We start from the raw sequence: 60948 nt of genomic DNA on the forward strand, positions 1-60948 counted from the left end.
TTGAAAAAAAGCACTTAAGAGAATGCTCAGTTGGCCTCAGAAGATGTCTCTTCAGCAGAGCAGTGTCAATGAACCCCAAATACAGAGGATTAAATAGGGATTAGGTGGTGGGGCTGGGACGCAGAAACCATAATCCACTTTTTCTAGGAATTTCGTGCCCAGAGAGAGAAAATAGCTGGTACCTGGAATAGAGTGATCAATTTTTGGTCTTGTTTTTAAAGCTAACTATATTTGTGTTTACTCACAGAGGAAAGTTAGTGGAAAGTGTAAGAGAGAGAAGACAATTGAAGTGCCAAAGTCACTTTTGAGTGGGTGAGTGGGAGTAGTGAAGAAATCAAAGATACAGGGGAGGCTCAGAAAACCATAGAGAGGAGGAAAGGTAACTTTTTCTCTAAGACAGAAGGAAAGAAAGATAGGAAGTGTGAAGATATATTCTGAGGTACTGAGGTAGAGGCTGAGCAAGTCTGCTTCTGATGACCTCATCATCCTGGAAATAGGAGGCCAGGTCCAATGCTAAAAAATGGTAGGTTGGGCTGAAGATAGAAATTTAAGTATTGCAGTAATGATTCAAAACAGTCAATAGGGAATCAACAAAAGCCATGTTGGGGTTGACCTGGTATGATTAACCTAGCAAGCTGGCATCTCTCTTCACCCTGCTGGGAAGCCAGCCCCTGTAGGAGCTCACCTATAACAACCTCACCTTCTCTGTGCGCTCCTACCCAAGCTAGCCACCTCCACCACTTCAGCCCTCTATATGCTATTTAATCCTGCCCTCCTTACTCTAACTCCTTTACACATTCCTCTAATAGCCTCACTCCTTAGGCTTAGGCTTAATATTGCTTCTGTAGCCATCTCTGACTTCTAGTCTCCTGATCCATTACAATTCTAACTCATTCCTTGAATTCTCTGCTTTGTAGCTAATCACCTTGCTCAGTCCTGAGCCCTGAAAGTTTTAACAGTGTATGCTCAAGAGGCATGCTCCGTTAAACGGTAGCATGTAGAAAGGCCGTGAAGCAGCTTTGATGGCCTGATTTGGATAAGCAGCTAGTCTCAGTTTGTCCACTAGATTCACTCTCTGTGCTTTCCCAACTGTTCTATGCTCCGGAAGGCTGACCTCTGTGGATGGTATCAAGCATCCAACTGGCTTAGGCCAATTGGAAGGCCTGGTAGGAGTTTGGGGGTAGGTAGAAAAGAGACGGCAGGAAATTTATTCCTTCAGCTCCCTCCTGTGTGGCTGCAGGCTACCAGTGGCCGTCCCTCTACCAAAGACCACAAGTTCTCAGCAGCTTCTCCTACACCTATAACTACAATAACAGCTCCAGATCCACACTCATGAATTCCAGTAACCACTCCTTGCTTTTTCAGGACTAAGAAAGATATTGCTAGCTCCTGGGTGTTTCAATATCCCTGTTATTTCCCCTTGACGTCTTTGTAAATAGTCCATTAACTCCTTTTCAATTTCCACACTTAAGTGTAGTAACTCTTTTTGCTGCCACAACCTAACTGACACTGTCCTAACACTGAAAGGATCCAATTAACATCATTTTAAGGTAGGCGTAGCAGGACTGGGAATACAGGAGTGTCAGGGAAAAAGGATGATGATGGAGAATCTTTATCTGAATGTCTCACTGGCATCCTCAAGTTTGACGTATTTAAAATCAAATTTATTATTGCCTTCCCCTTATCCAAATTTACTCCTCCTCTAGACTTTGCCACTTTTTCCCCATTCATTCTTTAATTTATTTAAGTATTCACTATTTATAGAATGCGTCCTACTATACTAGGTAATAGGGATTCAAAGATGCTGAGAACAATGTCCATCTCTCTAGGGACTACATGCTGGCAAAGCAGAGAAGAAGGACCAAGGAGGATGGGGCGTAAGCCAGAAGGTTTCTCCAAGGAAGTAATGCATAAGTTGAGCCTTAAAGAATAAGTAAGCTTTCAGCAGTGGAGGGAGTAAGAAGGTAGAGACAGCGTGAGCAAGAAATGCAGGCATGAAAGTGCATAGCAGGTTCAGGAAATGAAAAACTGTCCCCGCCAGCTGGACCACAGGATAAATGGTGAGTGGGCAGGCAGGCTGGGGTGGGGGTGTGGTGTAAAAAAAGAAGGGAAAAAGTGATAAGGCTTAAAAAAAAGTCTTGGCCAGATTATAAAGGGTGTTAGTTGTTTGATTGTTATGATACCTAACGTGGCCAGACACTCTTCTGAAATCTTGTACCCTTTGGTGGTTCCCCAGAACAAAGGGTCAGGGCTTTCTACTTTTGCCTTAGGAAAGGGTTGTAATAATGAGTCAGAAAACGAAAGAAAGAAAGAAAGAAAGAAAGAAAGAAAGAAAGAAAGAAAGAAAGAAAGAAAGAAAGAAAGAAAGAAAGAAAGAAAGAAAGAAAGAAAGACAGAAAGAAAGAAAGGAAGGAAGGAAGGAAGGAAGGAAGGAAGGAAGGAAGGAAGGAAGGAAGGAAGGAAGGAAGGAAGGAAGGAAGGATCTTGAGTTTCTAACAGGACTTTGAAATTCATGATAGAGGCTGTAGTTCTGAGAAAGAAGGGCTTCTGAATTTTTAAACTCTTGGATGTAGTTTAAGCCGCAAACTCTACTTTTAGATAGAATAGTTGGAGAATCACACTGGGGGCTTCAGAGCTTTTCTTCTCCCACTTCAGATGCCACCTCCAGAGTCCACAGCTTGAATAACGAGAAGAGAAGAGGAGAAGAGAAGATGCCTACCATGAAGGCGCACAGACTTTCCGGCTGACTGCGACTTTAGTCAACAGCGAAAAATCCAGATGGAGCAGGGCAGAGAGCAAGACTGCTGGACGGGATACAGACACATACATTATGGAGAAATGAAAAGTCATGAGAGAAACCATTTTCACAGATTTCTTTCCTTCTTTCACATTTAAGTATGTCTCATTGGAAATTTGTAATTACTCTAAACTGGTGCAAACTTTAATAAATGTGCAAGTTCACATGCTAGACAGTACCTGTAAATTTCTCCTGAAAATAAACAGTGGAAAAATGCAGTATAGGGTCCAGCACCTTTCTCTTTTTGTTTCATATCATTTACACAATTTACTAATTCATGGGAAATATTATATAATTGCAAAATTGTTTTGGTCAAATCAAGTTGTGCTTCTTTTAGTTAAAACTTACTGTAAGAGTAACTTTTAAATGATATTTTTGTTTTTTTAAATGCAAATACCTGTAAATAAAGTGATTTAAATAAGTAAAGATGTATTTGTAAGAAGTTTATGTCTATTGCGGGTCAGGATTAAAGGACTACCTTACGTGACAAGCCTGGTTTCTAGCTTTAGTGGAGGTTCAAATTATTTGCTAGGTCTTCTACCCTTTTTGCTCCCGTTATATTGAAACCAAGAAAGTTTATAAATGAACATATGTGGAATTTGGAGCAAACTTGCCTGAGTCACTCTTCAGATAACATCTCTTCTCTTTCTTGGCCCCTTTGTCTTGATACTTGCTAATAAGTCCCGCCCTGAATTACTTAGATATCTAAATATCTCATGTTTTTGTTTTGGATTTTTTTTTTTTACAAAATTATTATTAAATGTAGACTTAATACATCATGATGCCACTTTATTGCTTTTTCTTTTTTTTTTTTTTAATGGACCAGTGCTGCTCTTTTTAGTTATTTTGCCTTAAAAGCTTCTTGGAATTTAAAAACTACAAGTTTTAGAAAGCCATAGCCATAAGCGACATTTCTATAAGATACTTATCCATTCTTATTCCCATTTTCTTTGAAAACAATAGTAATGGGAAGGGGTAAAAACAGACAACTTCTAGTTCATATGCATATCTTTGTGTGAATTGAAAGGAACACCTTTGAAAAGCCACAGCAAGGATGATGATTTAGGGAGCAGATGACAGGCTGGATTTTAGTTTCCACTCACTCCCTCAACCAAGGTGTTTTCCAAAGGACTGCAATGAACCTCATGTCAGCTCAGTCCCTGAATGGATTCAGGTAACTCGCCTTCACTCTAGTTATTCACTAAAAGGCAAGTGAGCCCTCTCTGGAGACAGATAACTTCATCAAAGCCTCTGCTTTGACATTTTTACGTGATGTCCAGCATGTAATAAAAAGTTATTAGGCAGAGCCAAGAGAAAAAATAGACAATAGAAATGTAGTTGCAGATGACTCACCTTTAGAATGATCTGCCATGGACTTTAAAATAACTATGATTAAAATCTTTAATAAAGTACACGATAGGATAGAGAATTTCACAAAAGGACAAGAATGTATAAAACACAAGTAAATTCTAGAACTCTAAAATTTTGGATCACATATATGTAGGTTACTAGTTATTAAGGACAAACAGAAAAGTTGTGAAGAGAAAAGGGCAAAGCATTTGACAAAACATGGAAAGAAGCCTTTGGAATGCAGCCATGCGAAAGGAATAGGATCTGAAGCAAAGTCTTCCTGGGTCTTGCATCTGCATTCCTGACGCCACCGTGGAGAGACAGCTGAGCTGCCTGAGCAGCAGTGCACTGACACACGCTGGAGGAAAGTTTTCAGAGCAGTGCCAAGTTTTTTAAATCCTAGCAACAGCGGAAGAAGTTTGAAAATATATCAAGTACAAGTACACACAGAAAAACTTTAAATAAAGTGTCCAAAACCAAGTCCCTTAGGCCATGACAGGGTCCAGGAAGAAGCTATGAGCAATTCATACTACAACACCCAAAAGAAACCAAACTTCTGAATAAATGACTAGACACAGACAAAGAAAGCATCTGTGTCTCGAAAGCGATCACCGTTTCCTTCAATTCATTTACTAAGCTGAATTAGTTTGAAACTTATGTTTTTAATTTCAGAACATCTATTTTGAGCTATACTTGAATCTTCTTAAGTACATTTATGTATGTATGTAGGTATGTATGCATGCATGCATGTATGTATCTACGTATGTTAGAATTATCACCATTCCCCTTCTGTGCCTCTGGTGTATTAGAGCCTGTTTTAACTGCCCTTTCTTTCCACTAATACTTGGCTCTTTTAGTTTGTTGTTATTTCTCTCAGAGCTGCTCTTAAGGACACAGTTTATCGGCATGGCCCAGGCAGCTTCGGGGAGGAAACTTTTAGTTCCTTGGTTTTCTCTTTATCTCTCGGGTCTCACCCTTCTTCATCTCCTTAAACCCAAAGAAATTGGGAATGTTCTCACCAAATGATGTTGATCTTCCCTAGAGCATCAAGGATTCCTTTGAACCAAGATACCCTAGGCATGAATGCTTATGGCTGCCTGCTTGGGACTCTCCCATGGTTGTCTCTGATCTCTCGTTTGGGCCACAGAGAAGGGAGCCCAGCTACAGCCCTCTACAACTTGGTTTTGAAGGTGATGAGTCATCATCCTCATTATGTGTTGCTATTTTTTTTTCTACGATGAACACATTCTAAACCACAGATCTATTATTTTGATGGCTCAATTTTTGTGTACCCCAAAGTACAAATTTAACTGATAAGTCTTCATTGGGTTTTTTCTACTACATTTATTGCTGATAAACTTTGAGAAGTGTATATGCAAAATCTACAAATAAAACTACTCAAAATATGAATGTAGAATTGAAGATTCTATTGGGTTCTAAGGGCCTTTATCACTATGTGCCATGCGATAAAGCCACTCCTCCATAACTTTTCTTTGTTGGAACAACTGTGAATCATTTCTTCTTGCACTGTGCCATGACATAATAAGGCCTTGGCACCAATGTAATTATGAACAAGAACATGAGAATAGCACTAGGTCACACTGACTGCATGAGCCAGAAGAGATTTATGTAAGATTGTTAAATTATTTAAAGGAAAGCACAATATTAAAAGCTCTCATGAAAGTTGTTAATTTTGTGGGATATGTATGAGAGTTCAAGTTTGAGAAACCTGAAGTAAAGATTGCCCCCAAATGGTCTCTCTCTAGCCATGAGTCCCAGAGCCTACATTCAAAAGCTTTACTAATATTCATTTAATGCTCATTAAATTGATATGCTAACTTTTCATTTCATTTCTTATTTTTAATATCTTAAAAATATTAATTACCTATTCTATTCAAATATTTGCACCACCTTTTAAAAAAGCTCTTGAAGCCAATTTTTTAAAGGGTTGGCAGTCCTTTTCCTTTTTTGGTTTAGTTTCCCTGCATTCGCTCTATCTCTTCACTGCTGGTAGATGTTTTAGAACTTAGCACACTTCGTTTGGAAAGATAAGAGGCAGAGAAACGTCTAATTTATCTGTAGTTTGCAAAAAAATATTTTTCTCAGTTTCACTGTGTCTATTATGTGCTATGCACTTTTACCCAGTGAGAAACAGCTTAATTTTTTTCAAATTAAAAATGTGTAGTTATTTTTGTTCATTTATATTTAACATTATTGATGATATATTTAGATTTATATCTACCCTTTCACTGTTTTTTATGGGTCCCACTTATTTTATATTTTTTCTTCTTTTTTCCTTCTTTTGAATTAGCTAAATATTTTATGTCATTGTATTTTCTTCTTTACTATGTATACTTTCACTATTATTTAATGGTTACTCTAGAGATTGAGATGCATTCTGGGCTTATTATTCTATAGTATATATTAATATATATATATACACACATATACATATACACATATATACATATATATGTGTGTGTATATATATACACATATGCATATATATATTTAAACTACTTAGGGCATTATGATTATTGTTTTGCATAGCATATATTGATTTAGGTTTATCCACATGTTTACTCTTTCTTTCCTCCATTTGTTTTTTGGTCTGGGATCATTTTCTTTATGCCCAAAGAATTCTCTTCATTATTTCTTCAGGAGTGAATCTTCTGGTGATGATTTCTCTTAGCTTTTCTTTGTTGAAAAATGTCTTCGCTTTGTTTCTGATTTGAAGAATATTTTCACTCGGTGTAGAATTCCAGGTTGGCACCCAGGGATAGCTCTCAAACCCTTTTCCTTGTTCTTAGGATTTAAAAAACTTGACATTGCCTGAAAACTTCCCTCTAGCAGTGCACTGCTGCTCAGGCAGCTCAGCTGTCTGCTCACCATGGTGTCAGGAATGCAGGTTCAAGACCCGGAAAGACTCTGCTTTAGATCCTACTCCTTTCCTGTGGCTGCATTCTCATGCTGCTCCATCAGATACACCACCTTCCTTTTCTCTTAGCAATGTTTCCATTAATCTTCAATATTGGTGACTCGAAGACCACATACACATTATCTGAATTTTTATAATTCTAGGAAAGGTGTTGAGAAGTAACTTGCTATGCACTAAGATTCTGTGTAAAGAATGTGAGGTTGGGAAGGGCTTGCTCTATTTTAGACTAGATAACTGCATGATTATTAAGTAAGCCTACTTCCCTTCTGATTAATAATTTAATTGGTTAGGGGAAGAAATGCCAGCTGAATGCTGTAACAAACAAACCCCAGACTCTCAGAAGCCTTGTATAATTGTTTACTTTGCACTTACATAATGTTCATTACATTGCATTGGGTTTTCAGTGGGCAGTACCTTCCATATGGAATTCAGGGACCATGGCACCTTTAATCCCTGGGTCTCAGGGTCCTCCACCAGGTGTTCTGCATTCGGCCAGCAAGAGAAAGAAGAAGGTAACTTCGGTATCAAAATTAGCTAGTTTTTATAGGCTGAGTCTGCAAGTGGCACACATCGCTTCTACCTACATTCCAGCGGCCAGGATTCAGTCAACAGCCTCATCCAGATTTAAGGGAAGCTGGGAAATGTCATCTATCTAGCTGTGTGCCCAGGAAAAAAGAAAAAACTGGGTTGGTGAGCAGATAGACTCTAACACAGTAATTGGAGGAAATTCAACTTATAATCATTAACTTTTCACAAACCAAGCTCAAAAAGTTAAGAATTCTTTACATACATTCAATCTGTGCTTTAATTATTCACATACGATAAAAATTTTAAACTACCAAAGTGTAGTTTATCTCCATTAGTGTTTTTTTTTGTTTTGTTTTTGTTTTTGTTTTGTTTTTTTGGTGGTTGTTGCTGTGTTGCTATAACTAACAAAAATAATAACACTGGTGACTTTTAAATAGTCTATTGCACAGAATGTTCACTTATCTACTACATTAGAGACAGAATACTCCCTGGACCGACCCATGTATTTTCTTTCAATTTCTGCCTGGAAATTGCGTGTGCATTCTTTCATTTCTTGCTTGGGACCACAGAGTGTGGATGCTGAGAAACGAAAAACTGTGCGAAGGGACCCACAGTGAATTCATGCTGACCTTTGCTGCACTCTCACTGTTGTGTGCTGTTCATCACCTCCACCACCACCACCCTATCACCTCCCAGCAGAACCTCAGGCCTTCCTCATATTGGCCACAATTTTCTTATAATTTTTAATACTCCTAACATTCCTTACTTTCAAGACAGACTCAGTGATCATCTCTTCCTTTTCCAGGTAGACAGAGGCCATATTTTTCTTGTGCACAGCTCTATCTCCAGTGATATTTGGTGAATGAACACCAGTCAACTCTGTCATGTACCCAAATTTTCACCTTAAAATATCTCTGTCTCTATAGACGACATCTTCACATTCTTAACTCCTGTTATGGGAGCTCTTTCTTTTCTTTCTATGGCTCATTTCTTCTTCACCACTATGCCACGTCCCAATATCTTTGAGACCCTCCCTCAATCATCTCCTCTTTCTGCAGCATCTTTATGTTCTCATTTTCCACTAGTTTTTCTTTGTCATCTCTCAAAACATAAAGAATTTTCCCCCAGTGGGAGAAAGGCTTTGTTTTGCCCCTCTGCCTCTCAAACTTTCAATTTTTTTCTTTCTTTTCACAGCCAAAATTAATTACTGGCTTTAGTGACTCATGGTCCATGTACTCCCTTCTGCAATCTGATAATCGCTCTACTCTGGGCTCTCAAAGGTCATCAGTGACTTCCTAGTTACCAAGTTAAATGACCTTTCTCAGTCTTCATTTTCCTTGATCACTTGGCAGTATCAGAAATTATTACATACCGTGGGAGACAGCTCACTGACCACCACATGTCCCATTCTCCCTTTCTTACCAACACAATTCCAATTTTATTCCAAATTAAAGCGTTCAACTCAATGATGGTATTTCCCAGCCTTTGTTGCAGTAGAGATGGCCTTATGAAATGTAAGCTGATGTGCTTTAGGTTAGTGCCAGGTACTGTAACAGATAAATTCTAAATTCTCATCAGCTTAGACACCGTATTTTTTTATTATTATTGCTTGCATAACACCCAAAATGTGTATTCCAAGCCTTCTGTATGATTCATTCTAGGACCCAGTTTCCTTCCATATATTGGTTCATCCCTTTCTAGGACCTCAAAGTCCTCTGCATTCACCTAGCAGATGGGGAAGGGTGTGGAGGATAGCATGTGGGAGGCTCGAACTCAGCTATAAGTTGATACAAGGGAGGCAGGAAAATATAGTTTATGTGATTGCCCAAGAGGAGGAAATGGATTTGGTGGGTAGTTAGCCAGTCTCTGCCCCCACAGAGCCATTCAATAATGAATTCTGGCCCAGCCAAATCAGCAGACATGACTGGAACAGGCCAGAGTCACAGCTCCCTGTCTGGGTGCGTTCTAGGGCAGGACACCTCAGTTGATCGGTCTTTTAAGCCAATGATCGGCATTTCTTCTTTACTCTCTGCCATAACAAGTTTATTATTCTTAACACATTTTTTTCCTTATTATTGTTGTCATAAACCATGAGTTAATCTTCATTCTGCCATAATAAGAACCATTTCCAGTTACAATTACACATACAAGTCTTTATAGCTATGAAAAGTGAAGTTTAAAAAATACTGAGATAAATAGATAAGCTGTAACATGAATTTGTACTTTAAATCCCCAAAGAGACACAAAATTGCAAAATTAGAGTCATATTGGTTGTTGTCAACAATAATGTTTTTTCCATGTATAAAAATAAGTACAGATGAGCTTTATAAGACATACAGAGATCACAGTGTCTCACTGCCCAGATCAACAACCCTTCTATTAGTTTGATTCTCTCTGTGGATTCTAAATCAAAATCCTTCCCATCATTCCTATACCACGTTTACTGATGTAGATGATATTTACTGTCTAACTTAATCCTCTGCTTAAAAGTGGCATGCCTGTAAATTACCCTTTGTTCAGCTCAAATTACTCTCTAATAGGGAGACGTTCATCTGTATTCAAACTCAGGGTGATTACATAAACATTTGAACCAGATAATTTATCCTTCTCTCTCTCCAATCTTATTAACAGTAATAATAATACTTTAATTAAGGATGCCCAAGAGAGTGTGGGTTGCTTAGGTTTAGAGATGAAGGTGAGGAACTTTTGGGAAGAATCCGAAGAAAATCATTAAGTGGTCAGGGATATAAAATAAAAATCTAAGACTATGCTGAGGAAAACTAGATAAAAAATGGTATGAATAAAAAAATAAAATTGGAAAGCTATGATCTAACATGCCTGGGGTCACCAGAAAGGCGTTTAGGGAGGCTCCTTCAAACCTAAGGTCAGTATAGGTGGAGGTGAAGGGCCAACCGCCTCTGGGTCTCAGCTGAGATGCCCACCAGCACTGTCCCAGTGGCAAATACTGTAATGTGCCACCTAGATCCCCTTTCAGGACTCACAGACTTATTCCTCCAGCTGCAGCACACAGCCCTTCCCCATCAGCCCCCTCCAAGTATCACCCTGTCTCGAGAGAGTTGCTATACCCAAGGCCATTGCCCTTTTCTGGGCCCCCAGTGCCTAGCCCAGCCAGGGATGTAAAGACTCTTCACTACCAACTTAAGACAACTCTGAGGACCTCTTTCAGCTTCTGAGCTTCCAGTTGGGTAGAATAAGGCCTTTTATTGAAACTGGTTCACAGCTTGACTTCTTCCTCTGCGCAAGCATGCTTCTGTTCCTTCCCTGACACAGATGTTAATCCAAAAACACTTCTTAATAAATATCCTACACACTAACCCTCATCTCAAAGTCTGTTTTGCAAGGAACAAACCAGCCACACCTGCCAACAATTTCCCTTAGAACCACCAGCAAACTGCTAGAAAATCTCAGTGATCAGAGGATCCCCACGACCTATAATTGGTTAACGAATGTATTATTCCACCATTTATTTACTCCTAGATCATCATCCACAGACATTTTCAAAGATTTTCATTCATCTTTAGGGTTTAAACTACAGTCAAGCTAAAACTGAGAGTATGTTCTCTCCAAGTCCTAAACATACAGAGATCTTGATCCTGAATTGACTGTGGAAACAGAAACAAGGTCAACTGAGGTTGGCCAAGACAAGCCTACTCCCTAGAAGGCCTGGAAAATAGAATCTCTCACTTTGGCAGCAAAAGATATCAAAATGGAATTTCTTGCTGAAAAAAAGTTTGGAGACCCTAAAAGGCAGGAATCAGAGTCAGACAAAATGAAGACTTTTCTAAACCCCCTGCACATTCGGCAAACGGATGCTGAAATGACATTTGTGCAGCCTTTGCCACAAGACATTATGCAGCAAAAATGGCATTTGCCTGACCTTGATGGTGGTTCTGCCTCCCTACTTCTGAGCAAATACAGGAAATCACAGGGTCCCTCCTTTCTCTCTCACCCCTTTGTCTTCTCTGCTATTCTCTTTCTCCAAAGCAGAGTCTCGGGAATCCAAAAGACCTGGATGCCATTCTAGCTTCATTATTTACTAATTATGTGAACTTGGAGAAGTCACTACCCTGAGTGTCATTCTCCTTACCTGAAAAATGGAGTACACACACACACACACACACACACACACACACATAAACTTTGCTGGTATAGTTGGTAGAAATAAAAATGTTGCCACTGATAGAGCCAAGCAGAGCATGTCACAGCACTATGCTTAACATTTTGGTCCAGTGGTTCTCACCTCAGCCGCACAGTGGAATTAACTGGGTAGCTTCAAAAATACTGAAGCCTGAAGGGTACCCCCAAAGAGTCAGATGTAATTGGTTTGGGATGCTGCCTCATCAGAAATGTTTAAAGCTCTTCAGGTGATTCTAAAGTGCAGCCAGAGTTGAGAACTATTGTTCTATGCAGAGTATTTTATCTAAGCCAAATAATTACCCTATGAGTTCAGTGCCATTATCTGTCCTTCCCCCATTTTTACAGAAAAGGAAATTGAGGTTTAGGAAGGTTACGTGACTCTTCGAGGGTACAGATCTAACACGGGGCAATGCTGAGATTTGAATTTATGCAGCATGACTCTGCAGACCTCATCCATCATCGCCATACTACTGAGCTACCACCTCACTTACTGAGCGTGAAGAAGCACCTGGCATGGCCTCTAGAATGCAGAAGATGCTCCAACATTGGTAGCTAATTTTGTTCTTTGGTTTGTAGCTTTTCTCTTCTCCATCCTCTGCTCTTCACAACCCCCAGACTAAAATATTGCTTGGAGTGCAGTAAGAATGAAGGATGGATAAGATTTAGAAATAAAGTCAGATTGGATCCAGGAAAAGCTATCCTTTTTCTTACTCTTCCCCTTTCCTAAACCTGGCCATGAGCACACACTTGCTTTCTGTTTAAAATCTTTTTAGGTAATTATTGCAGATATCATACTGGAAGTATCAGTTATCTGAGATATTCGTACCACCCCTTCTCAAGTCAATGTTTCATTTGCTTATGTCAATTTCTAGGTCTTGTCCATGAGGACATATAGTTTTTACATTTACAAAAACACAATATAATTATACATTCAAATTTGTTCACATTATGTCATATATATTTTTTCCAGAAGATAAGTCTTATAACTGAATTCAGTAGGCTAGTACAGCTCTGCAGATAATGGAGATAACTTTATCATGTTACTGGGCCCAAGATGTTTTCATTATAAGTTTCCTTCTTAACCATATGACTCATCAATCCTACTTCTGGGCAGTTATCCAAAAAAAACCCAAAACACAATTTAAAATGATATTTGCATCCCTATGTTCATTGCAGCATTATTTACACTAGCTAAGATATGAAAGCATGCTAAGTGTCTCTTGATAGACAAATGGATAAAGAAGATGTGATACATATATACAATGGAGTTACTCGGCCATAAAAAAGAATGAAATGAAATTTTGCCATTTGCAACGACATGAGTGGAGCTAGAGGGTATTATGCTAAGTGGAATAAGAGAGAGAAAGGCAAATATTATATGATTTCACTTACATGTAAAATCTAAAAAACAAAATAAACAAACAAACAAAATAGAAACAGTTTGGTCTCATAGATACAGAGAACAAACTGAAGATTGATTGCAAGATGGGAGAGGAGTTAGGGGGCTGGGTGAAAAACGTGAAGAAATTAAGAAGTACAAGTTGGCAGTTAAAAAATAGTCACAGGGATGAAAAGTACAGCATAGAGAATATAGGCAACAATATTGTAATGACTGCGTATGGTATCAGGTGGGTACTGGTCTTTTCAAGGGGGAGTGGAATCACCTTGTAAGTTATATAAATATCTAACCAATATGCTGTACACCTGAAACTAATATAATATGGAATGTCGATTGTAATGGAAAAATTTTTTAAATTTTAAATAAAATATAAATAAAAGAAAGGGGAACTGTCAACTCACAATTTTGCACTTGGTGCCCACACTTCTCCCTCCATTCCTGGCACAAAGAGCTCAAAACATACTTGATATAAGAACAAGTGATGTTTCTCTTGGCTGATCGGTGAAGTTGTAAAATAAGATTTCTTAGGGAGAGGGACAGGAGATGCCAAACTTCAGCCTGAGAACGGGGCAGGGTGAACGAGAGCAAAACAAGCAGGCAAGCAGCCGGAAATCCATGGTAAAGGCCAGCTACATTGGCCAGGGGGAAACATGTGGTTTCCTGAATTACACCCATTCAAGGCCATTAATTTTGAAGCATAACATATATAAACCATGTCAGGGATCCACAGCTGTTCCTTCGGTCACACATTGGAATTATTTCAAAAGAGTCATTTACAGTCCTGGGCTCCTCTATCCCTGTGCACTACTCTTGGAAGGGGTATGGAGGTGGAGGCAGCTGTAACAGGAAAATAAGGCTGCAAAGATCTGGCATAGGTGCACTCTAGAGAATGTCTGTAGAGAAGGATTCTTAAGCTAGAGTCCACTGGACCTCCTCTGGGCACCAGAATGGAGCTTCAGGAAACTGAACACCCTGTAATTGGTGTAAATTGTGGGTGTGTGCAATTGTGTGTGTGTGTGTGTGTGTGTGTGTGTGTGTGTGTGTGTGTCTGGACAGAAGACCTCAGATTTCTGTGTGTGTGTGTGTCTGGAGAGAAGACCTCAGATTTCTTCAGATTCTTGTGTCTTTTGGTTCTAGGGCCTTTTCCTTCTTTCACTTCATTAATTCAAGCGGGGCTTTTCTAAAACCGTCACTATTCATTAGGAGCTAGAGGGGGAGATGAGAAGTGCGGAATGAGAGGGAGATGGTGGAAGACAAGGGAACTAGCCATGTGGAAGGCCTTCTATTAATTGGACAGATACGAAGGGATGAGCGAGTGCTCATCATATATAAAGACCTGAAAATGTTCACTCTTATTATTATTACTCTATGCAAACACTCTATGCTTTCTCAGCTTCACAACACCTCTATGAGGTCAGCGTTAAGTTCTATATCCTATTTATAAGGAAACAAAATCAGAGAACTTGAGGAAACTAACCCAGGGTCACACAGCTAGTGGTAGAGTTCAGAATTATCTAATTCCAAAGCTTGGACCCTTTCAGTCTGGAGGCGGCCTCTCTGGCTACGCTTATGGCTTTTACATCTAAAGCTCAACACTCTTGCTGTTTCTGCACATCTGTCCATCAGAACAGGCTTTAATCCTAAAAATGAACTTCTTCAAGCCAAGGCCTAATTGATGTACTTTGGTCTCAGTCATCCCACTCATATTCCACACACAAGCTAGTTTCTTTCCCAGGATATCAAGTGGTGATTAAAGAGATAAACCATATTTATCAAAAGGAACTCCCTTGCCTCTATGATGCAGCCAAATCACATGCCAGATGGGAAAAAGTGTTTTTTAGTAGTCACAAACCAGAGTGAGAAAGCTTTATATTGAGTCTATTTTCTGGTTTCAAAATCGATGCTAAAAACTGCAGTTAAACATCGGCTACTAAAACACCCTTCCTAAAACACGTGAGAGTCCTGTGAGTTGCACTATACCGAGCACAAAGTGTCTGCACTTCATGTGTTATTCCTATGCCAAGCAGCCTGGACTGAGGTTACTTCTTGAGAGGTTAAGCAAGTCCCTCAGGGTCACACGTGAGGTCATTAGCAGACTGAGGACTTGAACCCAGGTCTATCTGATGACAGCACCAGGGCTCTTAACCATAATCCTCCCAACATGTCGACACAGACACTGTGATTCATGGTACCCAGGGGCAACATCTCTCTGCAGCCACGTCCCTGAAATCTGGCCAGTCTCTTGGGAGGAGAAATCAAGACAGATGGACTCTACAAATAGAAGATCCAGGTTCCAGGTCCAGCTTTGCCACTTACTAGTCCCGTCACCTTGGGTAGATCACTTAACCTTCCAAGATCTCGGTTTCCTCACTCAGGCAATGAAGATCATTGTTAATTGGTGCACCAAACCAGAATAGATTTCGACCTAAGCCTTAAGTGTTAGGCAAGTGTTAGTTATCTTTATCCGCTCCCGAACTCACTAATTCACTAGGTGGAATCCCTTTCTCAGCCTCCCCACCGCCCTCATCGTCAGCGTTCTTCTTGGCCACCAGCAGAGTTGCACCACCGCCACCACCCCCTCGCACCCGCCTCCTCCCAAGTAGTGCTGCTTAATTCCTCCTTCATTTTAGCAGTTCCCTTGCCTCGCACAAGGGCTAGTCGAGTGTGCTCAGAATCTGGCTACTTTCCCTCCTTCCTTCCGAGTCTGGGCACGAGAATGTGTCTCTCCTCAGGACCCTGAGCGTCAGGACCAGCTCCTCGCCCGGCTGCTCCGCGCTGGGAAAAGCCAGTGCGGAGGGAGTAGCTAGCCGCATGTCCCGCCCCTCGGGGAGGGGTGTGACCCGAGAGTTTAGATAGGAGTTGCCTGCTGTCGGGTACACCCGGCGGCCAGCCGAGCTTCCTCTGCGGCTCAGCCTCTCCTCCCGAGGCGCGCGCTGAGCAGCTGGGGGGCCCTCTGCACCCGGACGCCGGGTTCCTGGCCCTCCCGCAGCCTCCACTCGGGCTCGCGGGCCGCCGGCCATGAGGCAGCCGTTCTACCGCTGCCAAAACACCACCTCGGTGGAGAAGAGCTACTCGGCAACGATAGGCTGGTTGCTCTTCAGCGCGGGCCTCCTGGGCAACCTGCTGGCCCTGGGGCTGCTGGTGCGCTCGGGGCTGGGGTCATGTCTGCTGCGCTCGCCGCGCCCGCCGCCTTCGGTCTTCTACGTGTTGGTATGTGGCCTGACCATCACCGACTTGCTGGGCAAGTCCCTCGTGAGCCCCTTCGTGCTGGCGGCGTACGCGCAGAACCAGAGCCTGTGGGGGCTGGTGCCCAAGCCAGGCAGCTCGCTGTGCCATGCCTTCGCCTTCATCATGTCCTTCTTCGGGCTCGCCTCGACGCTGCAGCTCCTGGCTATGGCCTTGGAGTGCTGGCTGTCTCTGGGACACCCCTTTTTCTACCGACAGTACATCACCCTGCGGCGGGGTGCGCTAGTGGTGCCCGTCGTGGGCGCCTTCTGCCTGGCTTTCTGTGCGCTGCCCTTCGCGGGCTTCGGGAAGTTCGTGCAGTACTGCCCTGGCACCTGGTGCTTTATCCAGATGGTCCACGAGGAGCGCTCTGTGTCGGTGCTGGGCTACTCAGTGCTCTACGCCAGCCTCATGGCGCTGCTAGTCCTCGCCATCGTGCTGTGCAACCTGAGCGCCATGCGCAACCTCTATGCGATGCACCGGCGGCTGCGGCGCCTCCCGCGCGCGGGTACCAGGGCCCGAGCGGAGCCCAGCGCCGGCGAGAAAGAGGCGTCCCCGCCGCCCCTGGAGGAGCTGGATCACCTCCTGCTGCTGGCCCTCATGACCGTGCTCTTCACCATGTGCTCCCTGCCTTTAATTGTGAGTTGCTCCTCGCCAATGCTGAGGGGGCCTGGAGGTCGTCCGGCTGCGGGTGCGGGACGGAAAGGGTGGGGCGTGTTGGACGTGGTGCTAGAGAAGGTGCATCCTGGGCTGGGAGGGTTTGTTGCTGCGCTTCCCAGATCGAGTTCCCTCCCTTGACACCTGCGGGGAGATAAAACCCAATTTGTTGAGCAAGAAGAGGGAAGTCAGAGAAAGTAAGGGAGAGAGAGTCCAGTGGTCCGGTCTCTTCAGCCCGCGAACTCCACTTGACAGAACTCCAGTTGGCTCTCATCTTCTTCTGGGAAGATATGAGCTATTTTTGCTCCTCAGTACTTTGAGGAGCAGAACTTTGTTTTTTCTTTGGCAATAGGAGTCCTCTCCTACTTCCCGATGGCTAGTTAATGTTTTATTTCGTTAGACCTGCCCACAATTTTAGTGGCATCAGAAATGGGAGAATGGCATCTGGGAGTTCTCCCAGGTGTTGGCGTGGGAAGAGAATAAGGGAAGATGTAATCTTGCTAGAATGATTTGCAGAGGTGAGACTAAACGTATAGGCTTGGTTTTTAAAAACTCCTGCGTAAACTTTGAGGAGTCTGGACCCTGATTCTGGTGCTGCCCTCGCGGACAGTAGTGGTGATAGAGGCACAGAGGCTGTTTGGACAGGCAGATGTGAAAGTAAGTTTCAGCCACTGATGTCGTTTCGATAACCTGTCTTGACAAGTTGGTTTTGTTTCTATCTTGGCAAGCAAGGTGACATGAAAGCCATTATCTCGGGTTTCAATTTAGTAACGGAGGTGGTGGTGGAGATTGAATTACTCCGTAGTTTTGAAGGTATTTCCTCCTGGGGTCCCAGCCAAGACACCTATGAATGTGCCTGAGGCTTGAGAAAACTTTTTTGGAATTACTCCTCTTCCTCTCCCTCATCTCCCAGTGTAATTGTTCAACATGAACAACATTTAAACAAATGCATTGTCTTTAGAATCATGAGACTTTCGTGAATAGGAACGTTAGTTTCTCATGGTAACATTGCAATTTTGGATGTTAATTTCAAGGATGAATAAAGGTGAAATATGATGTGATTTTTTCCTTAAAGGAAGACCTTAATGTCAGGGGGAAAGAGTGGTCTGTAACATCACTATGCAAAGTTAGGATCAGAACTCCCCCAAATAAATCTCTCTCTCTCTCTCTCTCTCTCTCTCTCTCTCTCTCTCTCTCTCTATATATATATATATATATATATATATATATATATATATAAATTGATATAGACATAGTCATAGATATTTTAGCAGTGGTTCTCAAACCTTACCATGCTCAGAATTATCAGCAGGACTTTTAAAACACAGATGACTGGGACTCATTTCCGAGAGTTTCTGCTTCAGACGTTTCTGAAGAATTTTCATTCTTAACAAGTTCCCAAGTGAAGTGGAATCTGCTAATCTGGGGATCACATTTGGAGAACCATGTTCTAAAGCAGGAGTTGGCAAACCACAGCTCATAGGCCAAAACCATCCTGTCCACTGTTTTTGTATAGCCCTGGAATCAAGAATATTTTTAACAAATGAACATTTCCAATCAATTTGATGACAGGACACACGAACTCAGAACCAAATACTATTCCAAGGGAAAAAAAAAGACTTTTATTTTTCTCCTTAGTAGACATGTATTACAAAAAAAAAAAAAGTACTTTTATTATTATTATTCATTTATTTATTTATTTTAGGCGAGGCAACCCTTGGTTGACCTCACGGATTGCAAGGACCTTATCAACTTACAATCTCTTATTTTATATTTTATGCTTATAGCACCTGGTGTTCCTAGGTGGTCTCCCATCTAAGTACAAACCAGGCCCAACCCTGCTTAGCTTCTGAGATCAGACAGGATCGGGCTTGTTCAGGGTGGCATGGCCATAGACTATTATTTTATTATTATTATTATTATTACATTTTTAATTGCATTGACAAAAGTTGTGGAAATATGTTTTCTCTCTTCATATATGTACCTACCAAATATTCAATATTTGCCTTTTATCTCATAAAACTTAAAATATTTACTGTCCGTCCCTTTACAGAAAATGTCTGCAAACCCTTGCTCTAAACTGTGGTAAAAGCAGACAGTAGCCAACTGCATGAATATTATGTCCTGAGTTCAAATATTTTAGAATAATCAGAAAGCAGCATAATACAGTGGAAAGACATTGCATTTGGACGTATCTCTAAAAAGATTTAATAACTCATATGAGTTTGTTAGGATTGATAGAAATAATGGATTTGAAAATGATTTCCTAACAAATTTGTAAAGTTCCAAAGATATGCAACGCAGACAACATTCTTACAGGAACTCCCGTTTTCTACAAAGAATAAGGGCCTCGGCATCAGATATGGATTTGAATTAGGCTGCATCATATACTCACGATGATAATGGCTTATTTACTTTTCCTAACCACAGTTTTCTCATCTGTTAAATGAAGATAATGTACTTGCTCTGTAAGATAGCTATGAAGATTTGAAGTAATATATATCAAGCACTTGACCAGGTACCTGACCTAAAAAAAATTAGTATCACTATTTTACTAATTACTATTTCCTTTTATTATTATTGCCTTCTAGACATAGAAAATTAATTAAGAAATATGGTCTCCTCAGGAGGTAGCATTATATTCTAAGGCAGTGGTTCTCAAATTTGTTTTATTCTAAGGACCCCTTTTTACTCTTAAAAATTATTAAGGAACCAAAGAGCTTTATCAGTATTCATCATTCCAGAAATTAAAAATAAGGAAAATTTAAAATATTGTTGCAAAACTAGTTAACAAAATTTACTTCTTGTGTTTTTGCAAAGATTCAAGAGAAACTGGGATTTCAAAATGATTACATGAATAATAAGAAAATTACAGAGATTATGGCAGGTAAAGCAAAAAATATATTAATATCACAAAAGTACTAAGAATAGTCTCTGAAAATACACATATGTATTTCCTAAAGGTACTACTTAGAAAAGTCTAGAAAACACAAGTACATATTCCATTAACCTGGGTGTGATGATGTCATCATGCATCACATAGCCTCTGTAAAACTCACTGTAGACCTATGAGAGGCTGAAAGTGAAAAGGGCAAATAATGTCTTTTATATATATATATATATAGTTTTGACCTTGCAGACACACTGAAATAGTATTAAAGATCTCCACAATTTGAAAAACACTCTTTTAAAGAATGAATCTAATGACTGGAAAATATAAGGCTGTATGTGAAGGAGGGAAAAGACTTCTAAAAAGACCTTTACTCATAGCATAAATATTGTGTTTCATTAAGCCAGTGAAAAGGTCATTGGAGTATCATTTTTTAAAATATAATTATGCTGTAATGTTGGATTAAAGCAAGATTGAGTTTTCAATTTCCTAATTTGAAATTGAAAGTATACAGTGGGAAGAAAGTATAGCGAATACGGGATGAGTTTTAGAAGCAATTTGAAGCACATTCTCTAATGTGGATAACACACTTTCATTAAAATTGTGGAAATATGTTTTCTCTCTTAGAAAACCATAGTTGCATGGGTTGGTAGGGGAACAGGGATGAGTGAGAGCGGGTGTTCATGTATAGATTAGACATATTACTTGAGAGATCTAGAGATGTAAAGATAAGTATGAGCTTGTATAATTGCATTTATCAAAATGAATGTAATTAGAGAAGTAACAGGGCATCCTGCGTGTATTGAGATAACTTGTGTGTGTGTGAGTGTGTGCGTGTGTGTGCGTGCGTGTGTGTGTGTGTGTGTGTGTGTGTGTGTGTGATTTTGATGCAGAAAAAGTGAGTGGGATGCTTCTTCCAAAGGAGGCTACCTGAAGCATGTAAGAAATGATAGGCAGGAGCTGGCCCATGGGAAAGAGTCGGAAGTGGTTTTAAAGAACTACAGCAGAGGGTGATGTCTAAGGTGTTGTGACGGATAGACAAGACAGAACAGGGCATTAGGATCAGCTGAGCTCTGGGGAACAGAAATACTCCAAGGTAAGACTCCAGCGAGTTGGCAATAGCAACATTTTTTCATGAACTCCTAAATCCAACAGAGGGCGCTCTCCCCACACAGATTTTCTTTATGTAAATTGAGCTATTTAAAAAATGCCTGTAGTATATTCTGAGGTTATTCCTTATTTTAGCAGTTTATGAAGTATGTCCTAGAGAATACTATCGATTGACAGATTTTTTTGAAAGTCTAAGTTGTCTTCAAACTGATATTTTGTGAGAATTAATAGAATATACACTTTGATCACTGTCATGAATGAATCTATATTTTTAGTAAACTCCACACATAAAAATAAATTAAAAGTCCAGGTGTAGAGTAATACAGTTCTAATACAAATCAAGTGACTTTAACATTCAAATAACCTGAGAATATTAGGTGAATACTGCATAGAAATAAAATTGTTTTAATTATATAAGTACTATTTAGTTACCCAGATCCCAATTAATCAAGTATTCTTAAATAGTTGGAATTACATTTTGTTGCATTGCACTTTGAGGATAAAGAAGCAAATCTAAAGACAAACTCATAGAAAGCATTTGCTTTTTAAATTAACTGAGGTACACAGCTGTTGTAGTCATTACCCATTCAGCATTTCTCTGTTACCTACAACATTCAAGACCTTGTCATTCATTGTGGGGATGCAAAATGAGAAAAGCATCACATCTGTACATATAAGCTAATACCAGGGGTGGGAGGGAGTGATTAGGGTCATAGGGATTTTAGAGAAGAAAAAGAGATACTCTTGATAAAGTAATTATAATATTTAATTTTTGAGTTCTTTTATATGCTAGGACCTGTTATCAATGTTTTACTCACAATATCTTACTCAAATTTCATAATAGTCCTGAAAGGTCTGTACAATTATCTCCATTCTGTAAATAAGGAAGCAGAATAATTTACTCAAAGTCATACAGCCAATGACCCAGAAAGTCAGACTCTAAAGCTGGTGTGCTTAGCCACTACTCCAAAGGGGCTTTCTGAAGGGAGTAATGTTTGATGCTGACCTTGAAAGGAGATAGAATTTGGGGATGCAGTCAGTTTCCACATCTGTAAAATAAAGATAATGATACTTCCTTTGTGGGATTTTTGTGAGGACGGAATGAAGTTTTCAAAGTAAAATGCTTAGAACAATGCCTGGGAACATGGGCATTAGTCATTATTATTACTATTAGTATTATTAAGCAATGATGATGGGAGAGGACTTCCAGATATGGTATATCTTCCTAAGTGCACTAGGTGCACTTAGTAGCTGAGCCCACTGAAATGCTCTCTGCAGCAAAGAGTAAAAAGGTAAGGAAGTAATTATGGGAGGACACATTTTCTCCAGCAGATATTCCTTGATTGCCCTAAATGGGTCTGGTCTGTGTACTTATTCATATCTCCTCCCACTAATGTTGAATTTAACTATCCCTTTAAAGTCTGTTTTGTCCAATTATGGGTTTAGAATCTCAGTAGGCACAGGGAGTATAATAGCATCAAGAAAAAGTGGCTGGCCTCCAGCAGAGCAGGAGACAGTGGTAGTGCTTATCTAGACAGCAGAGTTGGTCGAATGGCAGGAAAAGCCACAGGGTAAGGGAGTTTGCATGGCTCTGAGGAGGCCACAGAGACCTCAGGGAGTTTCAAGACAATAGGAGTGACTGAGCACAGGTAAGCAGGCCCATATTTCTATGCATGTTACCGCCCCCCCCCCAATCCAAAAAGAGGCTGTTGACCACAGAAAGGTAACCATCTGTGCTAAGTAATTTACATGAGTTGAACAAGTCCTTTTGCAAATCTCCTGCCTTTTCCTAGTGTGTCCTATCTCTTCACATCAACTAAAAGCTTCTGTTTTGTTAAAGTCTTCATATATGTGACATTTCATAAGTGTGACTTATTTCTGAGCTAACTCATAAGAGAGAATACGAATCAGACAGGAGAAAGAAAGGAGAACTGAAGAAAATATGGGAAAGGAAACTCTGTATTAACGGAAGTTTGTAACAGATTCAGTGAACTGGATTTTTCCCATCTCAGCTCTTCCCCTGAACGGCCTGGCAGAGACATGGAAATTCCAGTGCTCACAGCGGGTCCAACAGCTTCCAGGAGCTTAGTTAGACAGGATCTCCTGGGAGTCCCTCACTTTCACTGAGCCTCCCAGGTCAGCCTTGGATCTTCCCAGCTCCTCACTTGCACCCCTATGCTGCAGCAGCTTTAGTGGCTTATAAATTTACCAAATATTTACCAAAATGAAATATTCCAAACCAGGCTACAAGGTTCTTAGGGAAACGTAATGTGTCCTAAGTGAACTAAGTGAATGTATTGCTGCCATCAACCTTTCGATATGGTAATGGAATGTTTTTCTTTAAAATAGTATCGGGCTTACTATGGAGCATTTAAAGCTGTCCACAAGGAAAACGGAACTTCTGAAGAAGTCGGAGACCTCCGTGCCTTGCGTTTTTTATCTGTGATCTCAATTGTGGACCCTTGGATTTTCATCATTTTCAGAACATCACGATTTCGGACGTTTTTTCGCAAGATTTTCATAAAGCCTCTTAAGTATAGAAACTGGTACAGCAATTCCTGCCAAACTAACATGGAATCCAGTCTGTGATAATGTTTTACATTCTCTGGTAAGTTGAGGAATGTATCACTTTCTGTCAAAGAACCAAGACAAAAAAAAAAAAAATCTTACAATTTAAATCCTTAAAAGTTATCTCCCATAACAAAATATCTAAATGTATTGGATATCTTAACAATATTTTGTCACTCTATGTTTACAATTTCAGTAGATTTTTTAAAATTTCGGGTTTTTAATAGCGATTAAAATTTTATATATTGTGAACAATGTTAGAAGTCCTAAAGTTATGATATTGTTTAAACATTTGTACTTGGTGTCCCTAATTTTTTAGAGAAGTTTTTCTGAGTTTCTAAATCCAATAGAAATACCACCGTTTACAATTGTGATGGGTATTCTTAAAATTTCTTACCTATTCATCTCTAGTGAAACCTGATTTATTTTGTATCATAATTTCCCCTGTTTAATTATTTTCTTTGTCAACTGATCTAAGTATACTTGAATTATAGATGCTCTTCAGAAAATACAGCCAAATTAGGAGTATGGAGGGGCCTTACCCAGCCGACATCTGGAAAGCGCTCATGGCCTCACGTGGAGAGGCAAAACTATAAATTAGTAGATGCAAGGCAAGATGTGACTATGCCCACAACCCACAGGGGGAAAATTAATTTTTATCTTTTAAAGTCCAGTTTCTTATGTAGTGAAGCAGGGATGTTAGTAGGAATCAAAATTTGAGAATGGCTGTACAAATATCGTTCCAATTTTTGGCACTTCCATTTCATAGGTTTATCATATTAATTAATTCTTTGGGGAAGAGAGTTGGGCTTCTTTGAAAAACAGTGATGTGTGACTTATCAGAGAGCTGTGTTTACTACCGCCTGTGGCTGTGCGAAGCAGCAGGGTGACCTGCACAACAAAAAGCCCACCCAGGACTCAGTAGACCTCAGTTAGGGTGGTGGCAACGACCTAACGTCTACTCATTCACAGTCATATTCTGCTCCTTGTGGAGACAGTAAGATCTTACTGAGGTTCCTGAGAACTATGCACTTTGCAGACTGGAGCAGCATGGGCTCAGATGGAGCACAACTGAGCACTTTAATTATACATTTAAATGTTTACGGAGGTTAGCAACACTATGACCAAAAGAGAAAAGGGGGGAGATATGGCTGCAGCTGTTCCATTCAACAAGAGACCCTAAACCCAGCTCGCAGGTAAGAATATTCACCTTTGGTAAAAGAACAGATAGGGGACATTAGTGGGGTTTCAGCATCTGTAGAGCCCCTTTGTACCCCAACACATGCAGACTCTGAGATGGAGAGCCAGCTACAGTCGAATATACCTGAGACCCTCAGTTAGCCATTCTCCTCCAAAGACAAGAGTATTTGCCTTATTTCTAAATTAGCAGCAACCCCATTTTTCACCTCTGGTTTATCTGAGTGACAATTTTAACCTGGATACATACGTGTGTCTTTTTTGTATAGTAACACTGTGAAATGGCCAAATTAAGAATAGGTGAATTATAATTTGAGAGTAAGATGCGATGAAAAATGTAGTCATGTTTAAAGTTTAACTTTCATTTGTATATTTAATGCGTAAGTATATAGTGTCTTATTGTCAGTGCAGGTACATCTTTTTTGTGATCTCCTTTTGAAAGATGTGTTATGATCATTGTCAAGGTAATTTGAAAGGCCTCAGATGAATCCAATAAATGTAACTTTATAATATTTTGCAGAGGAAATTACTTTCTTTAAAAAAAGAAAAGAGTTTAGTTTTCTTTTTTTAATACACAATTTCCAGCAGTGTTTCGTTCTCTAGCAGTTTGATAGTGTGGATTTTTGTAGGCTATTCTATTAACACATATTAATTTAAACAAGTTTGCATTGGTTTGTCCAAGGACTTAGTAATCCTTTCTGTTTAATACAAAATGTAGATATACCATCCTGATGAAATCCATTTAAGGTAAAAATCAACTCTTCAGGGATCTTTATTGACTTATTCATTAGTTGATTCAATACGTTTTAATTGACATATACCATGTGCCAGGCAGTTGGTTAGGTGCTGAAGAAAAGAATACATAAAACTCATTGCTGGCCCATGAGTTGCTCATTGTCCAGTAGGGGGAGACATGCCCGTAAGCAGTAGAGGATAGAAATCCCAGTTGTTAATGTGCAAACAGTTCTGTTAGAAGCGGAGGCCTGGACTACCTGTGATCTGTGGGGCTGTCAGAACTTCACAGTGAGAGTAGATGCTTAAGTCCAGTATTGGAAATGAGTAGAAATTTTGATTCCAATTGAAAGCTGGATAAAGGACACAAAGAGATAGTTTACATAAAAGGAAATATATATGGTTAATAGATGTAGAAAAATTTCCTGCCTGATCAGAGAAATGAAAAGCTAAAATCGAATTATCAAGGACCAAACAAAAAAATTATGACTCACAGTAACGGAAAGGCTAATATTAAGTAAGAGGAACATTCATGTTCCCCTGGTGAGTTTGCAAATTTGTCCACATTTTCTTAATAGTAACTTGACTGCATATCAAAAGCCCCAAAGCGTTCTTTTCAACTGTTCCAGTAATTCCACTGTAGAATTCTCTCCCAGAAAATAACCAGAGAGACTCTCCTTGTTATGTGCAGAACTCTTCTCTATAGTATTATGTATAATAATAGCAAAGAAAAAAATGAAAAGGAAACCATCTAAATGACCAAAACAAGGGTTAAACAAATGCTTCAGATATATATGTACACACACAAAGATATATGGAAATTAGGCAACCATAAAAAAAAGATGTTTTCAAATCATTTATGAAAATCGAGAAGAAAGTTTACAGTGTAATATTAGGTACAAAAAAAATCATGATACCAATGATTTTAAGGTATGATCCACAAATATACAGGCATAGAAAATACTTTGAAAAAATAAATCAAAGTGCAAATCAGTTACCTTTTGTAATGGAAATACTTTCATAATTCTTCGTATTTTCCATGTTTTAAAATAAGTTTTGGTTTCTTTTACATGAAATTATATATTTTTTAAAATGAATAAAAATGGACTGAACAAACAAAAGGGAAAGGCATGAATGAAAAGCTTTCTAGTCTAAAGGAACATGTACAAAGCCAGAGGAATAAAGGAGTGTGGCGTGTCCAGGCTTAGTTCATAGTTCTATCTAGCAGAATTTGGGGAATTATGAGCAAAGGTAGAAAAGAAGTTGAAAAGAGAAGCAGGTTTCACATCATAAAAGGTGTTGGGTGCAGCGGTTGGAGCTCTGTAAAGCCTGGATACTTACGGAAGACTTCGAAGCCAGGATGCCATTAGAATGGAGTTTGCAGGAGGGCACAGACTGCGGATGGGGCAGATGGGGCCATCAGGTGAAGTGAGAGTGGGCGTGCTGGGGCTCTGTGCAGTTGTGCAATCAGTGCACTAGACTAAGGTGCTAGCTAAAGAAGTGAGTAGGATTGAAACGCAGCCCCGGCCCTGCTTTCCTGACTGTGGGCTTCATCAGCTCAAAGGCAAGGGTCCTTTTTTGTGATTTTTCTAGTTGTAAGGGAACAAAGACATTATATATGCAAGTGTAGGAGTGCCCTGCTGCAAGGGAGGGAAAGAGATGAGGAGGAACTGAATTCAGTCAGTGGGGAGGGAAGGATGGGTTGCATAGCTTTTTAGCAGGTAGAGCTGATGGGAAGGATTCCAACTTATGCTTCAGTCATGCCTTTTGTTCTTCTTTCAGTTGCATATATTTGATCATGTTCTGCTTTTTAATCTCAAAGTTTTAATGTTTTCAGGAACAAGTTAAGAAAGGGAAAAATTGAAAAAAAGTCTCTCAGTTTTTTCCCCACATGTCCAGTGCATCTATACAGAAAGATTGCAGCACTGAACCCAGTGAAGTTTCTGGGTTATCTCTGAATTTTGATTATATACTACTCAGTCAAGTTCATACCGGGCCAACTATGAGGAATGTTCATTTCATTCCAGAAATTCATCAGGCCAGGTGTTCCTGAAACTTTAGAGGAGAGAAGGAATCCTACTAATAACAAGCACTTGGACGACCCCAGAACTCACTAGGCACGCAGGCTTCCTGCTCATTTAACTGAAGATCTCCGTGCTCCAGGCCAGTGCTTCTTCAAGCTCATGGCCGAAACCAGCAGCAGCAGCATCACCTGATATATACAATCTCTGGCCCCACCCAGATCTACTGGATCAGAATTTCTGGGGGTGGGGCTGGCAAGCTGTAAGTTTAACACACCTTCCAAGTGATTCTCATGTATGTTTAAGTTTGAGAACAACTAATGCATGCAAAAAAAGAAAAAAGACAAGAAACTGAAATATGCAATAGACTTCATTCATGTTTCTTTGAATTCTAGGTCTCAGATCTGATCACTCACACCTGACTCCCAGGAGCATTTTATCTGTAATGTTCTTGAGGCAGTTTCAGCATTTACGTACAGGCAGCCATCACTGATTCTTTCACCTGCTCAAAGCACTGATGGCTGTGACTGACGAGCCTTTGGCCCATGGAGGGAAAGATGCTCCCTGAGATGTGTTGCTTCTTCAGCCTCTTAGAGACGCTTATTGGGCCTAAATCTGACAGTTATTCTCTTGTGAAAGAAAACCAACTAAAGGGCACTTACAAAAATATTATCAGAGATTATATCTAAAGATTTTATTAGGGATTTAATATTTTTTTAGCTCTCTATAGAATAGAAATTCTCACTAAAATACGTAAAGCTGTTTTTAAACTTTTGTTATTTTACCTTTTTGCATAGTTTTAGAAATATGTTTCATCTTCCTTTCCAGGCTTTATGAGATTTGAGGGCCAGATATTCAACTATTTTTCTCTTTTTTTCCTTAATAACTAACATGTGCTATAGAAGTGCTACAAACATATCATAAAGATACATTGAATAAAAGGTTCTCTCCTTCATAAGCTTCCAAAAACATAAGTATATTCAATAAGAGGCTGCTATAACTTGGTCAGAGATTCCTCTGTATCTGATGAGGAATGTTCTAACTCCAACACATAAGGATATTTTCCTTAGACCATTCAAAGGTGAAAATAATAAATGCAGGAGAAAACATTTTTGTTCCATATGTTTCCTACTATAATAGAAATCATGGAACTTAACATACATTTCAATTAGGAAATAGCAACTCATAATTAACAAAATTAACATTATAAAAAATGTGTTGATCAGGCAATTTTAACATTGTGAAAACCACCTTCTCTTATGGGAACAGAGTGTTTCATACCACCTCCTGTAATTCCTCTTAGGAGTGAGACTAAAGTAGCCAGTCTGGGTATTCCAAACACAGCATCTAGGTGGAGCAAAGCTGAGCTCACAGGTAAGGGGTGGGACTGTAATTAGGGCTTGTTCTCCCTGCCTTTCCACAATTGCCTGACTCTTGGAAACAAAACAGCAGATCTCACTTGATATCATTGAGAAGAAAATTTCAATCTTACAGACAATTTTTAAGAACTACATGTACTCAGGAATCAGTCCAGTCTTAAAAATATTTGCAGTGAAGATGTTTAGAATCTGTCATGCTCTGGTTACAGAATTTATGAAGTCAAATATAGGCAAAACAAGAAATGAACTTGATTTTTTTTTCTTTTTGCTACCTAAATGCTAACACCAGTAAGAACAATAAAGCATAGTCAAGTCAAATCTGATAGGAAAGTATATTTTAAGTCATGCTCATAGGGCCTTATAATGATTCTTAATTAATAGAAAGTACTTAATTAGTAAATAGAAAGAATCCAGTTGGAAATGTGACAAATTAGAAGTTAAAAAATAATACAATGTAGTGCACTTGTTAGCTACAGTATAGGGCATAGATTTTCATACAGCAGCGTTCCAAATCAGAGATAACTGATATTTAAGGTTAATCTAATAGTGCATTGTATAGACACCTGGGCAAACGATGAAGTTGGTAGCTTGCCAACATCCATTTCTTTTCGGTGCAGAATAGTTATGAAAATCGTAAGTGCCATGCAACACAGTTCATAATGAGTTAAGAAAAACTTCTTTAATTCTCTCAAATTTAAAAACCACCAGGAGAGTCCTCAGGTGAAAAAGACAAAGTACAATGATTTACTGAGCCCCATCCCCAGAAATTCTGATCCAATAGGGCCAAAGAATGTATATATCAGGTGCTTCTGCTGCTGCTGGTGCTGCTGCTGCGGCTGCCGCTGCTGGTTTAGACCACAATTCGAAGAAGCACATCCACGATAAAATGATCCCCCCCAAAAGCTACAAGGGCACCAAAGATCTACCCTTCAAATGTGAACGAAAAATAATCATCAGGCAAAGCAGAATTTAAGGCAATACGTTTGAAATAAAAAGTCAATCTGTGGCTATAAGATAGAATCAGTAATGAATACCTTACACTGCAGAGGTCCCCAACCTCTGTGCCATGGACTGGTATTGGTCTGTGGTGTGTTAGGAACCGGACCACACAGCAGGAGGTGAGCGGTGAGTGAGCCAAGCTTCAACTCTATTCGCAGCCGCTCCCCAATGCTAGCATCAGTTCCTCAGCTCCACCTCATATCATCAGGCATTAGACTTTTATAGAAGCACCGGTCCCTGGTGCAAAAAAAGGTTGGGGACCACTGCCTTACAGCATAGACTTATCTTGACCAAATAATATGGCAATTACAGTACAAAGGAAAAAAACACTAGAAATGTGAGAAATGGAAGTAATCCCGATTGTCATGGATGATTTTCATGCCCCAGCATCAATCAAAGGTAGATCAAAATAGACAAAGACATTTGTTTAAGTATATTTATATTTTTGTTGTCACATCACTGAAAACTCAGATGGATTTTTACTCAATAGGCAGAGTACATTCAGGATGGTCTATTTTTAAGCATAGGCTATGATACAGAACTACGATTTACTCTGGAAGCCTTAGAAGAACCTTAAGAAAGACACGCAATGGTCATCCAGAGCAGCTCAAACCGAAGTTCAACAAGAGGTTTCAGTGTGAAAGATACATGCCACATTGTAAGGATATTGTAGGCAGAGGAAATGAACAGTGTTTCAAACACAAGACCCAAACTCAAAGTCATAAGGACAGAATCTCTGGCTGTTAGATGTTCGTTCGTGATCCAGCTGTTTTGTACATGCAAAACTCTGTATACGGTGATCCAGGATGACTATCAGACAGAATTTTCTTTGTTTAATAATCATTAGCGATTCTCCAAAGCAATAAAGGAGAAGCCAGCTGTTGAGTTATATCATTGCAGTAGGCAGCTTCTAATAGCATTGCCAATGCTCCCTGTCTCCTGGTCTTCATGGCCTTCTGTATTCTCTTCCCCTCGAGTTTGAGCTGGACCTAGAGACTTGCTGCTAATGAGTGGAATATAGTGAAAAGCATCTGGGATGTTATACTCCAGATTAGGTAAAAAAGACTTTAGCTTCTGCCTTGCTTGTCTGCTCTAATGGAAGCAGCTGCCATGCTGTGAGAGGCTCACATGGCAAAAAACTGAGGGAGTGTGGGGTGGGCGCCAGGCAACAGGCAACAAGTTGCTGAAGCCCTCTGTGCAACAACCCACAAGGAACAGAATTCTCCAGCAACTCTGTAAGCATCCTTAGAAGTGGAGCCTTCTGAGGCCAGCCATGAGGTGGCTGCAACCCCTGCCAGTGCCTGACTGCAGCTTTGTGAGAGATACAGAGGACCCAACTAAGCCACACCCAGATTCCCACACAAAAGGTGAGAGAAAATACTGGTTTTAAGCTGCTAAAGTTAGGGGTAATTTTTTTTGCAGTCATAGATAACTAATACATTATTATTAAATTAATGGATAAATTAATTAATAAATTAATGCAACTTATATGCAAATATGATAACACAAGATAGTTACAAGCCTTGATTGTATATTAGGCTACAAGAAATCTCAATAAATATAAGGCAAAATGAACAATTCATCTTCTCTGATTAGGAAATACCTTTTTACTTATGTTGAAACAAAAATAAACTCTCTAATTACTTGGGAAATTTTCTTCTTTTTGTGTATATCATACATACTAAATAGTGCATAAGATATGCATTTACAGTTTAAATAATAATTCTAAAGTGAATTTCCAGGTGGGCACAAGGCAAATCAAGAAACAGAACATTACCAGACGACCCACATGCCACCCCTCATCACAGCTCTTGAGGTAAACACTGTCCTGACTTTGTGATGACTATGTTTTTGCTTTCCTTTATTTGACCACCTATCTGTGCATTGTAATACATATACTTTTTAGTGTCTCTCTAGCTTAGCAATATGTCTCAGATCTGATTCCTCACATGTGGACATGAGAACAGGAAGTCAGGTGTCTATGATTTGTGGAGCTCCTGCTCTCAGGAGAAAGGTGGTGAAGGACATAGGACATGGCAGGGACAGGCAGTGAGGATGAGGTCTCAGCTACAGCCTGATCCCCAAGGAAGCTCTGGCACATGGATACCACCACAGTATGTATCCCAATGAGATACCTGTGACAGCATGTCAGTAAAAGTCTTTAGCGAGCATGTGCTGGGGCAATTTTCCAGAGCAGGAGCCTGTTGTGAGCTATTAGCAGTCAATACTCTGGGAGCTGAGAGGTGGGTGCACTGGCCCGGAAAAGGCATCTGGACAGCACCCATGTTGTTTGTGATTCAGCTTTGCTCTATGTGCAGCTGCAGTTCCTACATTTTCATTGCCAAGTACTATTCTATTGTATGAATATATCATATGCTGCCAATGAACATTTGAGTTGTTTCCAGATTTGTCTATTACAAAAAAAAAAAATGCTGTTTTGATTATTCATATCATGTTGTGCGTTGGACATCTAAAAGGGTATATCTAAAGCATACACCTGGGAGTGCAATTGCAGAATTGTAGGGTATGTGCATCTTTGATTTTATTATATTATAAAAATTATTTTCCAATTTACACTACCACCAGCATTGTTTGGTAGCTCCTATTGCTTCACATCTTTGTCAATTTTTATTTTAGCTATTCTGGTCAGTTTGTAATGGTATCTCATTGAGGTATTAATTCATACATTTCTTGGCTGTTTGTAAATTCTATTTTTGTAAAATTTCTGTTCAAGTCTTTTGCCTAGGTTTTTCATGCAATGTCTGTCTTTTCTTATTGATTTACAAATGTGCTACCTACTGTTATTTTTTCAGTTACACGTGTTACAAAAATCTTTTCCTATTCTGTAATCTCTCTTTTCAGCATCTTTGACTTCTAATGAACAGAAGTTTTTATTTTATTAGAATCTAATTTATTAATCTTCTCTTTTATGGTTAAGCTTTTTTATGTCTTATTCAAGAAATTTTTTCCTAACCTGGAGTCATGAAATATTTTTCTATATTATTTTATAAATGCTTTATAGTTTTGCCTTTCATACTTGGGTTTTAAACCACTTGCAATTTATTTTGTGTATGGTGTGATATAAGTATCCAATTTTGCATTTTTACCATATAAATAGCCAGTTGCTTTCAATTGAACTTTTTATTTAAAAGTTCATCCTTTCTTCATTGATAATAAGTTTTACTTTTGTCACATAGCAAGTTTCCAAATTTGAATGTCTATTTCTAGTCTTTCTATACTATAACACTGGCCTCTTAGCTACTCTAGTTTTACAATAGCTGGCACACTAAATCCGTCCACCTAGTTCTTTTTCAGGTGAGCCCTGCTAATCTTAGTGTTCTGTGTTTCTGTATAAATTTGAAAATAAGCTTGCCAAGTTCCACCAAAAGCAAACAAACCAAAAAACCTGCTGGGATTTTTATTGAGATTGCAATGGATCTATTGATCAATTTGGTATATCTCCCAATTTACTTAGGTCTTCTTCAATGTTTCTTTACAAAGGTTTCAATTATTGTTAAAGTATAATATACATACAAAAAGTATGCAAATTATAAGTAGATAGTGGAATAAATTTTCACAAAGTAAACACCTAAGTAACCAGCACTCACATCAAGAAACAGAATACTACCAGAATCCCATGTTCCTCTAAAAACACCCTTTAGCTATTAACCTCACCAACAAAGGATAACCACTTACTTAACTTCAAATATCATATGCTAATTTTGTCTGCTTTTGGGCTTTATATGAATGGAATCACAGTATATATTACTTAGCTTTTTTTCATTCAGCATTATGCTTATGAAATTCATTCATAGTTATGTTTTATTTATTCTCATTATGGTAGTGTGTACTAGTTCATTGTATGAATTACTGCAATAGATTAATCTATTCTGTTACAGATAGATATTTGAGTTATTTCTAATTGGGGCTATTATAAATAATAATGATAAACATTCTTGTACATATCTTTTGGGCACATATGCATACATTTCTATTCAGAATATAACTATGAATATAATTGTTAGGTCATACATTTTATCTCCAGTAAATACTGCCAGTCTTCCAAAATGGATTATATTAATTTATACTTCTATGGCAGTGTATGAAGGTTCTAGACAATCTACTTGTTCATCAATACTTTATATTGTCTTCCTATTTCAATTTAGCCATTCTAAGACTGTAGAGTGGTATTATCATATCGTAGTTTTAATTTGCATATCCCTAATATGTACCTTTGCATATGTTTATTGTCCTTTGGATATCCATGTCTGTGAAGGATCGTTCAAGTCTTTTTCCATTTATAAAAGATCGACTGCCTTTTCTTTATTGAGTTTCATCATCTGACTCTGTTAGATTCTTGAGTTTGGGGCTTTGGGCAGTATTTAGCAAAATGTTGTACAGAGTAGAAATTCTAGTAAATCCAAATCTACTTAAATCCTGGAATTCAATATTAGAATTTTGATAATGAAAGGTACCTGTAGCCATTGTAGGTGTGTTTTTGCTGATTCTGGCTTATGACACTTCATTTCCTGGTGAGCTTGATATGCTAACTGCTCATATTTCTGAGATTCTCTGACATCTAAGATGATGGCGCCTTCCCCTAAAGAGGATTTGCATTCACCAGGCACCTAGGTCAGTCTAGGACTACTTTAAATGAGCTCAGGCCATAAGGCTTATTTTTGGACCATCCAGATGACGTGAATTGGGGTTACAAACTTACAGGGACTCCCAGCATGTGGTTATAACTTCCCAGGGAAAGGGGTTTTCTTTTCTGTACTCCCTCTTCACTGTTCAACACCAAAGGACTTTATTTTACTTACAATCTCCTGGGGCAGGGGTTAGAGTGAGAGTAGGTTTACTTCTGGTTTATTCTCAACCTAAGGAAGTAACCCTAACCTTACAGGGGAAGATTTCCTATGACACTTTTCATCTTTGCCAGAATTTAGACTTTAATTGCTGAGCTTGTGGGTCCCACGAAGTCCTAAAAAATAAAAAAAAATTTCCTTAGCTAGCAGATGTTCTCAGAGGCAAAAGCAACGTTAGTGTTCTGTTTTCACCTTTAGGTTCCCGTTTTCATTTATATTTGGCCTGATAAATCCTTATTATCTTATGTTTTTCATAGTTTTGAGACTTTTGAAATCTTTGCACATTTTTTCCTTGTTTTCGACTGGAGGACTAGTCTGAAGAATCTAGTCTGCTACATTACCCAAAAAATGACTTCATTTAAGTTTTCAGACTATCAAACCACCAGAAGAAAGGAATATCTTAAATGAAATAACTAAAATTGTTTCGTGAATAATTAAAACAAGATCAGTTAATGTAAAAAAATATATGTTAGTCAATACTGTATTGTAGAGGTAAAATCCATAGCAACAAGTACTTTTAATATTAAAAAAAGAAAGGGATTGAATTATTTATAATATTGGAAAAAAAGAACACAGATCCTAAGCAAAATGGAATTTCAAATGGTTAAATAAATGAAAGGATAAAAAAAATGTAAGTAAACTAAAAGCTGATTTTTTGAGGGAAGAGAACTAGGAAAGACCAAATTAATTATAATTAATTTAGAAAATAACACGAACAAAATTAAAGATAAAAGGGATGACATCGATAAAAATTTGCAGCTGTGCGAAGATATTAGGCACCAAGAATTTTTGAAGTCTACTCCCCAGAACACCAGGGGCGTAAGGCAGGGAATCAGATCAGGAGGGGTCCAAACCTTTCTCCATCTCAGTCATCTGGAGCAGCTCCATTTATATTGGTACCTAAACTTGACAAAAAAAAAATTACCACACAGAAGAGATAAGCATTACAAATTGTGTTAGGGGTCACCCAGATCAGCCCCCATCCCCCTCACCCCCACACACACACCATTTCAAGGATTCTCTAGAAGAACTCACAAGACTCAGCATATGATCATACTCATGGCTATGATTTATTACAGCAAAAGGATACAAAGCGAAATCAGCAGTGTGAAAAAGCGCATGGCGTGAAGTCCAGAGAAAACTAGGCACAAGCTTCTTAGAGACCTCTCCAGTGGAGTCACACAGACATGTATAATTCCTCTGGTAAATAATTGTGACAACACTTGTGAAATGTTGTCCTCCAGGGATGTGCATAGGGACTCAGTGCTTAAGGTTTTTATTGGGGATTGGTCACATAGACAGATTCTGACTGGCACATACCAAAATTTAAGACTCCTAGAAGGAAAGCAGGTGTTCAGCATAAATCATATTGTTTGCACAAACAGTGTAGGCACAGTAAACTACCCTTATCACTTAGGAAATAGTGGGAACCCTCCCAAAATCCAAGTTCCCAGATGCCAAACACAGGCCAGGCCAACTGTGCTTCCTAAGGGGAGCAGTCTCAGGCCTGCTGTATTAACCACTTTTCTACACATGAAATTTTATACGAAGGAAGAAAAGCAGTATTCTTAACATATTATCAGTATCTAGAAAATATAATGGAGTCATCTGATAAACTATGAAAGTGAATGAGTTTATAAATGTCAATATAAAATATATAAAAAAAATCAGTAACATTTTTATATACTAATAGCAACCCATACAAGAATAAACAAACAGATGTACAGTTCCTGTTTGCAATAGCAACTAAAACATATATAACATCTGGGAATAATCTTAACAAGATATATAGTGATAGCATAAAGAAAAAAATATAAATTGTATTAAAAATAAGACAGAGTAAGACTTGGAAAAGTCACTAGAGTTTTATTCCTAGTTAGGAAAATTGAATATGAAAATAACTATGTCTAAATTATTTTATTGGTTTAATGTAACCCCAATCAAAATCTCTACTCCTTTGAGTTCCTTCTTTAAAAGAAAAGTAATTTTTTTGCCTACATTGACAAAATGATCATAAAGTTCACTTGGTGAATAAAAAGGGAAGAAAATTCTGAAAAAAAAAATTAGTTGTGGGAAGATTTAGTCCTATCCTGTTTCAATTATCTTACAACGATATGGTAATTTTAAAAAATGTGGTATTTGTGCAAGGAAAAAGGTTAAGTCAATAAAACAGGCAGGTCCCAATATAAATCGTACTATATGAATGACAAAGAATTCACTACAAATCAGTGAGGAAAAGAAAGTATAGTCAATATATACTATAGGAATAACTATTTAACAATGTGGAATGTGTTGTTAGATTACTAGGCCCTAATTTGTTTTTTAGAGAAAGCCAACTGTGTCTTATTTTTTTATGACTTCCAATGGTCATTATGTGACACCTAATTAAAACCAAGATATGTGTGACTTTGAGAAGGATTTACAGTTACAGTATTATATGCTATTTCTATTTGTCCAAAAAGTAGCTAAAATAAAAGAGTATATGGGCCTGGAGAAAATACTGCAAAGGATTAATATCTTTGTTATAAAAATAAAGATATATCTTTATATGAGACAGAGATTGTAGTAGCCACATGTCAAAGGCCAGGTAGCTTTGGATAAATTATTTAGCTTCTCTGAGAATCAGTTTCCTTCCTCCTTGCTAGGCTTGTGGCAAGGATTTAAAATCTATGTAAAGTTCTTAGCACAGTATTTGACACATTATGGTTGCTCAACGTATATAGTACTAACTGCTAAGTGTTAGTACCACTACTAAGTGCTGGTGGTGGTGGTCATGATAGTAAGAGCTCACTAAGGAGGAGAACATTGAGTCCCCCCCAAATAAATGCATAAAAATTGTGAACAGAGTTCTCAAAGAGGATATAAAATCCATACGCTTGGAAAAAATGCTTGCCCTCACCAAAAGTCAAAGAAATGCAAATAAAAATAATGAAATAGCATCTTTTGGTCTACTAAACTATCAAAATATTTTAAAAACAGTAGAACCTAGTGCTGTAAGAATGTGCTGAAATTGGTATTTTCATATATTACTGAGAACACATAAGTTAGTACAACCCTCTTTACACAGTAGATATGGAAATTACACTGATACTACATAGAAAATACTAACGATGAGAGGGCAAAAAAGTGGGATGCAGTATTTTTTGTGTATTGTATAGCAGACAAAACTGGAAGGATATATTTCAAAGTAGAAACAGTAATCATGTTAGAGTGTATCATTATGGAGGATCACTACTTTTACAACTTAAAAGTTGTAGTTAGTTAAAACTATATATTTTTAATTATTTCCAAATGGGTTCTTTCTCTTTTAAATGACACCAAAATTTAACTTCAAAACTCTTAGCGAAAGCAGACCGCCCTGGTTTTTTTATATTGCTCCTCTAGAGGGAGCACAAGTGCTTAAAACACATCAAAACCATAACTTACAGGACACAATGGTCAAGAATTTTAGAGCTACAAGGGACTTCAAAGAAAATCTAATGTGTTTTCTTTAGTCTTAGGGAGATACAGAAGATAACCTCTACCTATAAATCATTTGGTTTCTGTTATTAATGTTGCTTTTAAGTGACACAGACTTCCTTGTGTTTTGTATATAATTAATCTCTTTGAGTTGAGGTTCCCAATGGAGAGAAAAATGGTAAAAGAAAATCAAGACAGTATGGAGGTTCCTCAAAAATTTAAAAATAGAATTACCATATGACTCAGCAATCCTTCTTCTGGATATCTACCCCAAAAATTTGAAAACGTTTATCTGTAAAGATATATATATATATATATATATATATATATATGTCTTATATATATGTATAGATGTATATATATGTATATGTATGTATATGTATGTATGTGTGTGTATACACACATATACATATATATACACATATGCACACATATATATATGTATATATATATATATACACACACACCCCAATGTTCACTGCGGCATTATTCACAGTAGCCAAGACATGGAAACAACTGAAGTGTCCTTCGATAGGTGATTGGATAAAGAAGATGTGGTACATATATACAATGGAGTATAAGAAAAGATGAAATACAGCCACTTGTGACAACGTGGATGGATCTCGAGACTATCATGCTAAATGAAATAAATCAGACAGAAAAAGTTGAGAATCATATGATTTCACTCATATGTGGGATATAAAACTAAAAGCAACAAATGAACAAAACAAACAAAAACTCATAGGCACAGACAACAGTTTAGTGGTTTCCAGAGGGGAAGGGAGAAATGGAGAGGAGGTAGGTGAGAGAAAAAGGGATCAAATATATGGTGAGAGGAGGAGATTTGACTTAGGGTGATGAACACACAATGCTGTATACAGATGATGTATTATAGAATCGTACACTTGAAATCTATATAATTTGTTAACCAAGGTCGCCCCAATAAATTTTTTAAAAAGAAAAAAGGAATCAAAATGCAAACTATTCTGCCCTAATATTTCTACCATGGAATTATAAATAGTTATCCCCTGAAATTTCAAAGGAAAGTACTCTGAACTCATTCAGTGGTTTTGTTCTTTGTTTTTGTTTTTTGGTATCCTGTTAAGGTTTGGTTCCACCAAGTATCATAAGGAAAGAATTTGCAGCTTTGATGTACAGTTAATTTGACTAGGGGTCTATCCAGGTAAGGCAAATCCGATCAAGGGTCCACTTGGGGGCCTGAAATTTGTCTGTCTTGCTACACCAGTTGCAAGAGGAGATGGGATTTAGCTTTGGTTGGCCCTCAGGTTACATCTGGGCTCAGCCACTCTCTAGCTCTGAGTTGACTCTAAAGTGTCAAATTTAAATTTCAAAAACCCTAATTAAGGTGCTTAATCTCTTTCTAGTAACCCAGTTTTGCCTTAGAGCTACTGGAAAGCAAGAACAAAAAGAGCACAGTTTCTTCAGAAGCATTTATTTCCCTCTTCGTGTTTACATACCTAGCTAGCAACAAAAGATGCGGATGGTAGGAGCCCGAGAACTTTTTTTTCTGATACTTAACCTGAATGATGAAAATCTTCTCAGATAATATAACAAGTCTTAGTCGCTCTCTGGGCTCATAGACAGAGAAGCAGCAGGTAGCACTATTTCTCTTGGAATCTAGAAGTGGAAATTCTTCTATTTGGGATGGCTTTCTCAGAAATCTTTGTTCTTGTATTGAATGCAATCTGAAGAATGAAATAAAAGGCCAAGATCTTGGACTTTCATCTCATTTGTGGAACATTTGCCCAAAATGGAGGTGCTAGGCTTTACTATCTCCCACGGGGGGCCCCTCACCCATCTTTGCTCTTTTCAACCACTTCCTCCTCCTCTTTATTATTTAAAAGAATGTCTGCCTTGAGGAAACTTACCAAAAAAAAAAAAAAATAGAGAAGCAAAACTGAAATAATACACCATATCCCTACCACCAGGAAACTACAATTATTAACAACTTGGTGTATATCCTTCCTGATATTTGATTTTTGTGTGTGTATGTGTGTGCGTGTGTTACCAAAATGAGACATACTGTGATGCTTTATTGCTTATTTTACTTAAGATTCTCCAACTTTCCATGTCATTACATTTTCATCTTGTTTAATACCTGATCAGTATTCAAATTCCACAATTTGTTCTCGAAATGCCCTTTACATTTCATTTGTTCAAACCACAACTCCATCCACAACCGTGCTTTGCATCCAATCATGATATGCCTTAATCTCTTGATCTAGTACAGTCCCTCTTTTTTTTAAAAAAAAAATGAATATCACTTGTCGAAGAGACTGAGTCAGATGTCCCATGTTCTGAGTTTGTTTACTACCTTGTCATGCCATTCAACTTGTTCTTCAATCCCCAGAATTTAAATCTGAAAGTTAAAACTAAAAACTTGATGAATTCAAGTTAATTTTTGTTTTAGCTAGACTATATCATGGATGATGTTGTACTTCATGTTGCATTTTTATCATGTCAGAGAAGATACATATTAACTGGTTGCTAAAATTCACTCCTGGGTTTAGGGCAATAGTCTGAGCCTTTTATTGAACAGTTAATACCTCTTGCACCCCTTGCAACAAGATCTCTGTGGTTTTACTTTGTGGTTTTATAAGAATGTTTAGTTCCTATCAATCATCTACTTAAATGTTTTAATAGCAACTGAACACCCTTGTCTAAATCAATCAATTTTAATAGGAATAACAGAATGATGATTTTCTAATTCTGTCATTCTTTCTATATTCTTGGCTAGTATTCTTCTGTAAAATAGAACTCTCCCTCATTAATTGGGGCTATTTGGTTACTCTAACATATACTTCTTACAGGAAAGTTTGGATAAATGCTTAATTCTTTCTCCTAAGTTACAAATTGTCAAAGTAAGAAGTCAATTTATAAGCCATCTCAAATAATGATTTATGAGGTCCCATTGGCTTTCTCTCTCTCTCTCTCTTTTTTAGTATCTTTATACAGATATAGATTTTTATAATTCAGCAATGATTCAGATCCACTAAATCATTATTCTTTTTGATATTTAAATTTTTGCAACTTAGGGTATTGGCTGGGCTCTCTATTTTGACATATTTTACAGACAATATTTCTTCTCCTGGGCACTATCCCAGCCCTCAATTTATGCTTAATACTTTTTGTTACTATTCTCCTAAGTCATTAATACTCTTTATTATACATGAGGATGTATAGTTTTGTCTAAATAAACAACTTTCTACTTTTTAATTTTCAACTTAAAAATTCATGACCATAAAACACATTTATCACTGACCTGCCAAATCAATAATTTATTGTCCTTTCTCTTTCCGATTTTCAAAATTTTATTGGTGTTGTCTCTTTCCTCTTTTCTTTGTCTTTGTGGAGATTTAGGCAGGAGCCAGGGCATGACACTTCTTATATGCTAAGTTGAAGAATTTAGACATTAACTGGAAGGCAGTGGGGAGACATCGACCAGTGATAAGCAAGCAGATAACATCATCAGATCTCCACTTTGGAATAATCGCTTAGGCCATAATTTGGAGACTTGAACAAAGATAAATAGGATTAGAGGCTGGAAAACCAGTTAGGAAGCCTCCTAAGCTGCACTCATTCAGATAATCAGATCTAAGTAAGTGGAAATGGGAATAGAGAGGAGTGGATAGGTCAAAAAAGTGCTCATAAATAATTATCAACAGGACTTGGTGATTTATATATTATTTAGATATAGAGGCCAAAGGAGAAGGAAGGGTAAAGGATGAAGCAGGTTTCTGGCTTGGGCAACTGTGTGGGTAATGATGCCATTCACCGAGATTGAGGACAATGGATGAGAAACCAGCTCGAGAGGCAGTAGAAGAACATGTTGCCTTTATAAATGCCAAGTTCCACCACAGCTTATCTTAATATAGATATAAATGACCACACTTTCCCAGCAAATGCATTTTCCTGCTCCTGGACGTGATAACACACCATTTCTACTTGAAATCACCAACATTCCTTCTTCCTTCTCTCTTGGACAACCTCCTCACCAATTCCACCAACCTACCTGCTTCTGTGCCACATACCTTGAATTTATCCAGCTCCAGCGAAAAAAATGTGCCTGCTCCTCTTTACAACATACCTCTACTTAGGCCTTAAATCGTTCTCATCTTAAAATTCTCAAGACGTTTACCCTGGCAATTACTGATTTTCTCTCCTATATTACCTTTTTCTCCCTCTCTAGAATGATTTCCATCTATATGCTATCACCCATTTTAGAAAGACAACTTCTCTTGACCCCACTGTCCCTCCAGCTACCACTGAACTTCTTAGCACCACTCTTAGTTCTCCAAACTTATCCATACTGTTGTCTTCATTCCTTTATTTCCTTTCTAACCTTCAGTTATTGTCCCATTTACTTCCCCAGGTCCTTCCTCTCTAATCAGGTTTTTGTCCCTACTATGCCATCCAATGGTGTTCTTACCGGGATTACTAGTGGAGTACCTCCCGCAAAAGTTAGTGGCAGGTTCTTGGCACCCATCATATTAGATCTCCCAGCAGCCCTGGCCCAGCCCACCACTTGCCAGGCATGTGTCTAATCCTTGGGATATTTCAATAAATTAGAGAGACAAAGATCCTTCTCCTCAGGGAATTGATATTCTATCAGAGGGAGATAGTTAAGCAAAAATACAATGAAAAAGTATATAATAACAAATTTAATATACTAGAATAAATGGACCAGTACTTAGAAAAATACAATATCCTAGACTGAATCAAGAAGATCTGGAAAATCTAAATAGACCAATCAGCAATATGGAAATTGAAACAATCATCAAAAACCTACCAAAAAGTAGAAGTCTAGGACCAGATGGTTTCACTAGTGAATTTTACCAAACATTCAAAGAAAATTTAATACCTATTCTCTTCAAACTTTTTCAAATAATCGAAGAAGAGGCAATACTTCCCAGCTCATTTTATGAGGCCAATATTACTCAGATACCAAAACCTGGTAAAGATAACACAAAAAAAGAAAACCACAGACCAATATCTCTCATGAACATAGATGCAAAAATCCTAAATAAGATACTAGCAAACTCAATACAGCAACATATTAAAAAGATTATACACCATAATCAAGTGGGCTTCATCCAGAGACACAGGGATGGTTCAACATATGCAAATCAATTAATGTGACACACCACATAAACAAATTAAAAAATAAGAATATGATCATATCAATAGATGCAGAAAAAGCCTTCGACAAGATACAGCATCCATTTATGATCAAAACACTTAACAAAATTGGTATAGAAGGAAAGTAACTGATGCCAAAACTTCGTGCTGAACCTGGGCACATAATAAAGACCAGATATGACAAACCCTCAGCTAATATTATATTTAATGATGAAAAACTAAAAACCTTCCCTCTAAGATCAGGAGCAAGACAAGGCTGTCCACTATCACCATTGCTATTCAATATAACATTGGAGGTCCTAGCAAGTGTAGTTAGACAAGAGAAATATACAAAAGGCATCCAAATAGGAAACAAAGAAGTCAAACTGTCACTATTTACAGATGACATAATTCTCTATATAGAAAACCATAAAGACTCCACAAGAACACTACTAGAAACAATAAGGAAATATAGTAAAGTCTCTGGATACAAAATCAATGTTCAAAAATTCATGGCGTTCCTATATTCTAATAAAGAAGCATCAAAAAAAGAAGTGGAAAAAAATAATCCCTTTTGCAATTGCAACAAAAAGAATAAAATACCCAGGAATAAATTTAATGAAACAAGTGAAGAATCTATATAATGAAAACTATAAGACCTTATTAAAAGAAATTGAAGAAGATACAAAGAAATGGAAAGATATTCTGTGTTCTTGGATTGGAAGAACTAGCATAGGTAAAATGACCATATTTTCTAAAGTATTATACAGATTTAATACAATCCCATTGGCATTTTTAAAAGAAATATAACAAAAAATCATCAGATTTGTATGGAAGCACAAAAGACCTCGAATTGCCAAAGCCATCCTGAGAAAAAAGAATGAGCCTGGAGGCATCACTCTGCCCAACTTCAAATTATACTACAAAGTGACGGAAATCAAAACGGCATGGTATTGGCAGCAAAAGAGACACACAAACCAGTGGAACAGAATCGAGAGTCCAGAAGTAAATGCATATTTATATGGGTAAATAATTTTCAACCAAAAAGCCAAAAACATATAGTGGAGAAAGGAAAGCCTCTTCAATAAACAGTGCTGGAAAAATTGGAAGGCCACCTGCAAAAGAATGAAACTAGACTGTTGTCTATTAGCACACACCAAAATTAACTCAAAATGGATTAAAGACCTGAATATAAGACCAGAATCAATAAAATGCATAGAAGAAAACATAGGACATAAACTCAAGGACCTTGGACTTAAGGAGGATTTTATGAATTTGACCTCAAATGCAAAGGAAGTAAAAGCAAAAATAAATACATGGGCCTAAATCAAACTAAAAAGCTTCTGTTCAGCAAAAGAAATTGTCAACAAGGTAAAGAGAGAACCATCCAAATGAGAGAATATATTTGCAAGCCATGCCTCCAATAAGGACTTAATATTCAAAATATACGAAGAACTCATATAACTCAATAACAAACAACAAACGATCCAATCAAAAAATGGGCAGAGGACCTGAACAGACACTTCTCCCTAGAGGACATACAAATGGCCAACAAATATATAAAACGATGTTCAATATCACTAGTTATTAGGGAAATGAAAATCAAAACCACAATGAGATACCATCTCATACCTGTGAGAACAGCGATAATCAACAGGACAAGTAATAACAAATGTTGGAGAGGATGCAGAGAAAAAGGAACCCTCATACAGCGCTGGTGGGACTGCAAATTGGTACAGCCACTGTGGAAAACAGTATGGAGGTTCCTCAAAAAACTAAGAATTGATCTTCCATATGACCCAGCAATCCCTCTACTGCCTATTTACCTGAAAGACTTGAAAACCCATATCCCAAAAGATATTTGCACACCAATGTTCATAGCAGCATTATTCACAGTGGCCAGGACATGGAAGCAACTGAAGTGTCCTACGATAGATGATTGGCTAAAGAAGCTGTGGTGCATATATATACAATGGAACATTACTCAGCCATAAGAAGAGATGAAATACTGCCATTTGCAACAACATGGATGGACCTCAAGATAATCATGCTAAGTGAACTAAGCCAGACTGAAAAAGTTGAAAATCACATGATATCACTTAATGTAGTATATAAACTTAAAAACAACAAATGAACAGGACAAACAGAGTCTCAGGGACATGACAATGAACTAGTGGTTACCAGAGTGTAAAGGATGGGGGAGGAGGGAAGAGGTAGACAGGGTTAAAAGGATCAAATATAGGGGGCTTGGGGGAGGGTGAAGTGGGTAAAGGGGATCAAATATATGGTAGCTGAAGGAAAGTAGACTCTGGGTGATAATCACACAATAAAATATATAGATGTCAAATTATATAATGTACACCTAAAAATTATATAATTGTATTAACCAATGTTACTCCAATAAACTTAAAAAAAAAAAACTATACTGTGCTGCCTCAGTAAATATATGCCTTAGTAAATTGCTACTGAGTGAATAAATTAATGGATTCTAGATTTCTAAAAATGCAATTTCTGGGTCTCATAACACACAGATTTTTAAGGCCTTTAACACATATTGCAATGTAAGCTATTTGTGTTATAATTTGAAAAAATTTTAAAAGCAGTACAAAAATATCAATAATGTTATTACAAAACAAAAGTGCATAGAAAAAAACTGAAGGAAACACTTTGAAATGTTAAGACTGGCAATTCGTGATAGCTATATTCATGGGTGACTTTTTTCTTCATTTTTCCAAAATTTCTATAATGATTTGTTACTTTATACAAATAAGTTGAATAACCATAGCTTTGCTTTTGTGTTATATGTGCTTTTCTGCCTTACAGTTGGTTCTTCCTTTAGAAGTAAACCTAAGAAAAGAGAATTTTCATCATTACATTGTTTTTTTGCCCTCTATCAATCTTAAGAAAAGGAAATGAGAATCACAGGTATTTGGCCTTCCTAACTCATTTGATCAAACTCCTGGCACAGATAAGCAGTGCTGTATATTTACCTTTCTGATATTTCCTGGCTGAGGACAAGAGAACTGTGGTACTCTTACATCCATATGTAAAGCACTTTTTATTGACTCATGATGTTGCAAAGACTTTATCAAGTTGTTTCTCAAACAATCCTGTGAGGCTGTTAATAAATCCCACTAAGCCTCGGATACACGCACATGCCTACGTGAATGCAAAGGTAGCTGGACACTAATTTAACCTATGTATTTTTTGCACAGACTTCTTGATGCTCCAGGCCTTTCCCTGGTTTTAACAGCAGCTAAGGCAGTCTGTGCTTACTGCCTCAGAGAAGGAACAATATAACAGAACATAGACATCAGTTCTTGGCTTACACCTTTTGAAAGCCTAGGACTGCAGGAGCCCTAGACTGGAGGAGATGAGGAAGAGCAAAGTTGCACTGCTTCTTCCCCAACTAATTCCACAGGCTGTGAAGAAGGGAAAGCGAATTTCAAGAGAACTAGAGAGCTTAGATGATAATGCAGGAGTTTCCTAGATAATGTGGCTCTGTAGCCAAAAATCTCAGAGAGGTTCGAGGGAGCTGAGGGCATAGAAAACTGATGCTTTGCTTCTTGAATAGAAATGGGGCAAGCAAGAGTTCTCTATGCTTCACAGGATATAGAATGAATGAGAATATTTCTCATGAGCACAAAAGTACTGACGACATGGAAAGAAAAGCAGCCAGATGTGATTAGTCTTCAAGTTTACCCTTTCTTCTGCCAACTCTAAAGTGCTACAAATTTTAGTTCTAGAATTTCCATTTGGTTCTTTTTTTATGGTTTCTGCATCTCTATTAAGATTTTTTTTACCTGCCCAGTCACAATTTCCCTTAATTCTTTGAACTTATCTCAAATTTTGTTTCTATTGACTGCTTTTTTGTTGTTGTTTTTGACCCTTACGTTGGTGGGGGGTTTTACCACCTTTATGAAAGAGGGACTTCCAGTGATTGGAGTGTCAGAATTACATTAAGCAATGACGCTAATGGATGATAAGAATCTAATGTCAAAGCAGTCGCAAAGTGGGGCAGGGCATCATCTCATTAGAAATGGTGCATAATGTGTAATATTTTCCATCTTCAAATAAGTAGGACAGTTGCAAACCATTGTGAAAAACATAAGGGTAGCATCTCCAATCTTCTCGATCACTCTCAAACAACTGGCAAGACAGTCTCACTCATTAAAGAAAAGAACTAGAAGAGAGCTTAAAACATTAACATCTAATTCCCTGCCTTTAGCCAAATAGAAAGACAGTCTCCTCCAATGATTAAGTTTTTTCTAAACAAAACACAATTTCCTTGCATTTCCTAACATAAAGGTAATACATACTTGGGGGGGGGGGGAACAACCAAAACAGACAGGCATAAAGAAGAAAGTACTACCCAGAGAAATTACCATTGATATTTTGCTAAGCATCCAACTAAATGCTGTTCAATGAAAATACTTATGCATATAATTTTATATGAATAGAATAGTATACATGCTTTTAACTCAATGGGTAGTAAAGATCATTATCAAAAAATATAGATACCTATCTTTTTTAGTGACTGTGTATTCCATTGCATAAGTGTATCAAAATATATTTAACCAGTCCTCTACAGAAGGACATTTCATTCTATATTCTTGTAATAATATACATTCCTTCTGCTTTCTCTGTGTGTGTATGTGTGTGTGCGTGTGTGTGTGTGTGTGTGTGTGTGTGTGTAACATCTTTGTGTACTTGACAGATTATGTCTCCTTGGGGCAGTGCATTTTATTATTTCTGGGCTGTAGCACATTCAAAATTTTTAATAATAAACTATTCCCACCAGTAAGGTTGAACCCACTCACACTCCTACCAACAGTGAGCTCATTTCCATCTTTGGTCATACTGGGAATGTGCAGTCTTTTCAAATTTTACCTACGTTGTCAGTCAAAAAGTAATATCTAAATTGTATTGAGTGACTTGTCATTGAGTTCTAGTGCAGTGTTAAGGATGGATATCTTACCATTCTGGCTTTAAACTGACAATATAATATAATAGGATGTAAATTAGAAAATCTGGCTCCCACACCGATAACTCTGTGTCCTTGAGTAAGCCACTCAACCTTTCTAAGCCTCAGTTTATTCAAATGTCAATGAAAGCATTGGAACAACTGTTCTTGAACTTCATTTCCAGCTACTATAAGAGATGATGGGAGTGCACTGTATAGATCTGTAGCAGACGCTGTTCATTGACTGACCCAGTGCCATTCAAGACCCTTTTCCTTTACCTGCTTCTACTCTAGAAGAAGCTGAAAATGCTCAATACCCCCTTTCTCACCCTCCTTTGGAGCTAAGGGGTAGCCATTTTACCAAGTTCTAGCTAATGAGATAAGAAGGAAAGTTTATTGGGTGCTTGTGGAAAACCTTTTGCTTTCTCGATGGCACAAGAGAGAGAGCAAGCTAATAGGCACTATCTCTCGCCCACCTTCTGCTTTCAGTGCTGACTTGATGCCTGGACCTGCAGGGCAGCGTGGTGACTTTGCACAATGTCAGCTCAGCTAAGCAGGATCTGTTTTCCAGAATCCTGCATGGTTTCAAGTTACTGTTGGCCAGGAGATAAATGTTACATGAGGTGTGGAAGGCAGTGGCAAAGCAGCAGTCATGGTTTTCATGCTCTGATGGACAATACACGGTTCTTGGCATGGTGGTAACTCTTGCACGTTGTCACTGATCTGCTGGCTCGCCTTGCTGACATAAGGCAGCACCTAGAATCCAGTTCCCACCAGATCGCCTCCTTCAGTTTCTCTGGGTCCTAAGTCAAGTGCACGTGCAGCTTCACAAAGAGTGCCAAGTTCTCCTGCAATACATCTGCATTATTGAAGTCGGAGGTTTTTAGAGACACATGCAGATCTAGTCTGCCTTTGAGTATTCCAGCTCATGAATTCCAGTTTGTCCTTGCAGGTTCCAAGTCTATTTCTGCTCTCATCCAAGTCCAGCTTTCTACCCTGACTTCCTTCTGGCTGACCTATGGTAACTTCAGGCTCAACACTAGAACCAAAGATAGCAAACAGCCTTGCATAGACTCCTCCATAAGCTCCCATGATCATGTAAGGTCTCATGCAGAATAGTCCAATAAAACTTTTGTGATGATGGAAGTGTTTTATATGTGAGCTGCCCAATATGATAACCACTAGTCACATGTGGCTATTGAGCACTTGAAATGTACTTGGTACCACTGAGTAATGAAATTTTTACTCTTGTCTAATTTTAATTCAGATAGCCATATGTGTGGCTAATGGCTGCTACCATACTAAACAGCATAGGTCTAGTGCCTAATAATAAATCTCTTATTCTTTATTACTCACAGTGGTTCTGTTTCTCTGATTAAATCTTGACTGATATAGGCAGCAACTGGTAACTACATGGCAGGGGTTTGGGGGAGGGAGAAGTTGTAGGCAGAAAGCCAGCATGCTGGGTATGACAGGGCTGGAGGAAAGAGCCCTGAGAGGCTCACTAGTTTGCTACCCCTGAACTTCTTATATAAGAAAAATAGATCTTCCCCCTTAGCTTGTCCAGTTGGGAACTCCATCTCCATTGCAATCCCTAGGCCAGAGTTATCAAGATATGGTAAGATATTTACGATGAGCAGGTAGGCTCTAGTAAGGTATGCTCTTCAGCAGGCAATCTTTTCTTTACTCCAACATGATGACTTTTTTCCTCTTGCCTGTTCCCTGTGTAGATCTTTCCAGCACCCTTTTCCAAATGAATATGACCTTCTTTATAGAATATAATTGTCCATGCTGTCAAACTGGATTTCTTTTGTTTTAAATATCAGCCCATTTTCATGACTTTGCAATTATGACAATAGGTGGTAAACAATCATTTTTGTCAGCTCCAACTCGCTGAAACTTATCATTTAACTCATAAACTTTACCAGGAATGGTGTTTGCCAGATGGGCCCTGCACGGTTAACTGAATGAAAGTGAAAAAGTAACAGGGGAACAACATTTTCTTTCAAGGTTGAGCTTGAGTAGAGAACAACGTGCAGTGATTCAAAGCTGTGTTCAAAAACAAATTCTACACAATTACAAGAAACATTTCCTTTTCTTTTTCTTTCTTTCTTTTTTTTTTTTTTTAATGGTTGCTTAAGCAAGTGGTTATCCGTTATGGTGTTGACATAAGAAAAGGCGAAATGCCAGCCACCGAATCAAAGCAACAGTGCAACAGGCAGCTCAGCAGCGTGTGTGGTTTGGTTCCGTGGATGGACAGGCTTGCTTTTCACTTCCTCCCAATTTTGGTCCCGCCCTCTTAGTGTATTTTCCTGAGAGTTAGAAAAGAAAAGAAAAGAAAAGAAAAGAAAAGAAAAGAAAAGAAAAGAAAAGAAAAGAAAAGAAAAGAGAAAACGAGAGAGAGAGAGACAGACAGAGAGAGAGACAGAGAGGAAAGAAAGAAGAAAGAGAGAGAGAGAGAGAGAGAGAGAGAGAGAGAGAGAGAGAGAGAGAGAGAGAGAGAGAGAGAGAGAGCGCGAGAGAGCAAACGTATTGGTCTTAACCTGCAAACCGTCTTTGGTGTCTGTTGTTCCCTTCTTTTTCACATCTCGAGAGACTGATGGTCTTAACTTCCCTTGTTCAGTGAGTTTCTTTGCTTTCCCCGTTGCTCCCTTCAAGCCCTCTGCCACGGATAAACGCTTCCTAGAGGAAGTCTGAAGACCCTGCAGCTTCTAGCATCCGACCCAAGAACACCGCTCCCGCTGGCCGCGAGCAGGTCCCCGGCGCCCGCTGCCCGCGCGCCCCTGCCCGGCGAAGCGCCGGACCAGTGCCTGGACCCCTTCCCCTCCCCCTCTCCGCCGCTGCACCCAAGGGGCTCGCAGTGCGGCCTGGCGACCCGAGGGCGCTGGCCTCGGACACTCATAACACTGCGCCCTAGCACGCCCCCGGGCGGCGCCGAGGAGGAGGCTGCAGTTCCCTCCGCGCGCGGTGGGCGCAGGTCCGCGGAGCCTCGAGCGCCTCCCAGATGCTGCAGCCCAGCCGCCACTCCGCGAGCTGCGGGAGACCCGGGACGAGCCTGCCCTCGGTACGCGCTGGGGACCAGAAGGGGGCTCGATTTCGATCCCTCCTCGTCTTTTCTCTCTGGGTCTCGGAACACTCCCACTCAGACCCTCCTCCTCCCAGGTACAGGCCGGGAGTGGAGGACACATCTCTCCTCCCGGCATCCCATCATGGGTAATAGGTCCAATGACTCCCGGTGGGAGGACTGCGAGACTCGACAGTGGCTCCCATCCGGCGAAAGCCCAGCCATCAGCTCCGTGATGTTCTCGGCGGGGGTGCTGGGGAACCTCATCGCGCTGGCACTGCTGGCGCGCCGCTGGCGGGGCGACGCGGGGCGCAGGAACTCCATCTCCTTGTTCCACGTGCTGGTGACCGAGCTGGTGTTCACCGACCTGCTCGGAACCTGCCTCATCAGCCCGGTGGTGCTGGCTTCGTATGCGCGGAACCAGACCCTGGTGGCACTGGCGCCCAACGGCCACGCGTGCACCTACTTCGCCTTTGCCATGACGTTCTTCAGCCTGGCTACGATGCTTATGCTCTTCGCCATGGCCCTGGAGCGCTACTTATCCATCGGGCACCCCTACTTCTACCAGCGCCACATCACGCGCCACAACGGCCTTGCGGTGCTGCCCGCCATCTACATCGTCTCCCTGCTTTTCTGCTCCCTGCCGCTGCTGAACTACGGGCAGTACGTCCAGTACTGTCCCGGGACGTGGTGCTTCATCCAGCACGGGCGGACCTCGTACCTGCAGCTTTATGCCACCGTGCTGCTGCTCCTCATCGTCGCGGTGCTCGCTTGCAACTTCAGTGTCATCCTCGACCTCATCCGTATGTACCGCCGGGGCAGGAGAAGCCGCTGTGGGCCCTCCTTGGGCAGCGGCCAGGGCGGCCCTTCGACCCGCAGGAGAGGGGAAAGGATGTCCATGGCGGAGGAGACAGACCACCTCATTCTCCTGGCTATTATGACTATCACCTTTGCCGTCTGTTCATTGCCTTTCACAGTAAGTTACTCTCTTTGTTTTCACAGCCCGGCTCTGCCTCAGCCTCCTCACACCCTCCCTTCTCCAACCCTTTCAACTGCCACACAATCTTTTGCAACTTGTAAAAATATGTCCTAATTTGTAAAGGTCTGCAGACTTCCCCTCTCCCTTCTCACCTTTACCCCACTTCCTTCCTTCCCTAATCCTGGGGTAGGAGTTTCTCTAGGCTAGTGTTTCTCATACAGTAGTACAGTCCCACTGATTGGGAACCTTGACACTCACTCCATCCTAGAATGAAAAGCCCCTTACAGTGTCCCTGAGCCACCACCACTAGCATGGCTTAGTACCTGAGGAGGAGGCAGCCCCTTCCACCTCTGGATGGTTGCCGTTTCAATCTGACTTCCTGGAGCTGCAGTTTGCCTCGGAGTACCCCCCACCCGCTGCTGCTAGTTCCACACTTTGCCTGCTGTTTCTCCAAGGACAAAATGTGGTACCCAACCCAGTGGACATTGATAATGGTCCCAAGTGAGAAATATCCTCGTTGCAGAACTTCAGATCATTATTTGTCCTAAAAGTTCAACAAGTTTCTAGTTTATGGGTTTCCCAGTTTACATATTAGGAGCATAACTCTTTTCTAGCTATGAAAATTCATAATACATCTGTAATGATAATTATAGGAAAAGATGGTTACTTGGAGAAACCATTTATAAGCTTTTGAGATCCCGTTAAAGGAGGCATTTACCCTCTTACAAAATATCTTCTTGATGTCACCGTCAGAAATATATACAGGTGCTCTTCAGCTTACCATTGTGCATGCTATGAGCACAAAGTTATAACAGGAATGGCTGGTCCATCTCAGGGATGGGAGAATTAGGCATGTCCACTTGCCATGACCCAGAAGGCTACAGCCTGCCTGGAGAACTGGAGGCAGAAGCTTAGATCCCGGGATGGGTGTTGTCCTGGTTTGGGGCAACCTCAGCAGTTAGTTCTATGATGCTGTGAGATTGAGCCTGCTGAGATTTACAGAGCCTGGGATGTATCTGGGCACCAGCTGGCTTCTTACAGAGAAATAGGAATTGAGAATTCTGGCTGCTCCACTTCCCATTCTTCAGAAGAACAAGACTGACCCTGCAGGGAGTGAGGAGTTGGCAGTGATTGCTATCTGCCACAATCTTGGAGAAAAGAAAGAGTTGGACACTGCCTGCCATTAGCAGGTCTGACCTGTAGAAATTGAAGAAGTACCTTTATCCTACTTCCCACCACATCACTATTTTTTATTATCTTCATACGCTATTGGCCCACTCTAAAGCTGTGTTCAGAAATGGCCGACACCGAGGTCCCACTTGAAGCAGGAATCATTTCCACATGTCCCATAATAACCAAGGACGCTGTCAGATAAGGCAAAGACTTGTGGTTGCCTTCGGAAATTTTCCTATTATTTTAACAGAGCACACACAGCCCAATAGAAATACAGCATGGGCCACAAATGTGAAACACATATGGAATTTAGAATTTCCTAGTAGCTACATAACAACAACAAAAATAAACAGATGCAATTAATTTTAATCAATGTATTTTATTTAACTCAATTTATCCAAAATATTATCAATTTAAAATGTAATCAATGTAAAATAATTAATGAGCTATTCTAACTAACTTTCTTCCTTATGTCCCAGAAAATACTGGCAATTTACCAGTATTTTCTATCTTTGCCTGTTTCTGCTGGAACTGCTTTCCATGTCCCTTAAAAGTCTCCCAGTAAGGAGGGGAGTTCGTAGCTGTGTACCCAGTGGTCTACCAGCTTATTCTAGCACTTCAGGAGTAGTGGGAAGAGGGTGGTGGGGATTTAGGAAAGTCAGGACTACTAATGTCATTGTCCCAAGGTGTGGGCAGGTTAGAATTACTGTTTCCTCCAAGAATCCCTGTCTAGGATTTCCAAAATTTGGGAAGTGAAACTATCAAAATGTAAAATACTCAGTGCCCTGTAATGAAGTCCAGTTCAATATCAAATATCATTATTATCAACATCAACATGGAAAACATTTGGGGATGTTAATTTTTACATACACTATTCCATTATTTTCACAATTGCCTGTAAAATAGATAGTATTATTATTCCCATTTTATAGATGAAGCAAGTAACTTATCCTGGGTCCCACAGCTGGTGAGTGTTAGAGCCAGGATTCAAAGCTAAGCCGTTTAAACACAGAGCCTATGCTCTTAACCACAGTACTATCGGAGAGAAAGTACTCATTTCTCACATGAGAAAATTAATCCAAGATTTCATAAGAGAAATGTGAAGATGTTATAAGTATCTGGACCACTTTGCCTCTTAATTCCAACTTGTTAGCTTTACAAATAAAATAGCAAAGACCATTTTTTCCATGTCAGTAAAAGGGGCCAAGTATATGTTTTTATATATTTTTTTCCCCATAGACCTGTGAATTAAAAGGCTGAGAATGGGTTTTTAGGAGATTGGCTAATGTAAATGCGCTCTAAATTAAGAAATAATCAGATTACCCCTCATGTAAAATCTTCCGTTGGTACCATAAAACATTTCTCAACTGATTGGGAAAAAAAAAAGGCATGTGTTGTTTAGGAAATGACAATATTTTGGCTGTCCAATATGAAATCATGCATATGACCAGCAACGTATTCCAAACTGTTTATGCACTAAAGAGATAGCATATATATTAATAAATTCCTCCTTATGTTTATTAGCTGTCCTCGTTATTTCACAGAGATAAATAGAAACTTTCCTCCTGGAATGGAATAGAACACAGGAAATATATCAGACCTCCATTCTTGCCTCAGCTAGTTAGTGTCTTTATTTCCAATCCACATCAAGCCACTTTCTCACTACTTTTTTAATAATTGTGGATAGCTTCTGGTCATTTAAATGGTTTTCCACATGCCATTAGGATAAAGTGCTTATGCATTTTATTCAGTTCTAAAATTTCAAAAGTGAACCATTGACTTATTCTAAAAATGTCTTCATCTTTAGAAATTCCTTAGGGCTATAGTTTCTAGGTAAATCTGATTAGTGGAAATCTGACCTTTGCATTACAGAACAAACTCAAGTAAACAGCCCTGGTGTTTCCTGTTCGTTCCTACTACTCTTTATGACATGAATGGGGGTTATAAAACTGATATGAAATTGGTCAATTACATTGTGGAAAATATCACAATTCTAGTTGGGATGAGAGATCCAGAAATCTCTATGCATAACCATGATGAACTTTGCTTGGTGATGTTTTAATATCCATGTACTACTGGGAGGTCCTTATGGTTCGTGCATCATTAATGATGTATTTGGGAATTATTGAAATAGTTTTAATGTACATTACTTTTCAAGGGAAAGTTTCTCTATATGAGTGTCGCTACTTGACACTTTTTGCTTTCCATAATATCACTTGATATTATGAAATGGTGGTTTTGAATAAGGACATGATTACACTGAGTTTATAAAATTTAGACAGCAAGAATCCTAGTTCTTTTCCCAAAAAAGAAGTTGTACATTACGTCTCCACCCTTGGTTGAGTTCATCATCACTGCCATTTCAGATAATTAAGGCCTCAGCTTAAAGAAAAACAGCTTTTAGGGATGATATATTTCTTTTTGGCATGTCGCGAGCCTATCACAATATTAAGTTTAAGTTCTTAAAAAAGAAAAAGAGTAGAAATATGGAAATAGATCACTGGAGACATAGTGTTTCAGGAAGACAATCAACAAGTCTTTTTCTACTTAAAGGCGTAAGGCCCAGTTAGTCTGCTCAGTTTCTATGGCTTCTCTTGTCCTTTATTACGAAGTTTCTGACCACCACTCTGCATCTTTATCTTGAGCTTACCTCTACTGTGCCTCAATTTATATCACCAAGGTGTATCAAGCTTCATTTTTCTCAGGATATTCTGCTGCCTAAAATTTCCCCCCTCTAACAGAAAACTAGACTTTAGACTTCTGCATTTGGGACATTGGTATGATCCAACAGGCCAAGGATAGAGACAGTGCATTTGGAGAAGGCTGACACTTCCTCTAAACCAGGGTTCCTAAACTGCACTCCATGGACAGCACATAGATGACTGAAATCATTTGCAAAGTCTTGTGTTTCTCTGAGTTCTGGGTGGATGTCTCATAGTGTCCAACATTTTTTTTTTTTTTTTTTGAAGCTACCACCCTGGAATATTCAAGCCCAGAGCTCTAAACCTTAGCATTAACGCTTTTGTGTCCGGCTCTGGGATCACCTGGAACTCAGGGCAGGGGATGCTTTTTAGTGCTGGAGCCACATCCATGCCCCTATCTTCCTTCTGAAGGGAAATGGCTTCTGTTCCCTCTACCACAAAGAACCTGTGGTTTAGGGAAAGGGGTTTCTTTACAGTATCAAATACCTAGAAAATAATCTCCCCATGAAAGTTTTTGTTTGTTTGTTTGTTTTTAAAGAATGGATTATGCAAAGTCTATAGCCAGGACACTCTAATTTGTTTCACAAGAGAATATAAACATATAACAATCTCTGCCTACAATTTATCCGTGGAAAATGGAGGAAAGAAAGCCCCCCAAAAAGCTAAGTAGCTACTTAGATGTAGCCATGGTCCTTCAATCTATAAACAGAAACAGTGATATTCACAGACTTTTGTGTTACTTTTGTGAAGAGAGATCTCCTTTAAACTTATAAATTGGTCAGTCAGTGGTGAATTTTACATGAGACTTTATATCACAGGCTTTTTATCCAGCTGGCCACAGGTAGCCACTAAAAAGAAAGTATGGGTCCCACATCTCTAGTGTGACTCCATGGTTGTCCTATTTACCTGAAGTATGATATGGGACAAGGCAACTAATCTTCTAAGCCCTGGTTTCGTCCTTACTAAAATGAGAATAATAATATTGTTCAGGCTCATGTAAGCATTAAACAGAGTGAGACTTATAAATTGCTTAGCATCATGCCTAGCACACATAGCTATTCAGTAAATATTAGCTGCTGTCTTCATAGAATTCAATTTACAAGGGAAAAATAAGATTGTATGTTAATGATTAGGAATTCTGGAAGCTCAAACTCATTTGTTTGATTCTTCAGGCTTAGGCAGCAGGTCTTTTGTTTTTATTTCAGGTGTTGGATAAGATTCTGTAATAGGGCTCTCAACCTTGGCTGTACATTAGAATCCCATGAGGGATTCTAATCCCATGTGGTTTTTAAAAACCACAATACCCACATTACAGACCAGATTTAATTAATCAGAGTCTCTGAGGGAGGGAGCAAACCATCAGAATATTTTTAACACTTCTCAGGTGATTTCAATGAGCAGCCAGGTACAATTCTCATTTGCTTTAAAATTTGAACTGACTATGTGGTTGTATTAATGGTAGAAAAAAAGTGGGGAGGTAGGAGAAGACACAACTCACGTCAAAACTTTCAAGGGTTGCTGAAGTATGTCTCCTTTCCAAGTGTAAAAGAAGAAATTGTCTTCTACAAAATATTGGCCACCTTTCAAAATGCAAATTTTAAGCATTTCTAAAAATTACCCAGCATAGTAGATGAAATGGAAAGGAAACAAATAGTACAGAATTGCTTCATCCTCTAAAGCTGTTTCCACTTCTCATTGCTCTGTCACACTCTAAAGAGATCAGGAACTGAAAACCTGACTCATCTTTGTATGTGAAGCTGTGACACTAGAATGCCGAACCTCTCACCATTCAACTAGCCGATTCAGTGTTATCCTATTCTTTGGACAAACTAGACCATAAATTCAGCTACAGACTTTTTCTACAACAGAGTGCTCGTGTATATAGAGGTGTGTGTGGTGACTAATATATTTTAATCTATAAGACTTATGTATACTGTTATCTTAATTTCTAAACTTCAAAATCACTCCTTAAATACACCATATAAGTTGAGTATATTTCTCATCCAAAAGAGTTTAGCTTCCAAGAAAGCTATTGCTCAATTGCATATGCCCACCTAATTTCCTGCTTCTCTCCATAATCAGAGAAATCCACTATCAATTCTTTTTCCTTACTCATCTGCCAAGTCTTTTCTCCATTCCCTATGCCAAGATTCTCTGGCATAAACACCTGTGGCTGCCAAACCTTTCTGCTATTGTCCTAACATAATCAAATCGAAGATGACTACTCTTCTCTCTCCCTGCATTTTGCTTTGTATATCCAATTTGCCAGGTGCCAGCAAAGTGCCAGGACAGAAAGAAATAAAACATTCCTTCTTCTGGTGAAATAGAGTGGAGGAAAGAAGGAATAGCTTTCTAACCCATGGGCTACCATTGTTAAGAAAGTCCCTGGAGCATTATAAAGAACCGTTTTTAAATGACTGGTAGGATTTACTTCTGTTTTCCTCTTTTCTATAAGCTGTGTGGAACTGTTTGATCTTTATCAAGCATATACGGTTCCTTTTCTTTTAATCTGATCCAAAAGTTATGTTTCTCCCTAAACATCTAAAGAATTAGACAAGAAGTTTGAAATCACTGGTCAACATATAAAGACGCATCAGCTTTCCAGTGTTTGGGACATCGTTCTGAAGACCTTTGCTCTAATACAGATAAACTGGATGTAGCACGTGGTGAGCGCCCTGCTAGAGTCAAGGCAGTTGGAATCTGTGTTTTGACTCCACCACTAAACAGCCCTGGGAACTTGGGCGAGTCACCTAACTTCTCTGCACCTCCTTGTCCTCTTTGGTAAAATGGAGATAATAACTAATACTGTGGGGCACTTAAGAGGGCACTGTTTTAAGTAACTTACATGTTTTACTTTCTGTCATCCTCTCAACAACCCGAAGAAGAAGAAGATATTGTTGTTATTATCATGCCCATTTTAAAGATGTAGAAACTGAGGTACATAAAGGTTAGTTTTCTTACCTGTGGTCCCAGAGCTTTATATGGAGGCCAGATTCAAACCCAGACAGTACAATGGCCAGAATCCATGCTCTATTGTATACCTTGTCTCACTGGGTTGTGATAGTTAAATCAGATTGAGTATTTGGAAGTAAATGTAACATGTTGTTACAAACCTTCCTAAAGTTCACTTCCTCATTTGCCTAAAAGGCAATACTTATGTTTCAGAGTTTTTGTTCGGGGAAAAAACATGTGCAAAAAGAGTGAGATTTTGCTACCCACCTTCTATCACCACTACCACACACAAAACAAAACACGTTTTGCTTTTAAATCTTAAGAAATTGCATATGGTTTAAGCCTGTCCACTGCTACAATGTAAAACTAACATCATTTTCCCCTTTTGCTTCTTACAGATTTTTGCATATATGAATGAAACCTCTTCCCGAAAAGAAAAGTGGGACCTCCAAGCTCTTAGATTTTTATCAATTAATTCAATAATTGACCCTTGGGTCTTTGCCATCCTTAGGCCCTCTGTTCTGAGACTAATGCGTTCAGTCCTCTGTTGTCGAGTTTCATTAAGAACACAAGATGCAACACAGACTTCCTGTTCTACACGGTCAAATGCCAGTAAATAGACTGACCTTTGTGGACAATAGCTAAGAAGTGCTTAGTTAGCCAGCATCTGGAAGATCATTTTGAAATGATTCCTTGGAGAAATGAAAAAAGTTAGTTTAAACAAAATGAAGCTACCCTAATAAAACAGAGTAAACAAACATTTTAGCAGTGGTTTAGGCTACAGATGTGCTGACAAGGCACTTCATGGAAGGTGTCAGAAAGATCTATAAAACCTGCCCTCAATGAGCATGTTGCATGGCCTTCAGAGGAACAACGAACTGCATCTAAGATCCAGTTGCCTTTTGATTTAAACTTTCCTGTTGAATGAGAAAGCATGTGGTTTTGTAATTTGTTTAAAACCCTAAATAGTTACTGTGTATTTTCTATTTTAATCTTCTGTGTTACTACTGTTATAAACACACAGTGTGCAAAGACCCAGATAAAACTTCATATTCTCCAGGAAGTCGATATGTGGAAGCAACCGAGCCTGGCGTTTTGTGATTGCTTAACAGACCCTATCTTTGGACAATGAGTTTGAAAATCATAGGCACTTTGTACTATAATGTTTGTGTATGTGGAAACACTCTCTCATCACTACAGTATTACTTGTAAAAGAGTAGGCTCGGTTAGTTAATGTCCGCTTTTTAACTAGTTCTCCAGAAACTATGTGTCAAAGCGTCAGGTTATTTATTTTGTAATGTTCAAGAAAACTTTAGGAATTTTCCTCTCAAAAAGAAAAAATAGACTGTTAAGAGAGTTAATTCTGATTACTACTCTTCACTATGTGGCTATGTCTGAACCCACATATTAGGATTAAAAACTGAAAAATCTGGTCAATTCTTCAGATACACTGGAACCTTTTTAATGCTGATGTTGAGGCCATGACTAACATCTACTTTATAATAAGATGGTTGTATTGTAGCAAAATTCATCTGTCTGTATTTTTCTCCTGGAAACATAGTTTGACTCATACTACATTGGAAATCATGTAACAGTGAGTCATATCTTAATATATTTATAAATCTAAATGTTTGGCATGGTATAAACTCAGCATCAAAATATTTCAGTGAATTTGCACTGTTTAAGCATATCTTATTTACTGTG

General features: G+C 38.9%; 2 protein-coding genes and 1 pseudogene across 4 annotated transcripts; 2 read left to right on the forward strand and 1 right to left on the reverse strand.

Annotated features, from left to right (window-relative positions):
• The first annotated feature begins 16055 nt into the window (after positions 1 to 16055).
• Positions 16056 to 51217, forward strand: PTGDR (prostaglandin D2 receptor). 3 transcript variants are annotated; one of them, XR_004949952.1, is made up of 3 exons: positions 16056 to 17034; positions 23402 to 31764; positions 51033 to 51217. XR_004949952.1 is itself a non-coding variant. In XM_016120817.2 (3 exons), the coding sequence occupies exons 1-2, from the start codon at positions 16189 to 16191 to the stop codon at positions 23639 to 23641; spliced, it is 1086 nt and encodes a 361-aa protein (XP_015976303.1). In that variant the 5' UTR covers positions 16056 to 16188; the 3' UTR covers positions 23642 to 23660; positions 31691 to 35778. The 3 variants fall into 3 exon arrangements, 2 of the variants coding, with proteins under 2 accessions (XP_015976303.1, XP_036073524.1); XM_016120817.2 differs by lacking the exon at positions 51033 to 51217 and having other exon boundaries at positions 23402 to 23660; positions 31691 to 35778; XM_036217631.1 differs by lacking the exon at positions 51033 to 51217 and having other exon boundaries at positions 23402 to 23660; positions 27577 to 27676.
• On the reverse strand, positions 18831 to 18949 carry LOC118601020 (annotated as a pseudogene).
• A 161-nt stretch (positions 51218 to 51378) lies between the features above and the next one.
• On the forward strand, positions 51379 to 60735 carry PTGER2 (prostaglandin E receptor 2). Its single transcript, XM_016120819.2, has 2 exons — positions 51379 to 52414; positions 59643 to 60735. The coding sequence occupies exons 1-2, from the start codon at positions 51584 to 51586 to the stop codon at positions 59862 to 59864; spliced, it is 1053 nt and encodes a 350-aa protein (XP_015976305.1). The 5' UTR covers positions 51379 to 51583; the 3' UTR covers positions 59865 to 60735.
• The last annotated feature ends 213 nt before the right edge of the window (positions 60736 to 60948 follow it).

Source organism: Rousettus aegyptiacus, unplaced genomic scaffold, assembly GCF_014176215.1.
Source record: "Rousettus aegyptiacus isolate mRouAeg1 unplaced genomic scaffold, mRouAeg1.p scaffold_m13_p_3, whole genome shotgun sequence".
Taxonomy (NCBI): domain Eukaryota; kingdom Metazoa; phylum Chordata; class Mammalia; order Chiroptera; family Pteropodidae; genus Rousettus; species Rousettus aegyptiacus.

What these genes read in the sequence shown, in the direction of transcription:
- PTGER2 (XM_016120819.2), top strand. Translation starts at nt 51,584, where the DNA reads ATGGGTAATAGGTCCAATGACTCCCGGTGGGAGGACTGCGAGACTCGA. An exon ending in TCTGTTCATTGCCTTTCACA is followed by an intron (nt 52,415 to 59,642) that starts GTAAGTTACTCT and finishes TGCTTCTTACAG; the next exon opens with ATTTTTGCATATATGAATGA.
- PTGDR (XM_016120817.2), top strand. Translation starts at nt 16,189, where the DNA reads ATGAGGCAGCCGTTCTACCGCTGCCAAAACACCACCTCGGTGGAGAAG. An exon ending in TGTGCTCCCTGCCTTTAATT is followed by an intron (nt 17,035 to 23,401) that starts GTGAGTTGCTCC and finishes TCTTTAAAATAG; the next exon opens with TATCGGGCTTACTATGGAGC.